The 50,869-nt window shown below is 39.6% G+C and overlaps 1 long non-coding RNA gene and 2 pseudogenes across 1 annotated transcript; 1 reads left to right on the top strand and 2 right to left on the bottom strand.

Moving 5' to 3' along the window:
- Window positions 1-1,504: 1,504 nt before the first annotated feature.
- LOC143649447 (uncharacterized) lies at window positions 1,505-33,440 on the top strand. Its single transcript, XR_013159004.1, has 3 exons — window positions 1,505-1,622; window positions 8,388-8,564; window positions 33,124-33,440. It is a non-coding gene; the product is annotated as an uncharacterized LOC143649447 (long non-coding RNA).
- LOC143649446 (zinc finger protein 354B-like) lies at window positions 15,607-18,739 on the bottom strand (annotated as a pseudogene).
- LOC143650919 (polyadenylate-binding protein 4 pseudogene) lies at window positions 21,974-23,851 on the bottom strand (annotated as a pseudogene).
- Window positions 33,441-50,869: the final 17,429 nt, after the last annotated feature.

Below are 50,869 nucleotides of genomic sequence, written 5' to 3'. Positions count from 1 at the left end.
TCCCTTCTGAGATTCTGCCATCGGGGTCTCCCAGGGGAACCGCTGGTGTTGGAGCAGGAGGCACAGGGACTTACGGAAGCCACTCTTCCTTCAGGCAGCGGTTGCCAACGCCCGGCTTGTTCAGGAGGACATCTGCAAGGGCGGCGAGCTGCTCACTGCCTGGCTGGTCCATGCTAGACAGGGTGAGAAAGGCTTACTCCATGGTAATGTGAGGGGACAGAGTGGACAAAAGCAGACGGTATGCAATTCTACCAGTGTTTGCCAGGCCACAGCTCTGCTCTGCGGCTGTGCAGAGAGAACACTGCCTCGGAATGTTTGTAGTCTCAGGGGAAGGGGGCAGCTGCCCAGAACCTGCCCAGGGAGCCAATGGCACAGCACACCTGTGCCTCATAAAGATGGAGCTTCAGTCCACTCACCCAAGCTGTTCTTCCTCTTTCCTTACTCTCTTCCCCTAGCATTCTTGGTTGTCTACTTGAAATCACCTTTCCAGGCAGTGAGTGGAACATGAACTTCCTTGCTGGGGGCAGCCTGAACGTCCCGGGGTCCTACCAAGGCGCACGTGACCCAGGAGCCCCGCAGCCATGGGGGGTGGACGGTGACGCCTGGTGACAGCGACCTGGGGACACGTGTGAGTACCTGAAGAAGGTATACTGCTGCCCGTACATCCAGCAGCAGGGGGGTGAAGGATCAGAGCGGGATAGTCACCAAAAGGAGGAACGAGGATGGAAAGCATCAGAGCCCAAAACACAAAAGTGGCTGGGAGCACAACCTGTGGGAAAGTAAACCCGGAGCCGTGAGCTGGGATGTGTAAGATTTTTCTCACTCTCTTCCCCCGCTTTCATGCACGCGGGCGCGCGCACACGCATTTATCTGGCGCCTCCCAACTGGTCCCTGGTGTAGAGAGTCTGATCCCTGGGCCACATTAGAGACAGGGAAATAGTGTGTGCAAAGGCCAAAGGTGCAGAATGGTTACACTGTCCCGGTGTAACCATGGAAGAACCGGGGTGTCGGCCAACGTGCGGCCGGAGATTAAAGGGCAGTTCAAAGAACATGTCACCTTTCTGCTTTCTGAACCAGAGTTCTTTTTTCTGAAGAAGAAGAATAAAAAAGAAACATAAGAAAAAGCAGGTCAACAACCTTGATGTATATAAGGTCATTTCAAAAATGAATGTAAGAAAAAAGCAACAATATTTACACATTCACTGTTACTCCATTTTCTCTGAAATGTGAGGTCTGACACCTACAGAGAAGCTTTGTGGGCTACCAAGGATCAAAACTAAGGTCTGGCAAGGAGGAAGCCCAGCCGACAGACCCCAGGGCGAGTGCACACCGCCGCCTGGAAAGCCCGGTGCCCGAGAGCGCCCGGGGGCGGGGGCACAGCCCGCGGCGCAGCCCACCTGGGCCAGGAAGTCCTTGCGGCTGCGGAGCGCGCGGTGGAGCCGCTTGACCAGCAGGGCCTGCAGGTGCTGCAGCCGCAGCCGCGCGCCGGTGTGGAGCGGGGCCCCGTGGGCCTCCTCCGGGGAGGGCTGAGCCTCCGCGCCGCCGTTGGAGCGCTGGGCTGTCCGCCTGGCCTCGCTAGGACCCAAACCTGGGTGCTGGAAACGGATGTCTTCTCCTTTCTGGTGAGTGCCACCTGGTTTGGGTGATGGAATTAAGAATTTAGTGAAGTTCAGAGGTGATGATGGAGTAATACCGAGAAGGTCGGATTGAACGGATGAGCATGAGGCTGAATCATTATAATATGTCTTTTAGTCTCCAGTACCTTAGAGCAGCTAGAAATAAAAACCTAAAATTGTGGAATTGTAACCCATACCACACTCTGAAATGTGTTCTACAACTAATTGTTGCGAGGTACTTTGAAATGTATTGCTTTTATATATGTTAGAGAGAAGGAGGAGTGTGACAGACAAGATAGGACTTAGCAAACGAGTTTGACTGCGGAATCACTGTACTGATATTTCTGTTGGTCTCCAGTGTCTTGGAATAGGAAGAAGGAAAAATGAAAACTCGTGGAACTTTAACCCATACCAAACTTTAAAATATGTTCTATAATTAATTGTTAAAATGTACTTGGAAATTTACTACTCTTTTGTATATATATTTCACAATAAAAAAATATGTTAAAAACTAGAACAAAACAAAACAAAAAAACTTAGAAAATATCCACAAGCTCTGGATCTCATATATCTTTTTTTTCATTTAAGTCAACAACAAACACCAGACAAGTAGGTCAATGAACTTTTTAGAATTCTGTTTTCCTGTGTAAATGAACTATCGATAGAAACACTCAAAATCACTTAAAAATTCTCTATAGCGTTAAAGAGAACAAGATAGATCTAAATGCATTGACGTAGAAAGAGGTCTTAAACATTAAGTAAAAAACAACTAAGTTGTAAAACAACAAGTGTAGTAAGATCATATTTATGTTAGGAAACACATGTATCCTTAACAAAGACAAATGCTATTTTATGTACATACACAGGCAACCGCAAAGCTCTGAAAGGATGTCCAACAGTAACAGGCTACCACTGAGGGGGCAGAACTGGATAAGGGGAAATGAAGTGGGAAGAGGGACTTTAGTCTTTTTGGTATTAGTTAAGTTTTTTTTTTTTTTTCACCACAAAATATACTGATGTGTTACCTGTATACTAAAAAAAAAAAGAAAAGTCAGAGTTGACTTGGTTCCTTTTGAGTTTCTAGCAGCCACTGAGAAATGAAAAACGAATGGAGTAGGAAGTAGGAGGCCTGAGCCTGGATTCTGATTCTTAATAGATTGCATTCATTTGGGGAAGTGGTCCAACCTATCTAAATCTGAGTTTTCTCATTTGTAAAGTGAACATGAGAACATTTCACAGGATCATTATGAATGTTAAATGTGATAACATACGTGAACGTGTTTCATATACAACTTTAAGTTGTCAGTTATGTTGATGCTGTGGTTTAATGCCATGTGTTCATATGGAGAACATCTGTCATTGGACATGGAGGGAGAACTCAGAGGGCCCTTGGTAGGTCCCCAGCTCAAGTTTACCAGTGCAAAAGCATCTGTACAGGGGGTTGGGTTGGCTCAGTCTTCATTCTTTTAACTAATGTTCACGGGCACCTGTGACGTGGCAGGTCTGTGATGAAACCTAGGCCTGGCCCCAGCAGCTGCACACAGAGCAGTGGGGAAGTTCTGCAGGCCACTGACCACCTGGTACCAGGGCTCTGGTTCTCCAACCTCCTTTCTGTCCTGGCATGGTTGATTTCTGCTGTGGTTAGCCCTCCCTCTGGTGGGACTCCTGCTGCCTCTTTGCTGGTGACCTCATGTCTATCCCCTAAACTTTGCTTCCTCTCTGGATGACCCCATCCAGACTGGAGCCTGTCATCTCCGTTGGAGCTGAGAGCTCCAGGGCTGTTTGGCATTGCCAGTTTGTCCTTGACTCTTCTGCTACTCTTTAGGAGTCACTGATGTGAGCCACCCCTGCAGAAGGGTTGCAGGGCTGTTAACTCCCTTGGTGCTAGGCAATGTGTGACCCCAATGGTCAGCTATACATTTCCTTAGAGTTTGGAAACAAGATCAGAAAATACCATACTCTAAATCTGAAGCAATAAAAACAAATGATGTTCCTCAAAAAGTTAAACATCAAATTATCATGTAACCTAGCTATTGTATATATCCAAAAGAACTGAACACAGGTTCTCAAACAGATGCTTGTATGCCAGTGTCCAATCAGCATTATTCACAATAGCCAAAAGGTGGAAATAACAAAGTCTCCATGGATAGATCAATGGATAAACAAATTGTGGTATATAATGAGTTATTCAGCTATAAAAAGGAATGAAGTTTTGATACATGCTACAGAATGGGTGAACCTTGAAAACATGCTAAATGAAATAAGCCAGGCACAAAAGGACAAACATTGTATGATTCACATATGTGAGGTATATAGACTAAGCAAATTCATAGATTCATAATATAGATTAGAAGTTGCCAAGGGCTGGGGCGAGGAAATGAGGGGAGTTATTGCTTCATGGTACTGGATTGCTGTTTGGGGTGATGAAAAAATTCTGGTAATGGGTGGTGGTGATGGTTCCACAATATTTTAAGTATGTAATTAATGCCATTGAATTGTACACTTAAAAATGGTTAAAGTAGCATGTTTATGTTGTGCGTATGTTATCAATATTTTTTTTAAAAGAAAAAATGCATTCTGGACAAAAAGAAAAACAAAAAGATTTCACCATCTGAAGAAGTTGACCATCCCAAGAGAGACAGAGAGGGTATGGAATCTAGGATCCTAGATTTGAGAGCTAAGACCCCAGAATAAGACCCAGCAGCCTGTGTGACTTTAGACAAGTTTCCCAACCTCTGTGAGCCTCAGTTTCCCCCAGATGGGATAGATACTTGCCCTACCTGCCTCATGAGATCAAAGTGATGATCAAATAAGGCAATGGGTGTCAAGTGATTTGTCAAATACAAAGGGCTACACAAATTTATGGTAAGAGATGATTTTATAAATATTGAGGTTGGAGGGTTAAGTCTTGATCAGAGATCAGATACTCTATTAAGAACTTGGCTTGTATTAACTCATTTAATTTTCTCAACAACTCTAAAAGGCAGATACTATTATATCCCCATTTTGCAGATGAGGAAACTGAGGCACACAGACATTAGGTAATTTATTCAAAGCCGCTCAGATAGCAAATTATGGAGCTCAGGTTTTTATATTTGGACTGCCTCATTCTAGAGGCTGCGATCTTGACCTCTACCTTGACTGCCTCCCCAACATTGTATTCTGTGCCCATGCTGACCAGACAGTCCTGTGGTGTATAATTTATTCTCCTGTGTGGACTTAAATTACCAAGAAGGAGGATTTAAAAGGACTCAACTCTTGAGTCCAGCATAGCTTCTGATGTCAATTTGCACATTTTCATTCTGCTCTTGGTTAATGTAAATCTTACCATTGGATGAGCTGAGAGAATTCGGTTTCTGTGTCTGCAAAGCTAAGAAGAAAACCAGGACCCTTTGGTGAGGTCCAACCCCCCCACCCCTACCTGGACGGCCACCTATTTTGGCCACCACACGACCTACCTGGGTGGGCTGGAGAACACTTGGCCTGGTATATTTAACCATTGGTTATTCTAGACATAGCTGATAAACTCCTGGGATACTTATGTAGCAATATGAAAACTATATTATCTTAACAGCTGGCACCAGCATTCCCCCCCTAAGGGGGGAATATATCTTTTAATTTTTTTATTGTATGGTATTACATATATACAAAGCAAAGAAATAAAAAAAGCAATAGGTTTCAAAGCACTGTTCAATAAGAGTTTGTCATGGGCTACCATATGATTCTCTCAGATTTTTATTTCCAGCTGCTCCAGAATATAGGAGGCTAGAAGACTTAAATATATTTTTTATCATCACAATGGACTTTTTTCTTTCTTTTTTGTGAAAAATAACATACACAAAAAGCAATAAATTTCAAAGCACAGCACCATAATTATTGTAGAACATATTTCACAGTTTGACATGAGTTAAATTGCACAATTTTAGGTTTTTACTTCTAGCTGCTCTAAGATACTGGAGACTAAAAGAGATATCAATTTAAAGATTCAGCAATCATGTTCATTTGTTAAATCCTGTCTTCTTTGTATAAAACTCCACCATCATCTTTAATCTTTCTATTCCTCTTTTTGTAGCAGCACAACCTTCAGTCATAAGTATACACCATTGTTTGCCAATCTACTTCTCAGTCGGTGAATCCTTCAACCACCTGCGTTCGTCAGGGATCATGTAAAGTGCCCAAAGTCCACAGTCTGCCAACACTCTCAATTTTAGATAATTTCATGTTCCCAAGGAAAAGAAAGCCAATAAACATACCCTCACCAAATAAGAAATCTAAACCTCCTCTTAATTCTCATCCCTCCCCCCATTATTTATCTCTGCTATTGCTATGACACTGCTTTTTTCCTGTTAAACATAACCCATAGCAGTTTTCCCCTGTACCCTGGACTTAAACACTCTTTGTACACGAATCATACCTTTGAAGTAGTTCTTGCAAGAACTAATTTATATTTCTAGTGTTAATCAATGGGGCATGTAGGTCTATACAACCCCTTTCAATCTTGTTCATATTCAATATGGTAATATTATTTATAGATTTATAGACCTACTATAGAGCCACCTTCACTTCTATCTATTCCGTTACATTGGAATTCAATCTCAGATGGGCTAACTGTTCGCCCATCTCTAGTTTCTATGTATCTCTAAGTTCCCTATATTCTGTATTATAAGCCTCTGCTGTTACCTTTTCCATGGTTATAGAAGTTCTTATATTTAGGTGTTTGATCCACTTTGAGTTAATTTTTGTATAGGATGTAAGATAGGGATCCTCTTTCATTATTTTCACTATTGATACATAGTTCTTCCATACCCATTTATTGAAAAGACAATTTTGTCCCAATTCAGAAGATTTGGGGGCCTTGTCATAATCAGTTGACCATAGATTTGGTGATCTGTCTGTACTCTAGATTGAATGCTTCTGTCTTTGTGCCAGTACCTTGATGTTTTAACCACTGTGACTTTGTAATAGATTTTGAAGTCAGGGAGTGTCAATCCTCCCACTTTGTTCTCTCTTTTTAGGATACTTTTAGCTATTTGGGGTCTTTTCCCTTCTAGATGAATTTGGTAACTAGCTTTTCCAAGTTTTCAAAATAGGTTGTTGGAATTTTGATTGGTACTCTGTTGAATCTGTAGATCAATTTGGGGAGAATTGACATCTTAACTATATTTAGCCTTCCTATCTTTGAGCAGGTAATGTCTTTCCACCTATTTACATCCCCTTTGATTTCCTTTAGCAATGTTACATAGTTTTCTGTGTAGAAGTCCTTTACATCTCTAGTTAAGTTCATACCTAAGTATTTGATTCTTTTAGTTGCTATTTTGAATGGAATTTTTTCCTTAACTGACTCCTCAGCTAGGTCATTGCTTGTGTATAAAAACATTACTGATTTTTGCACATTAATTTTGTATCCTGTCACATTGCTGAATTTGTTTATTAGCTCAAGTAACTTTGCTGTAGATTTCTCAAGATCTTCCAAGTATAGTATCATGTCATCTGCAAATAATGAAAGTTTTACTTTTTCCTTTCCAATTTGGGTGCCTTTTATTTCTTTATCCTGCCTGATTGTTCTAGCTAGAACTTCTAGCACAATGTTGAATAATAGTGGTGGCAGTGGGTATGCTTGTCTCATACCTAATCTTAGGGGGAAAGCTTTCAATCTCTCTCCATTGAATATGATGCTGGCTATTGGTTTTTCATATATTCCCTTTATCATATTGAGGTAGTTACCTTTGGTTCCTATCTTTTGGAGTGTTTATATCAGAAAAGGGTGTTGTATTTTGTTGAATGCTTTTTCAGCATCAATTGAGATGATCATATGATTTTTTTCCCTTTTGATTCATTAATGTGCTGTATTACATTAATTGATTTTATTGTGTTGAACCATCCTTGTATTCCTGGTATAAACCCCACTTAGTTGTGGTGTATAATTCTTTTAATGTTTTGTTGGATTCAGTTTGCTAATATTTTGTTGAGAATTTTTGCATCTATGTTCTTTAGGGAGATTGGCCAGTATTATTCCTTTCTTATGGCAACTTTACCGGGTTTTGGTATTAAAATGATATTAGCTTTATAAATGAGTTAGGTAGAGTTCCTTTTTCCTCATATTTTGGGAAAAGTTTGAGCAGAATTCATGTTAGTTCTTTCTTTTTGGAATATTTTATAAAATTCCCCTGATTGAATCTCTTCTCTTTACTATCACTTTATTTTTAATGTTACAAACTAAGATTAATACCCTTTTGTAAAATATGAATGATTAGAAAGTCTAAACATTATTCAAAATATAATCTTTAGGGTGTAATTTTCCCATCATCTTACAATTCTTCCATACTAACATATATCTATTTTCAGTTCCCAATTCCCTTGGAACATTTAAGAAAACATTGATGTCAAAGGCAGCTCTTACTCACAACTTTAGTAAATTGAGATCCCTCACAAAGTGTAGGGATTGTGAGAGCATTGTAGTATTCCATGGACTGAATGTGAAGAGGTAAGACCCTTGTGGAATTGTTTTAGCCCCTCTGTGTTTTTGCTTTATATTCTTTTGTTTTTAATCAGTTTTACTGATTAGGATCTTTGGGAGATATGTTTTAATTGTACCACAGTGAATCCTCTATAATTTTATATTTAGTTTTGCTGTTAACAAATGTATTCAAAACACCACAAATAATACCTTTCTAACTCATTTTTGGTATATTACCACTTTACCTATAGTTTGCCCAGTTGTAAATGGTTTTTAGATGAATTAACTAGTTTTTAACTATCATTTTCTTGCAGTGTCTCGTGGTATGTCATTGGAATTGTTTGGGAAATCTAGTCATCATATACTGCCAGGGAAAATCCACTTATTTGAAGCAGAATTCACACAAGTTGCAAAGAAGGAACTAGATGGCATCTTTTTTTATATTCAAAATTTGTACCTCCAAGATTGAAAATAGAGCCTTGAGGCTACAGGTACATTTTAATTCTTAAAATTAAAACTTAAAAAACGCAAATGCTTGTAGTGATATGTTAATAGAAAGGGGCACTTTAAAGAAAAAAGTGCCCTTGATTTTTTCTCTCTCTCTCTCTTTTCTTTTAATGAAAACCATACACAAAGTTTGACAAGTTATGGAAAAGCAAATTTCAGAGGTTAAAAGTTGGTTTACAGTTTGTTAGTAATCTTTTATTTGGTCCTTTGCTCTAAAAATGCATATATATCTAAGATCAACTTTTATTTGCTATTAAATGTTAATGTAATAAATATGCTACTAGCTTACAGTTGTTTTTTCTCTAGTGAGAATCCACCTGTACCCAGATTTTATCAGGATCATACATGGCATCTAATATATAATGCAAAGAAATGCAGTGAGAAATGTTCCTCCTTGTATTTTACAGATGGCCAAAGTCAATGTTTTATTTTTTTTATTTTTTTATTTTGGTAATTAACTTTTTTTTATTAATTAAAGAAAAAAGAAATTAACACAACATTTAGAAATCATTCCATTCTACATATGCAATCAGTAATTCTTAACATCATCACAGAGATGTATGATCATCATTTCTAAGTACATTTGCATCGATTTAGGAAAAGAACTAGCAAAACAACAGAAAAAGATATAGAATGTTAATATAGAGAAAAAAATAAAAATAATAATAATAGTAAAAAAAAAGAAAAAAGAAAAAAAAGACAAATAAACAGACAGACAAAAAAAAAAACCTATAGCTCAGATGCAGCTTCATTCAGTGTTTTAACATGATTACTTTACAATTAGGTATTATTGTGCTGTCCATTTTTGAGTTTTTGTATCTAGTCCTGTTGCACAGTCTGTATCCCTTCCGCTCCAATTACCCATTATCTTACCCTGTTTCTAACTCCTGCTGGACTCTGTTACCAATGACATATTCCAAGTTTATTCTCGAATGTCGGTTCACATCAGTGGGACCATACAGTATTTGTCCTTTAGTTTTTGGCTAGACTCACTCAGCATAATGTTCTCTAGGTCCATCCATGTTATTACATGCTTCATAAGTTTATTCTGTCTTAAAGCTGCATAATATTCCATCGTATGTATATACCACAGGTTGTTTAGCCACTCGTCTGTTGATGGACATTTTGGCTGTTTCCATCTCTTTGCAATTGTAAATAACGCTGCTATAAACATTGGTGTGCAAATGTCCGTTTGTGTCTTTGCCCTTAAGTCCTTTGAGTAGATACCTAGCAATGGTATTACTGGGTCGTATGGCAATTCTATATTCAGCTTTTTGAGGAACCACCAAACTGCCTTCCACAGTGGTTGCACCATTTGACATTCCCACCAACAGTGGATAAGTGTGCCTCTTTCTCCACATCCTCTCCAGCACTTGTCATTTTCTGTTTTGTTGATAATGGCCATTCTGGTGGGTGTGAGATGATATCTCATTGTGGTTTTGATTTGCATTTCTCTAATGGCCAGGGACATTGAGCATCTCTTCATGTGCCTTTTGGCCATTTGTATTTCCTCTTCAGAGAGGTGTCTGTTCAAGTCTCTTTCCCATTTTGTAATTGGGTTGGCTGTCTTTTTGTTGTTGAGTTGAACAATCTCTTTATAAATTCTGGATACTAGACCTTTATCTGATATGTCGTTTCCAAATATTGTCTCCCATTGTGTAGGCTGTCTTTCTACTTTCTTGATGAAGTTCTTTGATGCACAAAAGTGTTTAATTTTGAGGAGCTCCCATTTATTTCTTTCTTTCTTCAGTGCTCTTGCTTTAGGTTTAAGGTCCATAAAACCGCCTCCAATTGTAAGTTTCATAAGATATCTCCCAACATTTTCCTCTAACTATTTCATGGTCTTAGACCTAATGTTTAGATCTTTGATCCATTTTGAGTTAACTTTTGTATAGGGTGTGAGATACGGGTCTTCTTTCATTCTTTTGCATATGGATATCCAGTTCTCTAGGCACCATTTATTGAAGAGACTGTTCTGTCCCAGGTGAGTTGGCTTGACTGCCTTATCAAAGATCAAATGTCCATAGATGAGAGGGTCTATATCTGAGCACTCTATTCGATTCCATTGGTCGATATATCTATCTTTATGCCAATACCATGCTGTTTTGACCACTGTGGCTTCATAATATGCCTTAAAGTCAGGCAGCGTGAGACCTCCAGTTTTGTTTTTTTTCCTCAAGATGTTTTTGGCAATTCGGGGCACGCTGCCCTTCCAGATAAATTTGCTTATTGGTTTTTCTATTTCTGAAAAATAAGTTGTTGGGATTTTGATTGGTATTGAATTGAATCTGTAAATCAATTTAGGTAGGATTGACATCTTAACTATATTTAGTCTTCCAATCCATGAACACGGTATGCCCTTCCATCTATTTAGGTCTTCTGTGATTTCTTTTAACAGTTTTTTTGTAGTTTTCTTTATATGGTTTTTTTGTCTCTTTAGTTAAATTTATTCCTAGGTATTTTATTCTTTTAGTTGCGATTGTAAATGGGATTCGTTTCTTGATTTCCCCCTCAGCTTGTTCATTACTAGTGTATAGAAATGCTACAGATTTTTGAATGTTGATCTTGTAACCTGCTACTTTGCTGTACTCATTTATTAGCTCTAGTAGTTTTGTTGTGGATTTTTCCGGGTTTTCGACGTATAGTATCATATCGTCTGCAAACAGTGATAGTTTTACTTCTTCCTTTCCAATTTTGATGCCTTGTATTTCTTTTTCTTGTCTAATTGCTCTGGCTAGAACCTCCAACACAATGTTGAATAATAGTGGTGATAGTGGACATCCTTGTCTTGTTCCTGATCTTAGGGGGAAAGTTTTCAATTTTTCCCCATTGAGGATGATATTAGCTGTGGGTTTTTCATATATTCCCTCTATCATTTTAAGGAAGTTCCCTTGTATTCCTATCCTTTGAAGTGTTTTCAACAGGAAAGGATGTTGAATCTTGTCAAATGCCTTCTCTGCATCAATTGAGATGATCATGTGATTTTTCTGCTTTGATTTGTTGATGTGGTGTATTACATTAATTGATTTTCTTATGTTGAACCATCCTTGCATACCTGGGATGAATCCTACTTGGTCATGATGTATAATTCTTTTAATGTGTTGTTGGATACGATTTGCTAGAATTTTATTGAGGATTTTTGCATCTATATTCATTAGAGAGATTGGTCTGTAGTTTTCTTTTTTTGTAATATCTTTGCCAGGTTTTGGTATGAGGGTGATGTTGGCTTCATAGAATGAATTAGGTAACTTTCCCTCCACTTCGGTTATTTGAAGAGTTTGAGGAGAGTTGGTACTAATTCTTTCTGGAATGTTTGATAGAATTCACATGTGAAGCCATCTGGTCCTGGACTTTTCTTTTTAGGAAGCTTTTGAATGACTGATTCAATTTCTTTACTTGTGATTGGTTTGTTGAGGTCATCTATTTCTTCCTGAGCCAAAGTTGGTTGTTCATGTCTTTCCAGGAACCCGTCCATTTCATCTAAATTGTTGTATTTATTAGCATAAAGTTGTTCATAGTATCCTGTTATTACCTCCTTTATTTCTGTGAGGTCAGTAGTTATGTCTCCTCTTCCATTTCTGATCTTATTTATTTGCATCCTCTCTCTTCTTCTTTTTGTCAATCTTTCTAAGGGCCCATCAATCTTATTGTTTTTCTCATAGAACCAACTCTGGTCTTATTGATTTTCTCTATTGTTTTCATGTTTTCAATTTCAGTTATTTCTGCTCTAATCTTTGTTATTTCTTTCCTTTTGCTTGCTTTGGGATTAGTTTGCTGTTCTTTCTCCAGTTCTTCCAAGTGGACAGTTAATTCCTGAATTTTTGCCTTTTCTTCTTTTCTGATATAGGCATTTAGGGCAATAAATTTCCCTCTTAGCACTGCCTTTGCTGCGTCCCATAAGTTTTGATGTGTTGTGTTTTCGTTTTCATTCGCCTCGAGGTATTTACTAATTTCTCTTGCAATTTCTTCTTTGACCCACTCGTTGTTTAAGAGTGTGTTGTTGAGCCTCCATGTATTTGTGAATTTTCTGGCACTCCGCCTATTATTGATTTCCAACTTCATTCCTTTATGATCCGAGAAAGTGTTGTGTATGATTTCAGTCTTTTTAATATTGTTGAGACTTGCTTTGTGACCCAGCATATGGTCTATCTTTGAGAATGATCCATGAGCATTTGAAAAAAAGGTGTATCCTGCTGTTGTGGGATGTAATGTCCTATAAATGTCTGTTAAGTCTAGCTCATTTATAGTAATATTCAGATTTTCTATTTCTTTATTGATCCTCTGTCTAGATGTTCTGTCCATTGATGAGAGTGGTGAATTGAAGTCTCCAACTATTATGGTATATGTGTCTATTTCCCTTTTCAGTGTTTGCAGTGTATTCCTCATGTATTTAGGGGCATTCCAGTTCGGTGCGTAAATACTTATTATTGTTATGTCTTCTTGTTTAATTGTTCCTTTTATTAGTAGATAGTGTCCTTCTTTGTCTCTTTTAACTGTTTTACATTTGAAGTCTAATTTTTTGGATATTAGTATAGCCACTCCTGCTCTTTTCTGGTTGTTATTTGCATGAAATATCTTTTCCCAACCTTTCACTTTCAACCTATGTTTATCTTTGGGTCTAAGATGTGTTTCCTGTAGACAGCATATAGAAGGATCCTGTTTTTAAATCCATTCTGCCAGTTTATGTCTTTTGATTGGGGAATTCAGTCTTTTAACATTTAGTGTTATTACTGTTTGGATAATATTTTCCTCTACCATTTTGCCTTTTGTATTATGTACATCATATCTGATTTTCCATCTTTCTACACTCTTCTCCATACCTCTCTCTTCTGTCTTTTCGTATCTGACTCTAGTGCTCCCTTTAGTATTTCTTGCAGAGCTGGTCTCTTGGTCACAAATTCTCTCGGTGACTTTTTGTCTGAGAATGTTTTAATTTCTCCCTCATTTTTGAAGGACAATTTTGCTGGATATAGAAGTCTTGGTTGGCAGTTTTTCTCTTTTAGTAATTTAAATATATCATCCCACTGTCTTCTAGCTTCCATAGTTTCTGCTGAGAAATCTACACATAGTCTTATTGGGCTTCCCTTGTATGTGATGGATTGCTTTTCTCTTGCTGCTTTCAAGATCCTCTCTTTCTCTTTGACCTCTGACATTCTAACTAGTAAGTGTCTTGGAGAACGCCTATTTGGGTCTCTTCTCTTTGGGGTGCGCTGCACTTCTTGGATCTGTACTTTTAGGTCTTTCATAAGAGTTGGGAAATTTTCAGTGATAATTTCTTCCATTAGTTTTTCTCCTCCTTTTTCCTTCTCTTCTCCTTCTGGGACACCCACAACACGTATATTGTGCGCTTCATATTGTCATTCAGTTCCCTGATCCCCTGTTCAAAATTTTCCATTCTTTTCCCTATAGTTTCTGTTTCTTTTTGGAATTCAGATGTTCCATCCTCCAAATCACTAATTCTATCTTCTGTCTCTTTAAATCTATCATTGTAGGTATCCATTGTTTTTTCCATCTTTTCTACTTTGTCCTTCACCTCCATAAGTTCTGTGATTTGTTTTTTCAGTTTTTCTATTTCTTCTTTTTGTTCAGCCCATGTCTTCTTCATGTCCTCCCTCAATTTATCGATTTGGTTTTTGAAGAGGTTTTCCATTTCTGTTCGTATATTCAGCATTAGTTGTCTCAGCTCCTGTATCTCATTTGAACTATTGGTTTGTTCCTTTGACTGGGCCATATTTTCAATTTTCTGAGTGTGATCCGTTATCTTCTGCTGGTGTCTGGGCATTTAGTCAGATTTCCCTGGGTGTAAGACCCCACAGGTTGAAAGATTTTTCTGTGAAATCTCTGGGTTCTGTTTTTCTTATCCTGCCCAGTAGGTGGCGCTCGTGGCACTCGTTTGTCTGCAGATCCCACCAGTAGAAGGTGCTGTGGGTCCTTTAACTTTGGAAAACTCTCGCCGTGTGGGAGGTTCGCCAGCCGAAGCGGCTTGGAAGAGTGCCAATCCGAATCTCCCAGCTAGCTCGTGGATCCGAACGCGGGAAGGGTCGCAGGCCGCCGCAGCCTGGGAGAGCACCCGTCCAAATCTCCTAGTTGGCCCGGGATGCCAAACGTGGCGGGAGTGCGCCAGCTGTCGCGGCCCGGGGGAGTGCACCGTTCCCAGCCGGACCGGGAAGCCAAGTGTTTGGAAGGGATCCCGATCACCGTTCTCCACGGCCTGGGGATCTCCGATCCAATTCTCCCAGTTGGTCCGGGGGGCTGCGCGTCGGGGGGGCGCCAGCCGCCGCGGCTTGAGGGGACCGCCTGTCCAATTCTCCCAGCTGGCCCAGGAAGGAGGGAGATAGGGACTTCGGCCGCTTGCCGCCCTGTTCCGGGGAAGCCCACGCCCCTCGCCGATCTCACCGGAGCTGGTTCTCCCAGAGAGTCAGCCGTTCCAGAATGGGGTACGCTGTCTTCTTGATCTCTGTCGTGGCTCCGGGAGCTGTTCTGTATTGTTTCTACTCCCCTAGTAGCTGTTCTGGAGGAGGAACTAAGACCTGCGCATCTTACTAAGCCGCCATCTTCTCCGGAAGTCGGTAATTAATATTTTAAAACTTTAACTTGTTTGTGAGGCTAAAGCAAAAAATATTTATTTGGTACAAAATTTGCATTTTGACTACTGCACGTTCTAATATAACTTATATGGACAGGTTAACTGAACACCATAAGCACATGGAACCTTGAGTAGGGCATGAGAGTTTGTAAGTTTGTCCAGAGGGATGCCTTGATAAATTCCCTCAATGTTTTAATTGTGAATTCTCTATCTCAGGATATTTTAAAAAGTGACTGACAAGTATGAAAGTTTTCCTTTTATCACACAGTCAAGATTTATCCTAGGAATTTAATATGTGGTGAAGACTAAATTAGAATAGGTTGTATCATATTTAAATCATTTTGTACATATGTACATATGGACATAATGTACATTAATGTACATTAAATCATTTTGAAGCACATATTTTCTGATAAGCTTCAGTTTAAGACTTTCACATGCTAATCTACTTTCAAGTGGTCTTTTTTAATATGAATCTTATAATAATTAGTAAGGGATAATCTCTGGCTGAAGAGTTTCCTGCATGCATTACATTCATGGATGTTCTAGTTTACTAGTTGTCACAATGCAATATACCAGAAACGGAATGGCTTTTAAAAAGGGGGAATTTAATAGGTTGCTATTTATAGTTCTAAGGCTGAGAAATTGTCCCAATTAAACAAATCTATAGAAATGTCCAATCTAAGGCATCCAGGGAAAGATACCTTGGTTCAAGAAGGCTGAAGAAGTTCAGGGTTTCTCTCTCAAGTGGAAGGGCACATGGCAAACACAGTCACAGTTTCTCTCTCATCTGGAAAGGCATGTAGTGAACACGGTCAGGTTCATCTGTCATCTGGAAGGGCACATGGCGAGCATGGCATCATCTGCTAGCTTCTTCTCCTGGCTTTCTGTTTCATGAAGTACCCTGGGAGGCATTTTCTTTCTTCATCTCCAAAGGTCGCTGACTGGTGGACTCTGCTTCTCGTGGCTATGTCATTCTGCTCTACTCTCTCTGAATCTCTTTCATTCTCCAATATGTTTCCTCTTTTATAGGACTCCAGAAACTTATCAAGATCCACTGAAATGGGTGGAGACATGTCGTCACCTAATCCAGGTTAACAACCACTCTTGATTAAATCACACTTCCAGGAAGATGATCTGATTATAGTTTCAAACATACAGTATTGAATAGGGATTACTCTGCCTTTATAAAATGGGATTTTGATTGAAGTGTGGCTTTTCTAGGGTCCATACATCCTTTCAAACAAGCACAATAGGGTTTCTCTCCTGTGTGAATTCTTTGATGTGCAATAGGTGACAAGTTTTGTCTAAAAGTTTTTGTACATGTATTACATTTAAAGGGTTTCTCCCCTATATGAATTCTCTGATGTTGAATAAGTGCTGCACTTTGGCCAAAAGACATCCCACATTCCAGGCACTGATATAGTTTCTTTCCAGTATGAATTCTCTGCTGATTACTAAGGGATGGATTACACCTGAATGTTTTCCCACACTCATTGTATTTATAGGGTCTTTCTCCAGTATGCATTCTCTGATGTTGAATAAGAATGGAACTTTGTCTGAAGGCTTTTCCATGCACTTTACAGTTACATGGTTTCTCTCCAGTATGAATTCTTTCATGAATAATAAATGTTGAGTGGGAACTTAAGGCTTTACCACATTCATTACAATTATACTATTTCTCACCAGTATGAATTATTTGATGTCTTTAAGTCATGAAATAGAAGTGAAGCCTTTTCCACATTCATTACATCTATAGGGCTTTTCTCCAGTGTGAATTCTTTCATGTTGAATAAGAGTTGCACTCTGACTGAAGGCTCTCCCACATTCACTGAATTTAAAAGATTTCTCTCCAGTGTGAATTTTTTGATGATAACGAAGGAATGAGCTAAACTTAAAAGTGTTGCTACATTCATTACATAAATAGGACTTCTTTCCAAGATGAATTCTCTGACATCCAGGAAGGGATGACATCCTGGCTTCCTACCAGGTTTATATCTATAGGAATTTTCTTGAGCACAGATCTTTTGATGTATGAAAAGGCCTGACCTTCGATTGAAGGATTTGCCACATTCTTCACATTTATAGGATATCTCCACAGTATGAGTTCTTATGTGTTTACAGAGGTATGGCTCAAAGCTTTCCCACATTCTTTACATATGTAGGGTTTCTCTTCAGTATGGGTTCTTTTTTTTTTTCTAACTTTAATTTGCATTTATTTTACACTGAATTTATTCCTGAGCCATAAGTTTTTGTTTCTCCAGTTTCTTCTGTGCAACCTCCTCTTTTGGGTTAGGAACAATTTGTCCCTTTTCAGTAAGGATAAGTTCAATGTGTAAGGGGAACTCAGGTATGGGTTAATCCTACCATGAGCTCTGTAAGTCCTACAGCGTATCTTAGGGGCTTTGTTCACCTGGATGTGCTCAATGACCAGAGAATCTATATCTAAACCCTTAAGTTCAGCATTGTTCTCTGCATTTTCAAGCATGTGCAACAAAACTTCAGCACTCTTTTTGGGCCACTGACCCTGTATCCAGCCCCACTGTTTGGTCTGGGCACACCTACCAACACCACCACTGTAACGATGGAACAGAACACATTGCTGCTGTGAAGTGACGTCTTTTAGATATTTGGTGGCTTTTCAAATATGCATATCCTTGATGGCCTGAGCAGTTTCTCGGGTGTTCTTAAAGTGAACACGAAGATTTGAACTTCTTGATTTGCATGATTTTGTAGGATTTTCTGGGTCAAGTGAATATAGAACCATTTTTACTGATCACCTGGCCACTTACGGGGGTCTAGTACGAGTTCTTTGATGTTGAATAAGAGCTGAGCTTTGGCTGAAGGCTTTCAAATATTCTTTACATTTAAATAATTTCTCTGCAGTACGGTTTTTCTGATGTTTATGAAGGGATGAATTATGAATGAAGGCTTTCTCACATATATTACATTTATAGCATTTCTCTGTTGTGTTGATTTTTGTGTGGTTAAGTAAATTTGAATTCTTCTTGAAGCTATTTCTTAGTATTTCACATTTTAAGGGTGCTTTCTCTCTAGAAACCCTCTGTTGCCTATCACGGACTGATGTCAGGGTAAAGTTCTGGCCAAATTCAAAATTTTGATGGCTTCTTTCCATGGTAAGGATTTTCTAATGGGTGATTGAAATTATTTGGAAACCTTCATTTTTGTCCAGCTATTTTTAAATTTGTCTTCATATATACAAGGTTTTTCTGATTTGAAGTCTGCAGGTTCATCTGTTTTGAGTGTTTTCCTCATTAGTCCTTGAAATGATGTGTCTTGAGTTTGAGTTGATTTTATGGTTTGGGGATTGTTCTTCCATCCTCTGGGTCTTTCTTTCTGTACCTTCCAGGGCTCTTCTCTTTGCTGCAACAGGGAGGTCATTTTTGGTTTGGCAAATGGGAGTCCCACTGAGATCAGGTTCCTATAGTTCCTTAGCATCAAGTTTGACTGAGAAGGATCCAGTTTTGCTCACTCATCTCCGGTAAAGAGCACAGCCATATCCTTGAAGGTTATGGATACCTGAGACCCTGCTTCCCCCTGTTCAGTAGCCATGTTCTCTTTCTGTGTTCTTCCCTTGGGCAGAGTCTCGGGAAGACAAATCTTGGCCCCGGGCCTGTGGTCGTTCTGGGGAGGTTGGGACTCATCCCGGAGCTGACCCCTGGGCCGACCTCGGCCCCAGAACTGCTCACCCCGAAGGCAAATGCCCGGTGCCTGGAGCTGGACCAGGAGGGACAGGGGCCTTGATTTTGGAGAAGTACCTGGATTTATTTAGATTTACCTTATGTGGCCTTGACTAGGTGTTTTTCCTTAAAATACCAATAAAAATTAAATTAGACATATCAAATGCATTTCAATTTGCTAACTTCCCCCGCTTTACTCCAGGGAATTTACCGTGTATGCAGCAATAAAATAAAAACTGAAAAACTGTTGCTCAGATGTGGCCTCACTCTTTCTAAGCCCAACTCTGAAAGTGAAATCATTGCCCTCTCCCCTGCGTAGGCCATGACTCCCAGGGATGAATCCAGCCCCGGCACCATAGGATCAACAATTCCGTCCCAACCAAAAGAGGGAAAAGAAGTGTAACTAATAAAATATCAATGGCAGAGAGAGTTCAAATAGAGTCAGGAGGTTACTCTGGAGGTTGCTCTTGTGCAAGCTTCAGTTAGACATTGCAACCTATCGTAGCCTGCCAAACCCCAACTGGGACCATATCAGCCAATCCTAAAGAACACCTAGGGCAGCATATACGGTTCCACGAGGGTTCCATGTGCCGAGGTAACTTTCCAGAAACCTACAACCTACAGATGGGTTCCTGGAATAGATAAGTCCTGAAACTTAGAGGGCCCAGTCTCTCCAGAACATCAGATTGTTCCATCTCCCTACCCCATATTAGTGACAGATCCTTCCAACATGAAAAAGTTAGAATGGCCATAGCCCAAACACCCCTAAAGAGAGGGATAGAAAGATCAAAGGTGATGGTGGAGTTATACAAAGAAGATAGGATTTAACAAATGAATATGAATGTTGAATCATTAAATTGATCAATAACTGCTCTAAGATACTGGAGCATAAAATTGTGGAACTGTAACCCATGTCAAACTGTGAAATATGTTCTACAGCTTATTGTGGTGCGGTGCTTTCAAATTTATTGCTTTTTTGTATATATGTTATTTTTCACAAAAAAGAAAGAAAAAAGTCAATAGTGGTGATAAAAAATATCACAACTATAAGGAACTATCTGAGAGGATCTTAGAGTCGCCCATGACAAACTCTGGGATCTGTCTTGTAATTGCTTGTTGAAGTCTATTGCTTTTTTATCGCTTTGCTTTGTATATATGTTATACTATACAATAAAAAAAAGTTAAAAAAATAAATAAATGTACAGAGAGCTTTGGAAAAAAACACTTTTTTCTCATATGGATGTCAAGTTCTTTCAGCACCATTTATTGAAAAGACTACCTTTCCCTCCATTGAATTATTCTGTCACTTATGTTGAAAGTCAGTTAACCTTATATATTCAGAACCTATTTCTGAACTTCATTCTATTCCACTGATCTATATATCTCCCTTTATACCAATATCATACTGTCATGACTATTTTAGCCTTATAGTAAACCTTGAAGTTAGGCAGTTAAAGATTCCAACTTGGTTCTTTACATAATAGTTTTGTCTATTCTAGACCTTCTACAATTTCATATACATTTTAGACTCTTTGTCAGTTTCTACAAAAAAGCCTGCAAGGATTTTTTTGGGGGGGAAGGATTGCTTGAACCTGTAGTTCAATTTAGGGAAAATTGATATCTTACCATTGAGTCTTCCAGTCCATGATCATGGTATGCCTGTCCAATTATACAATTCTATAATTTCTTGCAGTAGTGTTCTTTAGTTTTCAGTTTATGATTTTGCACATATTTTGTTAAATTTATCCCTAAGAATTTCTCATGTTTTGATGCTATTATAAATGGTATTGATTTTTCATGTCATTTTCCTATTGTTGACTGCTGTGTGTAGAAGTAAAACTGAATATAGTGTATTGATCTTGTGTTATGTGGCCTTCCTATATTCATTTACTAGTTTGGGTAGCTTATTTACAGGTTTCTTAGGATTTTCTAGGTACACATGTGCCTTGTCTCCTAATAAAGTTTTACTCCTTTTTTCCAATCTGTTTGACTTTTTTTTGTCTTCTAACACCAGCTAAGACCTCCAATAACAGTATTGAATAGAAGTGATGATATTGGGCATCTTGCCTGTTCCTGATCTTAAAGGGGAAAAAAATGTATTTCAGCATTAACTGTGATGTTTGCAGTAGATTTTTTTATAGATGTCTTCTATCAGGTTGAAGGAATTCATTCTGATAAATGTTTGTAGATTGTTTCTAGATTGCTAACTGTTTTAATCATGAATAGACATGGAATTTGGTCAGAGGCTGTCTATTGCAATGATCACCTTTCTCTATTTTTATCTGAGTTGTTGAATTTATAGGCATAAAAGTGTTCATAGCATTTTGTCATTATTCTTTTAATATCTCTATGGTCTGTACTAATATCCCTTCTTTCTTTCATGATATTTGCAATTTGTGTTTTCTCTTTTCTCCTCTTCAACAGTCTAGATTTATCGATTTAATTGATCCTTTCAAATAACCAGCTTTGGGTTCCATTGATTCTTCTCTCTTGTCTGTTTTCTACTATTCTTATTATTTCCTTCCTTTTGCTTACTTTGGAATTAGATTTGCTGTTACACACTTTGGGATTATATTTTCTCTTTGTTTTCTAGCTTCTTAAAGTGGAACATAAAATGATTGATTTTAATGAACCCCTCTTCTTTTTTTAATAAAGTATCCAAAGCTGTGTATTTCTCTGTAAGCACTGCTTTAAGTTTGTAATCAACATATTTTGATATGTTCTGTTTTCATTTACATTCAGTTCAAAATATTTTCAAATGCCCTTTTTTATGGAGGTTTTTTCCCCCTTTATTGAGAAACTTAAGACTTGGGTGCATCAAATAAAAACCAACTTCTGGGGGTAAAAATCAAAACTTACACACACACACACTCACACACACACAAACGTTAATACTGACCAAGCCATAGCAGAACCCAGAGAATATATTCGTGTAATTGAAAAATTCTAAGTGCATCATAATTGATCTTTTGATACAAAATGACCTATTAAGTTTGCATTTTGTGGTTCTTGATGTTGAAGTCCATAGGGCAAGGTAGGAAGTCTTCAAACTTTGAGCTGAAATCCAATAAGGGGTTATTTGGCTTTTGAATCGGTTTTTCCTTGTCTAAGAGGCAGCTTCCTTCTTGGCACAATGAGCTTGTAGAACAATTTAATGTTCTTCATCCATCCTGGAGGAGGGACTCAGGAGACTCCAGCATGTGCAGCAGCTCTGAGTCATCGATCTCCAGCAGCATCCTTGCAATCTTTCCAGCCAGGTTTGAATGCATTGTTTGGATGAGTGGGAACAAAGGTTCTCCTAGCTTCTGCTCCTGTTCCTGGGTGGAGGTGGGGGTCCTGCAGCCAGCATGGAGGCGGTCAGGGGCTCCTGGCCCTGCACATGGACTGCAAGTTGTGGTGCCTGCAGAGGCTGTATTGCAGGATGACGGCCGTGGATGCTAGAGGCATATTTGTATGGTGCAACAGCCCAGGGAGCAGCAGCAGCAACTGCAGCACAAAGTGCCAAGTTCTGTAGAGCTGTGGGAACTCCTCCAGACTGGCAGCTCTGTCAGCCCTTGCTGGGCAACACCAGCCTCACCAAAGTCCATAGCCAGCGGTCCAGGCACACAGACCCCTTTGGAGCCTGTTGGCAAAGAGTTGGACAAGTCCCAGACTGGCGTATAGCACTTGGCATTCCTTGGAAGACTTGAGGTCTCCCACCTTGTTGCCAACATGTATTATGCCTCATCTGTGCTAACTGGTTATGTGTATAATATGGAGGTCTTCCCTGAGTGTGTGGAACTGCCAGCACAAAGTAGCCACCAGCTGCAGGCCGAACCTGATTTAAGATGGCATTGTTAGGGAGTGCTCGCATTCCTGCCATCCACTGCATATACTGATTGGTAAGGTGATTCTTTCTCCCTTCCTTTCTCAGGGCCAGGGCAACATGCAGTGGCTTGGAGCCCACAATGCGTCTATGCATTTCAGTGACTACTTTGGTTGCCTCTTCGGGAGACGAGAAGCAGACAAAGCCAAACCCTTTGCTTCTCCCATCTTCCAGCATCACCTTAGCACTGGTGATTGATCCAAAAGGAGAAAATTCTTTCCTTAACTTATCATCATCAATGGTGTCATCCAAGTTCTTAATGTAAAGATTCACCCCCAGATATCAACTGATTCTATCCTGTTTCTGCTGCTCAAATTCTCATTTTAACTCAGCCTGCCATTCAACTTTCTTCTGGGCACATCCTACAAATATGACTTCCCCACTGATTTCTTTTCCCTTCATCTCTTCCACATCCTCATGTTTTTCATAACTCACAAAGCCAAAGCCTTTGGATTTTCCATTGGGATCTCACGTCACCTTGACACTTAGGGTCTTACCAAACTGGCTGTATAGCTCTTTCAGGCTCTCATCATCCACCTCTTCCCCAAAGTTTCTGATATACACATTGGTGAATTCCTTGGCTTTGGCTCCAAGCTCAGTTGGGGCTCTTTGCTAGACTTCAATCTGCCCACAAACACTTTGGGTCACTGAGGAGCATGCTGTTCATCTTTTCAATGGCCTTGTCGGAAGCCTCTTGGGTCTGGAAGTGGACAAAGGCATAACCCTTAGTGCCTTGTCTCATCACACACCACCTGGCAGGACAGAATGTTTCCAAAAGCAGGAAAAGCATCATAAAGTGCCTTGTTATCTATGGTTTTGTCAAGGTTCTCCATGAAGACGTTTCCTACACCAGATTTTCTCAAAGAGGGATCCCTCTGAGACCACATGATTCGGATTGGCTGTCCCTTAATCACATCAAAGTTCATGGTGTCCAGGGCCGGCTCCGCGTAGTTGTCATAGGCATAACCCAGGGAGCGGTGATCATGTTGCGGTAAAGCCGCGTGGACAGAACAGGCCCCGCAGGAATGAACTTTTCATAAAGCATGGCCTCGGTGACGTCCGAGGTCGGTCACCCACGTGCAGAGAGGTCATGGGGTAGCTACTGGCTGCAGCGCTCATCTCCCCACCCCCCACCCCACCCCAAGCCCCGCCAGGAGGACTTCTGATACAGACCACCACAGGACAAAAGAGGCTCTTCTCTGAGCCTAGTCCGCACCGCAGCTCACAGGTGGCAAGTTAAGCTAACTGAAGCTGGAGTGGGCGCAGATACACTGGGGCTCGCTGGAGCGACTCTGCAAAACCTCGGACAAAGGCTCTCAATAACAACACGGCCCTCCTTGGGGGGGGGGCGTGGCATTTTCAGCTGTCCTGGTTTGAACCTACAAATTTCAAACAAGGTGACGACTGGACCCTCCTTCCGAGTTACACAAATTCTTCAAGAGGCAATCAAACGTTGCCCACAGTGGCCTTCGGGACACGCGTTTCTCTATAAGTAGAGACCTCCTGTTCTTGGCGGTTTAAAATTACCACAGCCCAGGGAAGAGGGAAACAAAATATTCGTCCTTGCGACCCCACAAGCTCCAGGCGGGTGCTGCGCACAGCCGCCTCCCACGCCGGGCTCCGGGAAGGGCAGTGCCGACACGTGGTGCGTGGTGGTCCCATGGGCCAGGGCAGCAGGACGCGCCGTGGAGCCGCTAGCACGGAGGCTGCCCGCGGCGCGTTCGGACATTCGGGCGGGTGAGGCTCACAGCCAAGACACGTGGAGGAGGCGGCGGGAGTGCAGAGGCCCAGGCGGCTCACCATCGGACAGACAGACAGAGACCGACGCGAGAGGGCGTGGGGCAGGCCGGAAGCGTGCAAAACTGACTCCCCACAGGTTGACCTAGAAGGATTCACTTTTTGTTTGTTTTTGATTTTAAAGTGTTTTCGTTTTTTCTTTCTTTTTCTCTTTTTTCTTCAGGCTACTCGGCCTGAATGCAGCGGAGGCTGCGGCAACCAGGGGCGGAGAGCCAAATGTCCATTTTTGTTTCATCTTTGACACATGGGTGATTTAAAAGTCGGGTTTATGCTCTTTGTCCGCCAGCCCGGTGCGCGGCGCCCACGCCCCGCCAGCCAGCCAGCCCACTCGCCCTCCTCTCCCTCTTCCCCGTTCTGCTCCGGCAGCGCTCCATCCGCCATCTTATCCTTCCCTTTCTCCTCCTGCTCCAGCGGCTCTCCAACCACCACCGTGCCCTCTTCCGCCTTCACCGGCTCCTCCGCCACCGGCCTCGACAGCCTTGCCACCCTCACCTTTCCTCCTCCAGAACAGTTACTGGGGGAGTGGAGACAATACAGAGCAGCTCCCGGAGCCACGACAGAGATCAAAGGGACGGCGTACCCCATCCTGGAATGGCTGACTCTCTGGGAGAACCAGCTCCGGTGAGATCGCTGAGGGGCGCGGGCTTTCCCAGGTGGGACGGCAAGCAGCCGGAGTCCCTCCCTTCCTCCTTCCCAGGCCAGCTTGCAGAATTGGGCAGGCAGTCCCCTTGGGCCGTGGCGGCTGGTGCCCCCACCACATGAGGCCCCCCGGACCAACTGAGAGAGTTGGGTCGGAAATCCCCAAACTGCGGAGAACGGTGACCAGGGGGTCCCTTCCAAACACGCAACTCCTCGGTCCGGCTGGGAACAGTGCACTCTCCCGGGCTGCGACAGCTGGCGCCCTCCCGCCACGCTTGGCGCCACGGGCCGACTAGGAAATTCAGTCGGGCGCTCTCCTGTGCTGCGGTGGCCAGCAACCCTCCCCGCGTTCGGACCCCTGGGCCGGCTGGCACTCTTCCAAGACGCTTTGGCTGCCGAACCTCCCCTACAGCGAGAGTTTTCCAAAGTTAAAGGACACACAGCAACTTTCACTGGTGGAACCCGTAGACAAACGTGTGCCATGAGCGCCACCTACTGGAAAGGATAAGAAAAACAGAACCCAGAGATTTCACAGAAAAATCTTTCAACCTGTGGGGTCCAACACCCAGGGAAATCTGACTAAATGCCCAGACGCCAGCAGAAGATAACGGATCATGCTCAGAAAATTGAAAATATGGCCCAGTCAAAGGAACAAACCAATAGTTCAAATGAGATACAGGAGCTGAGACAACTAATGCTGAATATACGAACAGAAATGGAAAACCTCTTCAAAAACCAAATCGATAAATTGAGGGAGGACATGAAGAAGACATGGACTGAACAAAAAGAAGAAATAGAAAAACTGAAAAAACAAATCACACAGCTTATGGAAGTGAAGGATAAAGTAGAAAAGATGGAAAAAACAATGGATACCTACAATGATAGATTTAAAGAGACAGAAGATAGAATTAGTGATTTGGAGGATGGAACATCTGAATTCCAAAAAGAAACAGAAACTATAGGGAAAAGAATGGAAAAATTTGAACAAGGTATCAGGGAACTCAAGGACAATATGAACCGCACAAATATACGTGTTGTGGGTGTCCCAGAAGGAGAAGAGAAGGGAAAAGGAAGAGAAAAACTAATGGAAGAAATTATCACTGAAAATTTCCCAACTCTTATGAAAGACCTAAAATTACAGATCCAAGAAGTGCAGCATACCCCAAAGAGATTAGACCCAAATAGGCATTCCCCAAGACACTTACTAGTTAGAATGTCAGAGGTCAAAGAGAAAGAGAGGATCTTGAAAGCAGCGAGAGAGAAGCAATCCATCACATACAAGGGAAACCCAATAAGACTATGTGTAGATTTCTCAGCAGAAACCATGGAAGCTAGAAGACAGTGGGATGATATATTTAAGTTACTAAAAGAGAAAAACTGCCAACCAAGACTTCTATATCCAGTAAAATTGTCCTTCAAAAATGAGGGAGAAATTAAAACATTCTCAGACAAAAAGTCACTGAGAGAATTTGTGACCAAGAGACCAGCTCTGCAAGAAATACTAAAGGGAGCACTAGAGTCAGATATGAACAGACAGAAGAGAGAGGTATGGAGAAGAGTGTAGAAAGAAGGAAAGTCAGATATGACATATATAATACAAAAGGCAAAATGGTAGAGGAAAATATTATCCAAACAGTAATAACTCTAAATGTTAATGGACTGAATTCCCCAATCAAAAGACATAGACTGGCAGAATGGATTTAAAAACAGGATCCTTCTATGTGCTGTCTACAGGAAACACATCTTAGACCCAAAGATAAATATAGGTTGAAAGTGAAAGGTTGGGAAAAGATATTTCATGCAAATAACAACCAGAAAAGAGCAGGAGTGGCTATACTAATATCCAAAAAATTAGACTTCAAATGTAAAACAGTTAAAAGAGACAAAGAAGGACACTATCTACTAATAAAAGGAACAATTAAACAAGAAGACATAACAATCATAAATATTTATGCACCAAACCAGAATGCCCCAAAATACATGAGGAATACACTGCAAACACTGAAAAGGGAAATAGACACATATACCATAATAGTTGGAGACTTCAATTCACCACTCTCATCAATGGACAGAACATCTAGACAGAGGATCAATAAAGAAATAGAAAATCTGAATATTACTATAAATGAGCTAGACTTAACAGACATTTATAGGACATTACATCCCACAACAGCAGGATACACCTTTTTTTCAAATGCTCATGGATCATTCTCAAAGATAGACCATATGCTGGGTCACAAAGCAAGTCTCAACAATATTAAAAAGACTGAAATCATACACAACACTTTCTCGGATCATAAAGGAATGAAGTTGGAAATCAATAATAGGCGGAGTGCCAGAAAATTCACAAATACATGGAGGCTCAACAACACACTCTTAAACAACGAGTGGGTCAAAGAAGAAATTGCAAGAGAAATTAGTAAATACCTCGAGGCGAATGAAAATGAAAACACAACATATCAAAACTTATGGGATGCAGCAAAGGAGGTGCTAAGAGGGAAATTTATTGCCCTAAATGCCTATATCAGAAAAGAAGAAAAGGCAAAAATTCAGGAATTAACTGTCCACTTGGAAGAACTGGAGAAAGAACAGCAAACTAACCCCAAAGCAAGCAAAAGGAAAGAAATAACAAAGATTAGAGCAGAAATAAATGAAATTGAAAACATGAAAACAATAGAGAAAATCAATAAGAACAGAAGTTGGTTCCATGAGAAAATCAATAAGATTGATGGGCCCTTAGCAAGATTGACAAAAAGAAGAAGAGAGAGGATGCAAATAAATAAGATCAGAAATGGAAGAGGAGACATAACTACTGACCTCACAGAAATAAAGGAAATAATAACAGGATACAATGAACAACTTTACACTAATAAATACAACAATTTAGATGAAATGGACGGGTTCCTGGAAAGATATGAACAACCAACTTTGACTCAGGAAGAAATAGATGACCTCAACAAACCAATCACAAGTAAAGAAATTGAATCAGTCATTCAAAAGCTTTCTAAAAAGAAAAGTCCAGGACAATACGGCTTCACATGTGAATTCTATCAAACATTCCAGAAAGAATTTGTATCAACTCTCCTCAAACTCTTCAAAATATTCAAAGTGGAGGGAAAACTACCTAATTCATTCTATGAAGCCAACATCACCCTCATACCAAAACCTGGCAAAGATATTACAAAAAAAGAAAACTACAGGCCAATCTCTCTAATGAATATAGATGCAAAAATCCTCAATAAAATTCTAGCAAATCGTATCCAACAACACATTAAAAGAATTATACATCATGACCAAGTAGGATTCATCCCAGGTATGCAAGGATGGCTCAACATGAGAAAATCAATTAATGTAATACACCACATCAACAAATCAAAGCAGAAAAATCACATGATCATCTCAATTGATGCAGAGAAGGCATTTGACAAGATTCAACATCCTTTCCTGCTGAAAACACTTCAAAGGATAGGAATACAAGGGAACTTCCTTAAAATGATAGAGGGAATATATGAGAAACCCACAGCTAATATCATCCTCAATGGGGAAAAATTGAAAACTTTCCCCCTAAGATCAGGAACAAGACAAGGATGTCCACAATCACCACTATTATTCAACATTGTGTTGGAAGTTCTAGCCAAAACAATTAGACAAGAAAAAGAAATACAAGGCATCAAAATTGGAAAGGAAGAAGTAAAACTATCACTGTTTGCAGACAATAAGATACTATACGTCAAAAACCCGGAAAAATCCACAACAAAATTACTAGAGCTAATAAATGAGTACAGCAAAGTAGCAGATTATAAGATCAACATTCAAAAATCTGTAGCATTTCTATATACTAGTAATGAACAAGCTGAGGGGGAAATCAAGAAACGAATCCCATTTACAATCGCAACTAAAAGAATAAAATACCTAGGAATAAATTTAACTAAGGAGACAAAAAACCTATATAAAGAAAACTACAAAAAACTGCTAAAAGAAATTACAGAAGACCTAAATAGATGGAAGGGCATACCGTATTCATGGATTGGAAGACTAAATATAATTAAGATGTCAATCCTACCTAAACTGATCTACAGATTCAATGCAATACCAATCAAAATCCCAACAACTTATTTTTCAGAATTAGAAAAACCAATAAGCAAATTTATCTGGAAGGGCAGGGTGCCCCGAATTGCTAGAAACATCTTGAGGGAAAAAAACGAAGATGGAGGTATCGTGATGCCGGACTTTAAGGCATATCATGAAGCCACAGTGGTCAAAACAGCATGGTACTGGCATAAAGATAGATATATCGACCAATGGAATCGAATAGAGTGCTCAGATATAGACCCTCTCATCTATGGACATTTGATCTTTGATAAGGCAGTCAAGCCAACTCACCTGGGACAGAACAGTCTCTTCAATAAATGGTGCCTAGAGAATATGCAAAAGAATGAAAGAGGACCCGTATCTCACACCTTATACAAAAGTTAACTCAAAATGGATCAAAGATCTAAACATTACATCTAAAACCATAAAACAGTTAGAGGAAAATGTAGGGAGATATCTTATGAATCTTACAACTGGATGTGGTTTTATGGACCTTAAACCTAAAGCAAGAGCACTGAAGAAAGAAATAAATAAATGGGAGCTCCTCAAAATTAAACACTTTTGTGCATCAAAGAACTTCATCAAGAAAGTAGAAAGACAGCCTACACAATGGGAGACTATATTTGGAAATGACATATCAGATAAAGGTCTAGTATCCAGAATTTATAAAGAGATTGTTCAACTCAACAACAAAAAGACAGCCAACCCAATTACAAAATGGGAAAAAGACTTGAACAGACACCTACCAGAAGAGGAACTACGGATGGCCAAAAGGCACATGAAGAGATGCTCAATGTCCCTGGCCATTAGAGAAATGCAAATCAAAACCACAATGAGATATCATCTCACACCCACCAGAATGGCCATTATCAACGAAACAGAAAATGACAAGTGCTGGAGAGGATGCACAGAAAGAGGCACACTTATCCACTGTTGGTGGGAATGTCAAAGGGTGCAACCACTGTGGAAGGCAGTTTGGCGGTTCCTCAAAAAGCTGAATATAGAATTGCCATACGACCCAGTAATACCATTGCTAGGTATCTACTCAAAGGACTTAAGGGCAAAGACACAAACGGACATTTGCACACCAATGTTTATAGCAGCGTTATTTACAATTGCAAAGAGATGGAAACAGCCAAGATGTCCATCAACAGAAGAATGGCTAAACAACCTGTGGTATATATATACGATGGAATATTATGTAGCTTTAAGACAAGATAAACTTATGAAGCATGTAATAACATGGATGGACCTAGAGAATATTATGCTGAGTGAGTCTAGCCAAAAACTGAAGGACAAATACTCTATGGTCCCACTGATGTGAACGGACATTCGAGAATAAACTTGAAATATGTCATTGGTAACAGAGTCCAGCAGGAGTTAGAAACAGGGCAAGATAATGGGTAATTGGAACTGAAGGGATACAGACTGTGCAACAGGACTAGATACAAAAACTCAAAAATGGACAGCACAATAATACCTAATTGTAAAGTAATCATGTTAAAACACTGAATGAAGCGGCTCTGAGCTATAGGGTTTTTTTTGGGTTTTTTTGTATTTTTTTTACTATTATTACTACTTTTATTTCTTTTCTCTACATTAACATTATATATCTTTTTCTGTTGTGTTGCTAGTTCCTCTAAACTGATGCAAATGTACTAAGAAACGATGATCATGCATCTATGTGATGATGTTAAGAATTACTGATTGCATATGTAGAATGGTATGATTTCTAAATGTTGTGTTAATTTCTTTTTTTTTCCGTTAATAATAAAAAAAAAAAGTCGGGTTTATAATTTCCAAATATTTGGGGAATTTCCATATGTCTTTCTGTTATTGATTTCTAATTTAATTTTGTTTTGGCCGAAGAGCACGTACCCTGTATAATTTTACTCCTCTTAGATTTATTGGGACATGTTTTATGGTTTCACATATGGTCTGTCTTAGTGAGTATTCTATGTGCATTTGAAAAGAATGTGTGTCCTGCTGTTGTTGAGTGGAACTCTCTGTGTCAGTCAGATCACGTTGGTCGATGGTGTTCAGTGTGTCCTTAACTGATTTTCTATCATTTGTCCTGTCAATTACTGAGAGAGAATTGTTGAAATTTCAGCTATCATTGGGAATTTGTCAGTTTTTCCTTTTAGTTCTTTCAGTTTTTGCTTCAGATATTTTTAAGCTCCATTTTTAGGTGCACATACTTTTAGGATTTTTATATCTTTGTGATTAATTTACTCAGTTGCCATTATGAAATGTTCTTTTTTCCTTGGTAATTCATTTTTAATATAGATAACATTAATGGTGCTGTTTCAGATTCACTTTATAGGTCACATCTGCACCAATCATATATGTACATTTGTAAACTTGGATTGACCTTAAATCTTGTTAATTTAAATGGATATGCTAAACCATACAGCAGTTGTCAATAATAGTTACCTAGTAACAGGAATATAATGGACAAAATAATATCCCCACAGTAATTTTATTTCTTTAGCTCCAAGAGCCATTTATTTTATTCTGACTGTACAAGGAATTTATGGAACTCTCCAAAGAAATCGAACATGTAAATGAAGACCAAGAGACAAAACAAAAGGCCCTGAGGACAAAAAAATCACCAAGTGTGTGTATAGAAATAAACCATATTGTTTTAAAAATCAAGGACCTTCTAAGGCAACTGCCAACATCAAATTTTAACAGCATTCATTGCCTCATAGTACATCTTTAGTAGTAAGAACTTTGTATAAGGAATCCATTAGTGGTTCGCAAATCGATTTGTGTTTTGTTGTTTTTTTTAAGTGAATGTTTCATTTCCAGTTTGTGTTAAGGCAAGGGAGACATTGAATACGTGTTCATGAAGACAGAGTTTTCCCCCAGATGTCTCCTAGGCGCCAATCTCTGGCTGGGGAAACAAGGACAAAAACATCAGGTTTCTGCCATGTGTTGTGCTCATTGGCTGGAGAGACAGACCTACAGATAAGCACAGTGCAGCGTCATTCTTGTTCTAATGGAGCTATGCCCAACATGCAGAGGAACAGAGAGAGATTAGGGGTAGAAGGGCAGCAGAGGAAGGTTAAGGGAGGGGTAGTTCAGATGAGGTGGCCCTTGAGCTAGACTTGAAGAAGTGAGTAATGGTTTAGTGGACAAAGGATGTGCAGAAGATCCTTCCACACAGGATCCTACCCGCAGAGGGTAGCGAACACAAACAGGAAAGACCGATTTTGCATTTGGAAACTTTAAATACTTTGGTTTGCCTAGAGTATAGCATGCATTAGAAAGAAGTGAGCTAGCCTGGTCACAAAAGAACAAAGTCTATGTACGTGACTCCATAAAGAATTTTGAGCCAGGAATTGATGTACCGCTTTGCCTTTCAGATCTTTCTGGCATCAAGATGGAGAATGAGTGGAGGGGAGGCCTTTGCTACAATTCAGATCTCCTTGAATGCAGTCATGGAAATAAAAGCTGATGAGGGCCTGAAGGAAGGCCAGAGCAGTGGGGGTGAGACAAGGACAGGGAGATCTTTGAGAGAATCCACTAGGCTTGAAGACTACCTCTGGGTGATGAGAGAGAAATTTACAATAATCTGTAGGATTTAGGTATGAGGACCTGGGATGATGTACCATATACTGAGGAGGGAGTATTTTTTAGGGATATATATATATATATTTTTACCTAAATTGTGTTCTACTTGAAATTAGAAACCCAGTTTTGTGTATGGTCAGTATTTTAATCAAATAGATTAAATGCATCCTTTCCCCAGATTTCTGCAAGCCATTTTTCCTCCAATCTTTCCAGCCTATTTAGGGAATCTACAATCAAGAAAGTCTAATAGGCAGATCACATACAGCTTCATATGTTTTACTTTGCAGAGTAGTAGATCATGCCGAAGAAAACAAGATGAACTCCAAAAATTTGGGGGTGATATTTGGACCGAGCTTCCTCAGGTCAAGGCAAACCACAGCTCCTGTCAGCATCTGCTCCGGCGGAATATTCAAATCAAGCGTGATTGGTGGAATTCCTCATTACCCACTCACATGAGATCTTTGATGGGTCCCTACAGCCACGGGATGAGGTGGTGTGTAGTACAGCTGAGGTTGTACCTCAGCTTGATCAAGGCTGCCTTTCGAAGACTCTCTTATCACCAGGAGAGAAGACTTAGTCCATTAAGGGATTGTTTTTTAATTCAAAGGAAGTAAGTTTTGACCTTTAAGAAATTGTGCTGAAACTTTGTGAAGTTTACATTATAAGTTAAAAACTATTGTGCTGTTTCTTTTGGAGGTATGTTTTTGCTTCTACGAGTTCAATATTCTCTTTCATTAACAGGATATCCATATTGTTGATAGTGAAAGCAAAATTTTTGAACAAGCCCCATCATTTGAGGAATCAGAGCACAAAAAATACGTATTGGGAAAATGTGATGATTGTCTCATTGGTGAGCGGCCATGTAAAAAAACAAGTTTTCTGACTTAAAACTGCCGATAAAGCATGATTAAAATCCGAGAGGAATGAATTAAGGGACATCAGAGAAGGAGGTTTCATTATTAAATGGATCTTTGCTACCCATTTCAAAAGTTACCATTTAGTGCATTTTAATGAAGGCTGTTCTTCATTATAAGCTTTCTTATAAAAGACATCTTGGAGTTCAAAGCTGTTTCTGTGTTCCTTATGAAAAAAATACTCTTTGCTTTTGGCCATCGACTTAGTCTGGGTTGAGCATGACACAATTCATTAGTATTTTCTGTTACTATATACTTCAGCATATTGACCTAACTGCTCATAAGGAATCAAACTAAACACCTAAAATTGATGGTTTTTTTCCCAAGTGCTTTTTCCTGTGGCCTGGTTTTAAAACATTAAGTAGCATTTGTGTATGTTTTTAGTTACTTGACTGCTTTTCACTGTATGATAATTTTAGCTGCATTGATTGGTAGCTGTCAATCTGGTAATAGACTTGATCTTCATAATAGTTGTACTATAAAATAGATAGCATTAGCCCAATTCAACCCATAGTCGATGGGTCTGAGAGAGGTTACATAATGCCCAAGGTCATGCTTCTAATAAATTGTTCGGTCAGGATTTGAGTCTATCCTGCTCAAATTGATTAGATGACTTTGCCCAGTACCAAAATGACAGCGCTAAGATTGGAACCCAGTCACCTGGGCTTCAGAACCTGTACTTTTGTCCATTATGCCATAAGTTTTTCCTTCAGGACCTAAAGCATATACTTTGATGCTTAGAGACCAACTGCAATGAGTCAGTCCCTTGGAATGGACTAGCATTAACTGAGGGAGAGCGCCCTCGGAAAGCAGAACAAGAGACAGTTGCCCTGGAAGCCCAGGGAAGAGAGATCCACAGTATTAGCTAATGAAGAAGGTCATATGAGATGATGACTGAAAAGTGATTCTGATGGCGCCCTGTCTGCAAACCACCACCCAACAAATATGGGATAAGTTCATGGCTAGAAGGGAAAAGGATTGCACATCTGTGTGCTCCAGGGTAGCTGAAGTTTAAACCCTAGTGTTGCCAACAACGTACAGGTACAGGGTTATTTGATGTTTTCACAGCAGCAAAGAGGAGAATGAGCAGAGGTTGGAATTTTCCCAGAATAGGAATTTTTAAAGGGAGATGCAACAGAAAAATGACAAGGTTTGAAGGAGCTGAGCGTTCTAGTTTGAGATAAATATGGGCCAAGGTTCCAGACTAGATAGGAGGGAAAGAGAAGAAAGTAAATTTGGGAGCACACAGTAAATGAGGAAAATGATGTGTGTTCACAGTTGGGAATTTTAACTTCAAGTAAACCTATTAGTTAATTTGACAGAATGGGGGTTATGCTTCATCTATTAATTGATAAGATAAGACAGAGCATCTAAGGCAGTTAATATGATATGCTCTCACTTTGCTTGCCTGTAACTGGAAGATTAAGTGAGCTGGCAAAATGCTTGGCATTTAGGACATAGCCAGGACATTATGGTTAGTGTTCTAACATTTGGTTAGTGTTCTAGTTTGCTAGCTGTTGGAATGCAACACAGCAGAGATGGATTGGCTTTTAATAAAAGGGGATTTATTTTGTTAGTTCTTCAGAGGAAAGGCAGTTAACTTTCATCTGAGGTTCTTTCTTATGTGGGAAGGCTCAGGGTAATCTCAGCTGGCCTTTTCTCCAGGCCTCTGGGTTCCAACAACTTTCCCCGGGGTGATTCCTTTCTGCATCTCCAAAGGCCTGGGCTGAGCTGCGAGTGCTGAGATGAGGTATGCTGAGCCACTTTGTGTTTAAGCACCAGCCAATTAGGTCAGACATCATTCATTGCAGCAGGCACACCTCCTAGTCGACTGCAGATGTAATCAGCAACAGATGAGGTTCACATACCATTGGCTCATGTCCGCAGCAAGAGAACTAGGTGCCTTCACCTGGCCAAGTTGGCAATTGAATCTAACTACCACAGTTAGCATGTAAGTGGGTGTAACTTTTCTGAGGTTAATTAACCAATGCCTGACAGTTTGAAATTCTGATAATCATTTTACTCAGAAAGTACTTCTTCATATGTAGCACATGAAACAAGTTATGTTGAAGATAAATGTAAAATTCTAACATTTTTATTTGGAATGTACTGGTAATACCTTATGAATAGTTAATTCCTCTGCATGACTAATAGTGAATAACTTAAAGAACATGCAAGACCCCTGTTTTTTTGAAGGAGGTCCATCTGTGACCCATTTATACTCTCTTATTAAACATGTACCACAAAATTTATACTTTAATAAATATTTTCCTTTTTCAGATGACAAAGTACATTTGCTTCTAGACCAAAGCTTGTTTCAGCATCTCAAAAAATAGACGATGATTGTAAAACATCTCTGAACTCCGATGAGGAAGCAGGCAATATTGAGAGCCATACTCGAAGGACCAAGGTTATAATTAGACCTGTAAGTTTAACTGTAGAGAGACTACTCCTTGCAAGCCCTCCTAATGAGAGAAATGATAGAAATATGGGAAACGTAAATCCATACATTTGCATTTGTGCAAATATCCTGCCAATGTAGTTAGTCAGAAAAGACCTCAGCTATTCTTTATTACAAACGTGGTTTCTGTGTTCCACAAACTCTACAAAAAACTTGGGACAAACAGTGTGAATCAAACAACGGAACTGTAAAGACTGCTCTGATTATACCCAATGCACTCCAGGAAAAAGGAGTGACAAGCATCAGGGCTAATGGGGACCATTCAGTCAACGCCACCCATCCCAGTAAGCCATGCATAGATCCTGTCAGGTCTGCAAGAGAGTTATCAGAGAGACGGTCCTCTGATTCAAATACTCTTGCTCCTGTCAGAGCACCGAGAACACTGCAGCCCCAACACTGGACAACATTTTATAAACCACGTACTCCCAGTAGCAGTGTAAGCGGGAGCGAAGAGAAGCCTGCTCAGTCCTGTGCAGCGGAGCCTTCTGGCACAGCTTGTGCTCCCCTAGCTGATGTGGTGAAATCAGTTTCAAACTCAGAAAATCCATCAGCTTGTCCTGGACACTCTGTTAGTAAGTTCAAAGATAACTCCAAGGAACATGGCCTACCTGAGTCAAATGCAACGTGCCAGAGACCAAGGCTAAAATGAATGCAACAGTTCGAAGACCTTGAAGATGAAATCCCACAATTTGTATTGAATTGTCAAAATTTGGATTTTCTTTTTGTTGTTGTTTTGTGTATTGTGTTTGTTTTGTGAAAGAAGTCTTGGATGTGACCATTATGTATAGGATTGCCAAATTGTGGATTTTTCTTTTTGTCATTGCATTGTGTTATCCTAGGTTGGTTATATTGAATGCTAGAATGTTTAGATATGGCCACATTTGTGCCTCACTGGAATTATGTTTAAATTCTGTACTTTGAATGTGAATAAAATAGGTGGGCTCATATTTTTAAAAGTTGATTTTCCCCGTAATATGGCTCATTTAAATGTATCCCTAATATATAATAATATAGTTCTCAACTAATAGGTGCAATTGGGGAAAATCAGCTTTCATTTTCTCTTATAGTGAAAATAAATGCTTATTTATTTATTTATTTATTTTAACATGGGCAGGCACTGGGAATCGATCCCGGGTCCTCGGGCTTGGCAGGCAAGCATTCTTACCTGCTGAGCCATCGTGGCCCGCCCAATGCTTATTTATTGAAGGAATATTTCTGAATACAAGTGCCTTACAGATCTTCATTTGATTAAGTTTTTTTCAAACTTTCATTTTGAATATTTCACCATTTGTGCTTTGATATATGTAAGTTTTATTTTTCAATTGACAATTTACTTTTTAATTTTTTAATATTTACAAAATGGTCAAAGATTTGGCTTACAAATCTGTATTTAATTACATTTTAATTCATTGCCAGTTTTTATTTGTTATATGCAATTTAATTGTACAAAGAGAATGCACTTAAACTTTTTCTAAATTTTATGTAGGCCAATTATGTCTTAGTCAGCTTTAGATGGCTTTGATACTTTTTCACCATTTGGGCCTTGTTGTCCATTAGATTTTGTTTTCTATCAGTTTAGAACTTTTTAGGTATTTTATATAATGGTCAAAAAAATGTCCCTTTCAGAAGCTTTAAATTCAGCCTGTATCCTTTTGATATGTCTGGGTTTTGTTTTAACCATTCCTTTTGTAGTATATGTTTTCACTTTCAAATCATTTTTTTACTTTTTCTGCCTGGGCTTTCATTCACTCGCAGTACATATTGAACAAAGGTTTATGTAAATTGATTCTGAGAGTACTATTCAATAAGCCTCATTGTTTAGAACGTGAGATAAAATTGAGATAATAGAATTCCCAGGTATTAAAAGTATGCATTCCTGTTATTTTCTGCAATTCATCATTGTGTCTAAAATAGAATGTAAATGGGAAGAAAACATAAAATGGCCTGTTTTTGTATTATGAATTATATTTGTAGTAAACACTTTTGTATGACCATGTTACACTTGATATCAATATATATATGAATTTGTTAAATTATTTCAGTGTCTCGTGGCTTCTCTGAAATTGTTGCATCTTAGGGTCTGAGACTTTAAAGATTTTCAGCTGTTTGCTTAGTGGTCAACACTTGGACTTGTACATCCCTTGATATGAAATGAAATACATCTTAGGGGAAGATGTTTATACTTCTATGTGACATTAAGGACTAGAAAGAAATGAACAGCCAGGCTTTTTGTGGTGAATTCGTCTTTTTTGGTTCTCCTTGTACAAAATGTAACCATATTTCCCATGAAAACCTAAAGAAGAATAAGAGTTAACATTTATTGAGCTTTCACCATGTGCTAGGAAGTGTACTAGGTTACTGCATGCATTATATTACATTATTCCTGTGTCATAGATAAGAAAAACCGAGACTTAGTTAAATAATTTGCCCAGAGTTCCACATGAGTAACAGACAGAGTCAAGTCCCAAATATAGGACTGTCAAGTTCATATTCATAATGCCTATGTAATTATATCAGTATTGAGCAATAGAAAATGCAGTTTTGAACTCCTTTAGTTTTCTTTCAGTATGTTACAACAACCCAAAGAATATCATACAATAAACTGATATCTCAGTTCTCCCTCACTGTTAAACCTCACAAATGAGAGTTCCATTCTTGATTCCTTCTCTACCAAGCTTCTGTCTCCCCACCCCTAAAGCATCTTCCTGGAAGATTCTTTCTAGTTTCCCAGGGACATTAGATACTTATCTCCAGAGAAGACATTGCTATCTGTAAAGCAGCCCATGTGCACTGTACCCTGCTACCCAATAACATGGAAATCTTTGTTCTGGGAGTTGTTTTATGATATGTGGGAAGATACTTGAGCATAGGGAAAGGGCAATAGTGCTGAACCCAGAGCTGATGGACCACCAAAAAGCATATGATTGTTCAAGTTTCAAAGAAGTCATTTGTGAAGGGTGGATTCGTGACTTCCGTATATTAGACTTATGTATACCTTAGACAATTCAGCAATATCTAGACTTTAGCAAGACTGTTACAATCAGTTTGCAGAAGTCAGTTGTATTCCTATATACCAATAACTAGCAGAAAATGAAAGTTTAGAAAGATCGCTTCAGAAATAGCATAAAAATTTTGAGATACCTGAGAATAAATCTAAGAAATTATGTGCCAAAACTTCATGAAGAGAATTTTAGTCCAAATGCAAGAGGCATTCAATGAGATCTTAAATAATTGGAGCACTCTATGATATTCACGGCTTTTAATCCCGATTCAATAATGTAGGTTGGGAACTTGATTAGGTTATCTCCACGGAGATGTGTCAATACCCAGTTGTGGGTATTAACCTTTTACCTTAGGACTGTCCATCCTGTCACTGACTTTGATGAGACTTTGTACTACTTTTAACCTTGTGTTGTATTTGTATCGTCGCTGAAATGGCTTAAGGATTTCTGATATTATGATGGAATGAATATGTTCTGTATATGGGTAAAACATATCTTTTTTAGGATCCAGAGAGTAGAATTGAAAGGATTTGTGTATCCTAGAAAAGCTGTGTTTTAATACTAATCAATCTTATGGGAGTAACCATTTCTTTTAATTGTTATTCAATAAATGTAGCTTGGAATTTTGACTAGGTTATCTCCATAGTGACACACCCAATTGTGGGTATTAACCTTGGATTAGAGGCAGATGGGACTCCACCCATTCCAGGTGGGTCTTGATTAGTTTGCTGACATCCTTTAAAAGAGGAAGCACTTTGGAGCAAGCTTGAGAATGACGAGAGCCAAGCCAGAATGATGAAAGCTAGAGCCCATGCAACCAGAGACCTTTGGAGATGAAGAAGGAAAAAGCCCCAGGGGGAGCTTCATGAAACAAGAAGCCTGTAAAGAAAGCTAGCAGACAACGCTTTGTTCACCATGTGCCTTTCCAGTTGAGTGAGAAACCCTGAACTTCATCGGCCTTCTTGAGCCAAGGTATCTTTACCTGGATGCCTTAGATTGGACACTTCTATAGACTTGCCCTAATTGAAAAATTTTCTTGGCCATAGAACTGTAACCCAGAAACTAGTAAATTAGTAAAATAGCTTCCCTGGGGGCATTTTCTTTCTTCATCACCAAATGTCTGGGTCTCATGTTGGCTCTGAAGCTTTTCCCAAAATGATTCCCTCTTAAAGACCTACAGTAAGTGATGCCACCTTGAATGGGTGGAGACCCAGCTCCATAGAAATCATTCAATCAAAAGTTACCACCCACAAGTGGGTGAGTCACATCTCCATGGAGAGAATAAAAAAGATTCCACCCAAGAATATTGAATTACGATTAAAGAACATGGTTTTCTGTGGTACACAACAGTTTCAAACCCACATGCCCCTTGCCAAAAATCAGTTGACCATGGCAATGGTTTAAGTTCATATGCAAATTGCCAGGTGATGGTTCCCATTTGTTTGGTTAAGCAAGCACTGGTCTTGTTGTTGTAAAGACATTTCATGGGATGAAATCATGAGTAAATTGATTGCATCTATGGCTAATTTCATCTACAATCAACGGAAGAGATTGCCTTCAATAATGAGAGAAGCCTCATTCAGTTAGTTGAAGGCTTTAAAAGGAGAAGTGATGATTTCCAACCCTACTTCAGTCAGCCGGCTTCTATTGGGGAATTCATGAAAAACCTTCATTGGATTTCCCAGTTTGTGGATTGCCCGATAGGTATTTGTACTTGCCAATCCCCAGATAATTTTTATAAGAATTTCATAATAGTTACAGATACCTCCTGTTGGCTATGTCTCCCTAAAGAAACCCAAAAATACAGCTTTGGTACCAGGAGTTGTTTTTGAGAAACAGAAACTTAAAGATGAACTTTCTAAATTAGCACTGGGGATTGGGGGTTTGGCTCCCTAATCTGATTAAATTTAGAGGCACTTATGACTCTCTATTTCCAGCAGTCAAGATGGCACTGATAGTGCATGGCATGAGCTGGCAATAAAGATATGCAAAATTATTATCAAAAATATCAATGTAGCTGTATTTGCTTTCTTATCTTGTCAGCATTCAGATTAGATGAAAGCAAATAGCAGAAAATGTTTACTCTTCATTTTGAAGAAGGAAGGAAGATATTAAAGTTTCTGGAGTTTTTTTTTTTTTTTGTCTCTTTAGGTCCCAGGCTGCTTTTTTTTTTTATTTGTTAAAGAAAAAGAAGAACTTAACACAACATTTAGAAATCATTCCATTCTACATAGGCAATCAGTAATTCTTAACATCATCACATAGATGCATGATCATCATTCTTAGTATATTTGCATCGATTTAGGAAAAGAACTAGCAAAACAACAGAAAAAGATATAGAATGTTAATATAGAGAAAAAAATAAAAATAATAATAATAGTAAAAAAAAGACACAAACAAACAAACAGACAAACAAACAAAAAAACCTATAGCTCAGATGCAGCTTCATTCAGTGTTTTAACATGATTACTTTACAATTAGGTATTATTGTGCTGTCCATTTTTGAGTTTTTGTATCTAGTCCTGTTGCACAGTCTGTATCCCTTCAGCTCCAATTACCCATTATCTTACCCTGTTTCTAAGTCCTGTTGGTCTCTGTTACCAATGACATATTCCAAGTTTATTCTCGAATGTCGGTTCACATCAGTGGGACCATACAGTATTTGTCCTTTAGTTTTTGGCTAGACTCACTCAGCATAATGTTCTCTAGGTCCATCCATGTTATTACATGCTTCATAAGTTTATTCTGTCTTAAAGCTGCATAATATTCCATCGTATGTATATACCACAGTTTGTTTAGCCACTCATCTGTTGATGGACATTTTGGCTGTTTCCATCTCTTTGCAATTGTAAATAACGCTGCTATAAACATTGGTATGCAAATGTCCGTTTGTGTCTTTGCCCTTAAGTCCTTTGAGTAGATACCTAGCAATGGTATTGCTGGGTCGTATGGCAATTCTATATTCAGTTTTTTGAGGAACCGCCAAACTGCCTTCCACAGTGGCTGCACCATTTGACATTCCCACCAACAGTGGATAAGTGTGCCTCTTTCTCCGCATCCTCTCCAGCACTTGTCATTTTCTGTTTTGTTGATAATGGCCATTCTGGTGGGTGTGAGATGATATCTCGTTGTGGTTTTGATTTGCATTTCTCTAATGGCCAGGGACATTGAGCATCTCTTCATGTGCCTTTTGGCCATTTGTATTTCCTCTTCAGAGAGGTGTCTGTTCAAGTCTTTTTCCCATTTTGTAATTGGGTTGGCTGTCTTTTTGTTGTTGAGTTGGACAATCTCTTTATAAATTCTGGATACTAGACCTTTAGCTGATATGTCATTTCCAAATATTGTCTCCCATTGTGTAGGCTGTCTGTTCTAGTTTGCTAGCTGCTGGAATGCAATATACCAGAAACGGAATGGCTTTTAACAAGGGGAATTTAATAAGTTGCAAGTTTACAGTTCTAAGGCCGAGAATTAAAACAAGTCTTTAGAAATAAAGTCCAATCAAAGGCATCCAGGGAAAGATACCTTGGTTCAAGAAGGCCGATGAAGTTCAGGGTTTCTCTCTCATCTGGAAAGGCACATGGCGAACACAGTCAGGGCTTCTCTCTCAGCTGGAAGGGCACATGGCAAATATGGCATCATCTGCTAGCTTACTCTCCTGGCTTCTGGTTTCATGAAGCTCCCCGGGAGGCATTTTCCTTCTTCATCTCCAATGGACTCTCCACTTCGTGGTGCTGCAGCATTCTCTGCTCTCTCTGAGTCTCTCTCTCCAAAATGTTTCCTCTTTTATAGGACTCCAATAAACCAATCAAGACCCACTCAAATGGGTGGAGACATGTCATCCCCTAATCCAGTTAAACAACCATTCTTGACTAAATCACATCAACCAGGGAGATGATCTCATTACAGTTTCAAACATACAGTATTGAATAGGGATTATTCTACCTTTATGAAATGGGATTTATATTAAAACATGGCTTTTCTTAGGGGGCATACTTCCCTTCAAACCAGCACATTCCACCCTCTGGCCCCTAAAAAAGACATGTTTTTCCCAAATACAAAATACATTAATTTCATAACAATATTAGAAACCTTAAACCTTTCAGTAGCAATACAATGAAGTACAAAATTAGAGACAGTATAAAATGTCATCAAGTCAGTTACAGGCATGGTCTGTCCTAAGGCAAAATTTTCTCCATTTGCTTTGGACCTTTGAAAACTCATCCACAAGTTATTTGCTGCCAACATACAAAGAAGGAACATTCACAGGATACACAGACACATTTCCATAGGGAGGAAGGAACACAGGGGTCACTGGACCCATACAGTTTCGAAAACCCGCAGGGCAAAGTCCATTAGATTTCAAAGTCTGAGACTTATTTATCCTCAGGGCTTTAGAAAGTGGCAGTCCCACCCTTTCCAAATGCCTACGCCTGCCTCTCTCTGAATGCAACCTTGGGGGACATTGGGGAGACCACCTTTCTCTCAGCTCCACCCTCTCCAAGCATTGGGGCCACACCCGGGCTCTCTGCCATCTCCGGGGCACACGCTCAACCCCTCCATGTGGTGGCAGCCAGGCTCTCCCCAAACCCCAAGGAACGTGCTTCACTCTCTCCAAGACCTGAGGCGGCATGACTCTCCCACTGCAACGAGGTGGAAGGCCCATTCTCTTCCTTTGGGGCAAACTCACCCTCTCCACGGGCTTGGGTGGGTCCACTCTCCTGGCCCGAGGCTTCTTGACTTCAGACCTCAGCCTCCAAGGTTTTGGCTCTGAAGTTATTTTTCTTCCAATGTGTCCCTTCTCTGAACCCCTCAGTCCAGACTGGCAGCGGCTCTGTTTATACAGGTCCCATAGCACTCTTGTTGGCTTTCTATGCAGTAGTGTTGGATCATGCCCATCAGACATAAGGAGTTTCCACAAATCCTTCCTGGATAACTCCATGTCCGATCCTGGCTTTCTCTGAAATGTCTGACTGGTTTCACATTTGGTTAAATCCTCACACAGGGCACTATACTCTGGAGTCTCCCTTTCTGTAGGCCCAGAATTTTCTAGGACCTCAATTTCTAGTTTCTTTTTACTCAAGAGTTCAGTTCTCAGCTTATCTCTTTCCTTTCGCATTTCACTATAAGCTGTGAGGAGAAACCAGGCTGCACTTTCGACACTTAATTTGGAGATCTCTTCTGCTAAATATACAAGTTCATGGCTTTTAAAATCTGCCTTCCAGCCAAAGCCACGAGTCAATTTTGCCAGATTATCTGCCATTTTAAAACAAGGCTCACTTTCCTTCCAGTCTACAATAACACGTGCTTCATTTCTGTCTAGGGCCTCATCAGAGGTATCGTTAGAGTCCACATTTCTCCCAACAGTATCTCCAAAGCATTCTAGACCTTCTCTATCAAGCTTCTCACAACTCCTCCAGAATCTTCCCCTTATCCAATTAAAAAGCCGTTCCAACATGTTTGGTATTTGCAAACTGCAGCAGCAGCACCCCACTCTCCGGTACCAAAATCTGTTCTAGTTTGCTAGCTGCTGGAATGCAATATACCAGAAACGGAATGGCTTTTAACAAGGGGAATTTAATAAGTTGCAAGTTTACAGTTCTAAGGCCGAGAATTAAAACAAGTCTTTAGAAATAAAGTCCAATCAAAGGCATCCAGGGAAAGATACCTTGGTTCAAGAAGGCCGATGAAGTTCAGGGTTTCTCTCTCATCTGGAAAGGCACATGGCGAACACAGTCAGGGCTTCTCTCTCAGCTGGAAGGGCACATGGCAAATATGGCATCATCTGCTAGCTTACTCTCCTGGCTTCTGGTTTCATGAAGCTCCCCGGGAGGCATTTTCCTTCTTCATCTCCAATGGACTCTCCACTTCGTGGTGCTGCAGCATTCTCTGCTCTCTCTGAGTCTCTCTCTCCAAAATGTTTCCTCTTTTATAGGACTCCAATAAACCAATCAAGACCCACTCAAATGGGTGGAGACATGTCATCCCCTAATCCAGTTAAACAACCATTCTTGACTAAATCACATCAACCAGGGAGATGATCTCATTACAGTTTCAAACATACAGTATTGAATAGGGATTATTCTACCTTTATGAAATGGGATTTATATTAAAACATGGCTTTTCTTAGGGGGCATACTTCCCTTCAAACCAGCACACTGTCTTTATACTTTCTTGATGAAGTTCTTTGATGCACAAAAGTGTTTAATTTTGAGGAGCTCCCATTTATTTCTTTCTTTCTTCAGTGCTCTTGCTTTAGGTTTAAGGTCCATAAAACCACCTCCAATTGTAAGTTTCATAAGATATCTCCCTACATTTTCCTCTAACTGTTTTATGGTCTTAGACCTAATGTTTAGATCTTTGATCCATTTTGAGTTAACTTTTGTATAGGGTGTGAGATACGGGTCCTCTTTCATTCTTTTGCATATGGATATCCAGTTCTCTAGGCACCATTTATTGAAGAGACTGTTCTGTCCCAGGTGAGTTGGCTTGACTGCCTTATCAAAGATCAAATGTCCATAGATGAGAGGGTCTATATCTGAGCACTCTATTTGATTCCATTGGTCGATATATCTATCTTTATGCCAATACCATGCTGTTTTGACCACTGTGGCTTCATAATATGCCTTAAAGTCAGGCAGCGCAAGACCTCCAGTTTCGTTTTTTTTCCTCAAGATATTTTTAGCAATTCGGGGCACGCTGCCCTTCCAGATAAATTTGCTTATTGGTTTTTCTATTTCTGAAAAATAAGTTGTTGGGATTTTGATTGGTATTCTATTGAATCTGTAAATCAATTTAGGTAGGATTGACATCTTAACTATATTTAGTCTTCCAATCCATGAACACGGTATGCCCTTCCATCTATTTAGGTCTTCTGTGATTTCTTTTAGCAGTTTTTTGTAGTTTTCTTTATATAGGGGTTTTGTCTCTTTAGTTAAATTTATTCCTAGGTATTTTATTCTTTTAATTGCAATTCTAAATGGGATTCGTTTCTTGATTTCCCCCTCAGCTTGTTGATTACTAGTGTATAGAAATGCTACAGACATTTGAATGTTGATCTTGTAAACTGCTACTTTGCTGAACTCATTTATTAGCTCTAGTAGTTTTGTTGTGGATTTTCTGGGTTTTCGACGTATAGTATCATATCGTCTGCAAACAATGATAGTTTTACATCTTCCTTTCCAATTCTGATGCCTTGTATTTCTTTTTCTTGTCTAATTGCTCTGGCTAGAACCTCCAACACAATGTTGAATAATAGTGGTGATAGTGGACATCCTTGTCTTGTTCCTGATCTTAGGGGGAAAGTTTTCAATTTTTCCCCATTGAGGATGATATTAGCTGTGGGTTTTTCATATATTCCCTCTATCATTTTAAGGAAGTTCCCTTGTATTCCTATCTTTTGAAGTGTTTTCAACAGGAAAGGATGTTGAATCTTGTCAAATGCCTTCTCTGCATCAATTGAGATGATCATGTGATTTTTCTGCTTTGATTTGTTGATGTGGTGTATTACATTAATTGATTTTCTTATATTGAACCATCCTTGCATACCTTGGATGAATCCTACTTGGTCATGATGTATAATTCTTTTAATGTGTTGTTGGATTCGATTTGCTAGAATTTTGTTGAGGATTTTTGCATCTATATTCATTAGAGAGATTGGCCTGTAGTTTTTTTTTTTTTGTAATATCTTTGCCTGGTTTTGCTATGAGGATGAAGTTGGCTTCATAGAATGAATTAGGTAGTTTTCCCTCCACTTCGATTTTTTTGAAGAGTTTGAGGAGAGTTGGTACTAATTCTTTCTGGAATGTTTGATAAAATTCACATGTGAAGCTGTCTGGTCCTGGACTTTTCTTTTTAGGAAGCTTTTGAATGACTGATTCAGTTTCTTTACTTGTGATTGGTTTGTTGAGGTCATCTATTTCTTCCTGAGTCATAGTTGGTTGTTCATGTCTTTCCAGGAACCCGTCCATTTCATCTAAATTGTTGTATTTATTAGCGTAAAGTTCTTCATAGTATCCTGCTATTACCTCCTTTATTTCTGTGAGGTCAGTGGTTATGTCTCCTCTTCCATTTCTGATCTTATTTATTTGCATCCTCTCTCTTCTTCTTTTTGTCAATCTTGCTAAGGGCCCATCAATCTTATTGATTTTCTCATAGAACCAACTTCTGGTCTTATTGATTTTCTCTATTGTTTTCATGTTTTCAATTTCATTTATTTCTGCTCTAATCTTTGTTATTTCTTTCCTTTTGCTTGCTTTGGGATTAGTTTGCTGTTCTTTCTCCAGTTCTTCCAAGTGGACAGTTAATTCCTGAATTTTTGCCTTTTTTTCTTTTCTGATAAAGGCATTTAGGGCAATAAATTTCCCTCTTAGCACTGCCTTTGCTGCGTCCCATAGGTTTTGATATGTTGTGTTTTCGTTTTCATTCACCTCGAGGTATTTACTAATTTCTCTTGCAATTTCTTCTTTGACCCACTCATTGTTTAAGAGTGTGTTGTTGAGCCTCCACATATTTGTGAATTTTCTGGCACTCGGCCTATTATTGATTTCCAACTTCATTCCTTTATGATCCGAGAAAGTGTTGTGTATGATTTCAGTCTTTTTAATATTGTTGAGACTTGCTTTGTGACCCAGCATATGGTCTATCTTTGAGAATGATCCATGAGCACTTGAGAAAAAGGTGTATCCTGCTGTTGTGGGATGTAATGTCCTATAAATGTCTGTTAAGTCTAGCTCATTTATAGTAATATTCAGATTCTCTATTTCTTTATTGATCCTCTGTCTAGATGTTCTGTCCATTGATGAGAGTGGTGAATTGAAGTCTCCAACTATTATGGTATATGGGTCTATTTCCCCTTTCAGTGTTTGTAGTGTATTCCTCACGCATTTGGGGGCATTCTGGTTCGGTGCATAAATATTTATGATTGTTATGTCTTCTTGTTTAATTGTTCCTTTTATTAGTAGATAGTGTCCTTCTTTGTCTCTTTTAACTGTTTTACATTTGAAGTCTAATTTGTTGGATATTAGTATAGCCACTCCTGCTCTTTTCTGGTTGTTATTTGCATGAAATATCTTTTCCCAACCTTTCACTTTCAACCTATGTTTATCTTTGGGTCTAAGATGTGTTTCCTGTAGACAGCATATAGAAGGATCCTGTTTTTTAATCCATTCTGCCAGTCTATGTCTTTTGATTGGGGAATTCAGTCCATTAACATTTAGTGTTATTACTTTTTGGGTACTTTCCTCTACCATTTTGCCTTTTGTATTATATATATCATATCTGATTTTCCTTCTTTCTACTCTCTTCTCCATACCTCTCTCTTCTGTCTTTTCGTATCTGACTCTAGTGCTCCCTTTAGTATTTCTTGCAGAGCTGGTCTCTTGGTCACAAATTCTCTCAGTGACTTTTTGTCTGAGAATGTTTTAATTTCTCCCTCATTTTTGAAGGACAATTTTACTGGATATAGGAGTCTTGGTTGGCAGTTTTTCTCTTTTAGTAATTTAAATATATCACCCCACTGTCTTCTAGCTTCCATGGTTTCTGCTGAGAAATCTACACATAGTCTTATTGGGTTTCCCTTGTATGTGATGGATTGTTTTTCTCTTGCTGCTTTCAAGATCCTCTCTTTCTCTTTGACCTCTGACATTCTAACTAGTAAGTGTCTTAGAGAATGCCTATTTGGGTCTATTCTCTTTGGGGTGCGCTGCACTTCTTGGATCTGTAATTTTAGGTCTTTCATAAGAGTTGGGAAATTTTCAGTGATAATTTCTTCCATTAGTTTTTCTCCTCCTTTTTCCTTCTCTTCTCCTTTTGGGACACCCACAACACGTATATTTGTGTGCTTCATATTGTCATTCAGTTCCCTGATCCCCTGTTCAAATTTTTCCATTCTTTTCCCTATAGTTTCTGTTTCTTTTTGGAATTCAGATGTTCCATCCTCCAATTCACTAATTGTAGCTTCTGTCTCTTTAAATCTACCATTGTAGGTACCCATTGTTTTTCCCAGCTTTTCTACTTTGTCCTTCACTCCCATAAGTTCTGTGATTTGTTTTTTCAGTTTTTCTATTTCTTATTTTTCTCAGCCCATGTCTTCTTCATGTCCTCCCTCAATTTATCGATTTCGTTTTTGAAGAGGTTTTCCATTTCTCTTCGTATATTCAGCATTAGTTGTCTCAGCTCCTGTATCTCATTTGAACTATTGGTCTATTCCTTTGACTGGGCCATATTTTAAATTTTCTGAGCGTGATCCATTATCTTCTGCTGGCGTCTGGGTATTTAATCAGATTTCCCTGGGTGTGGGACCCAGCTGGTTGAAAGATTTTTCTGCGAAATCTCTGGGCTCTGTTTATCTTCTCCTGCCCAGTAGGTGGCGCTCGTGGTGCTCGTCTGTCTGCGGGTCCCACCAGTAAAAGGTGCTGTGGGTCCTTTAACTTTGGAAAACTCTCGTTGTGGGGGGGGTCGCCAGCCGAAGCGGCTTGGGGGAGTGCCAATCCGAATCTCCCAGCCGGCCCGGGGCGCCAAGCGTGGCGGGGGGGCGCCAGCTGCCGAGGCTTGGGGAAGTGTCTATCCACCGTTCCCAGCTGGACCGGGAAGCCACGTGTTTGGAAGGGATCCCGGTTGCCGTTCTCCGCGGCTTGGGGATCTCCGATCCAATTCTCCCAGCTGGTCCGGGGGGGCCGCGTGTGGGGGGGTCGCCAGCCGCCACAGTTTGAGGGGACCGCCTGTCCAATTCTCCCCAGCCGGCCCGGGGAAGCCCGCGCCCCTCAGCGATCTCACCGGAACAGGTTCTCCCAGTCAGCCGTTCCAGAATGGGGTACGCTGTCTTCTTGGTCTCTGTCGTGGCTCCGGGAGCTGTTCTGAATCGTTTCTACTTCTCTAGTAGCTGTTCTGGAGGAGGAACCAGGACCCGCGTGTCTTACTAAGCCACCATCTTCTCCCTGGTGTTCTGGAGTTTTTTAATGGTTCTTTCAGATAAAGATTTGGTGAAGCACTTCAACTTTGCATGAATTAGAGGATGTTGGTTACAAGCAGCTAATATAAAATCTTTGTCAAGCAAAGGAATATGGTTCTCTTATCTGATCAAAACTTTCAAATGTTAATAAACTAATCTTTTCAAAAGGTAAATCCAGTGTTTGGGTAATGTGCTATTATTTTCTTTAATAAAAGTATTCTTGACTACTACTAATTACATTTCCAAAGATTGGGGAAGACTAGTGAACAGAACAGGCAGAGTCCCTTCCATCGTGGTGCTTACATTCTAGTGGGTAAAATAGAAACCATACAAATAAATAACTCTATACCATATCAGTAAAGGGATAAGTACTATGGAAAAAAATTAAAGCCAGGAAGAAAGATAGAAAACATCAAAGAGGGGAAGTGATCAGGCGTGGTCAGGGAGTGCCTCAATGATATGGACCATTTGAGGAGAGACAGAGGGAAGCAAGGGAGCAGGTCCTGTAGATATATGGGAGGAGCCCTTTCCAGGCAGAGGAAGCTGCATGGGCAAAGGTCCTGAGGCAAGAGAGTTTATGGGGTATCTGGAGAATAGCAAGAAGGCGAGAGTGGCACCAGTGGAATAAAAGGGGTGATCCCGTCCCCTCACCCCACTATCTTTTTCTGAGAAAAATATGGTTAAACATCTTAATGCCAAGTTCCATAA

The sequence above is a fragment of the Tamandua tetradactyla genome, chromosome 11 (assembly GCF_023851605.1).
Source record: "Tamandua tetradactyla isolate mTamTet1 chromosome 11, mTamTet1.pri, whole genome shotgun sequence".
Lineage (NCBI taxonomy): Eukaryota > Metazoa > Chordata > Mammalia > Pilosa > Myrmecophagidae > Tamandua > Tamandua tetradactyla.
This window is presented reverse-complemented; position numbering and strand designations above follow the sequence as displayed.